Raw genomic sequence first — 72,089 nt, 5'->3', positions numbered from 1 at the left:
TTCATTATACGATGCTTTGCAGTATTAGTTTTGCCTAACAACCTGTTTTTGACTCCTAAATTGTCATTAATGCAACCGCTCTACATAACAGTGTAACTGATTATAAATCTTTTATTCATGAACCTACACGTTACGGTTTATTTACTAGTTGTATGTATTTTAACAGAGCAAGAGGTGGACCACACGTTTGAAGAGCTGCTGGTCTTTATAACTGGGGCTGACTTACTTCCACCACTGGGGTCCTGCAACATAGACTTTTATGATCAGGAGTCGGGGATACGCATCGATGTGCAGCTTATCCCTGTATCTTCCGAGACGTGTTGCATACGAGGATCAATTTAAAGATCTTATGAACACTGCATTAAAAGGATTCCTGGGATTTGGAAAGCTGTAGCTGCATTTACATGAACTGATGCTGGAAAGCTGTGGTTAAAACCTGTGGCCTTTTGGGAGGAAGTTGTGTTATTCTAAGTGTTTTGAAATGGGATTGCTCCTGGGCTTCTTCAAAATTGTACATTTTAAAAGTGTTTAGTATAAAAGTTTTTTGTTTTTACAAATGTGACTGTATATAGTTGTATTTATAGTCCCGTTAAGACAGGTGGGGTATGCATGCAACAAGCCATGCACCAAAAAGTGATGTTCAGAAAATGTTTCAAGTATTGGAAGGAAAATAACAATTCATCTACAAATGTTCTTTTGAAAGGTTGTTGTGCAGTCATGTTTAAGTATTCGGTTATAATGTACTGCATAGTTTCTTGTTGCTGCGTTGTGTTTGTGTTGTTGTTTTAAATGTGCAATAGCTGCCTAACAAACTTTGAACTGAAAGACGCTGACTTTTGTAAAATAAAAGTATTGTAATGTCAGTTCTCATGGTGTCTTGTCTCTTTACAAATTAAAGTTGAGGCTCACCTGTTACTGTCAAATACTGGTGTTGGGATCCACTGACGAGGGCTGTTCAGTACACAGGTATGTGCTTAAGTCGAGGTAAACGGTTCAATAAATTCACCTTCATCTGTTCTCAAACTGAGAGCTCAAGATTCCATCTCAACTCAATTTGTTCAACTGCTTTCAGGAACAAAGCAGTTTTAACTCCTAAGTTTAAAGTCAGAGTTGGTTAACTCTGAGATGGGCAGCTGACCTTTGACTATAACCTGTTTAAATATTAATAACTCAATTTGAGGAATGTGAACATGTGTCAGTGCTATTATTAGAACACATACTAATATACACAGAGGGTAACGAGGGAATACACCACAGAAGGCAGACACAGCTGAACCTCATCAGACATGACGAATACACTCACACAGAACGCAGAATCCAAATACAACAGGGAACCAGAGAATAGCTCTGAGACACGGGTTGACAGAACATAAGGAACAGAGGGACGAAGAGATGCGACTGGAAAACAGAAAATAAATGAAACGAATCATATTAATAATCAAAAACATGAATAGGAAGTCAACAGGTCTTTGGACCATGGCAGTGTGGAAGAGCAAAAAAGAGAAAATCTAAAAACCTGAGAAAGAAAAGATGGAAATTTGATCATTTGACTGATTTGGACTTAAAGTTTCTATTTAAAGTATTTGCTAAATTGTGCAGATAATTATGACTCACTGACTTTTGGTGAGTTCATTTAGTGTCAGATTTTTTTTCTTAAAGAAATATGATTTTTGATAATGATCGATATTTAGAAATTGAGATTTATTTGAGCTGGTATGAAGCAGAAGTCAAAGGTCACAAATGATTTGTTAAAAAAAATGATATATTTCCAACTTTTTTTTCCTTTAGCAACAATCACACTTTCAGTGTGTGTGTGTGTGTGTGTGTGTGTGTGTGTGTGTGTGTGTGTGTGTGTGTGTGTGTGTCCTCAGTGAACTGTATCAGTCTCTGCAGTATCTTCCAGCTGCAGCAGTCACTTCAGTTTCTGTTCAGTCTGACTGAGGGAGGTTTTTGTACGACTGTTTTTCACTGTGTGAACACATCCTGACTGTTAGGATAGTGAAAACTCTGACAGTAATAAACTGCTGCATCTTCAGCCTGGACTCCACTGATGGTCAGAGTGAAGTCAGAGTTTGATCCACTGCCTGTAAAACGAGCTGGAATCCCTGATTGTCGAGTGCTAGCAAACTTAATGAGCAGTTTGGGAACTCCTCCATCTTTCTGTTGGTACCAGGCTAAACAGTGATTGTTGTTCCAAACATGAACATTCTGACTGGTCGTACACTTGATGCTCACAGTTGCTCCCACAGCAGAGCTCACTGCTCCAGGCTGAGTCACTGTGATCTGTCCTCTGGACTCTGAGGATACAGAGACAAAAACATAAAGCAGCTTCATGGTTTTGTGGGCTTCATTTCAGAGGGACAGATGTTGATAGAGGAGAGGAGTTTGATTCTCTGGACTTTACCTGTGAAGCAGCAGCAGAGGAGAGTCCAGATGAGGACGCAGATCAAAGTCATGTTTTTGATGAGGAGGATTTCTGTGGCTTCTGTTGTGATGAAGGACAGCTGTCAGTCATCCAGTGTTCAACTCTCAGGACTATAAACTCTCCCAGAGCACTGGAGCATGGTGCTGCTGATGCAAAGTGCCTCTCTATGGAAATCACCTGACTGAATACAACAGCTATTTGGCTCAGATAGTTGATGCTGTTTATCAGTTAATCAGTTTTTCACAATGTCCAGTGTAATTTGTTTCAAAAGAACGATTTTTTTGGAAAGGAGATTTTCTCACCCCAATCCAAGTGTTGGCCAATCAGGACTGTGCAGGGTGCCAGTTTAGCTCAGTGGGTCATGGGACGGGGCAGCAGAGCAGCCTGGATTTGAGTCTAACCTGTAGCCCTTTACTGTCTGTCTTCACTGTTTTACTATCCAATGATGGGAAAAATGCCAAAAATTCCAAAAAAAAAAACCATGCTAACTATAGACAGTGTTGTCTGAAGATAAAAGCACACACATTTGTCCTTGTAAGACACAATCTGATTTTGTTCACATAAAAAAAAGAAAAGAAATACTGTACTTATCTACTCACAAACACATGAACAGAGTTTCTGAGAATCTTCACCCTGAAAGAAGTTAGAAAATGACCTGTCAACAAATTAAAGTGCTGTTCACATGTAAAAAAATAGGCCAGAATAAATAGAAAAGTCAATGTTTTTCAAACTACACCTGTGCATGTAAACATGGCCTCAAAAGTGAAATTAAAAAAAAAAAAGGAACAATTTGTAAAAGTTATTTTAGAGTTTTTAAAAACTCACTCAGTACAAAAAACCTTGCAGTGATTCACATTGATGCACGATGCTGACCACAGGTTGGAAAAGTTAAACATGACCACAGCGCAGATATCACTTGTTAAAATGTTTTGTAGAATAACAGGATAACCTGTGAGACTGGAAAGACTCGACTTTCATGTCCTGAACATGTTATTTTCTGTTTTGTGATGTAGTGTGTAATGCTCAGCAGTATTATCATTTTAACTGGTTCTGTGCATGATCTAAAGCAGTCTTTCTCAAACTGTGGTACACATACCACAAGTGGTACTTGGGCTCTCTCTGGTGGTACGCGAGAAATCTCCATTTTTTTTCTTAAGATTAAATAATATACCATTGTGGAGGTATGCAAAGACGACACGAGCGTTCCCGAGGCTCTTCTGGGAGCCGGAGTCAACCAGAAAACGTCTCCCCGAGCATGAGTCCTCTATGAAGTGCAGCCTTTCCTTATTGCCAGCGGTCACGGCCGCTACAGAGCACAGGCGGGCTCATTTCCCTGGGCCTTAAAATTGCAAAGGCGGCACAGCGCTGGCAAGCTTATGGTAAAAACACAACCCTTTTCGATGACACCGCAATCCCAGCCACTATTGATGAGTTGGAGGCCCCTGGGAGAATCGGTGGGGGCGCGGGAGAGTCGGAATTATCGTCTCGATGTCAAAGCTCCTGGTAGCCAGGAGAATGCGATCCACTTCTTCTGCAAGTGACTGGGAATCCTTCACACCCAGCAGGGGGGAGTTGTCAAGGCCAGCTCAAGGAAGACGTGAGTGAAGAGGAATCCGCCGTCATCCGTTCCTAGCAAGGACAGCGTGCTCTCCATGAGTTCGAGAGCGGTACCATCACCCAGGCCAGAGAGAGAGAGGAGTTTCTCAGCCCGCTCTGCATCGGAGGGGGAGTAGCGCCGCAGCAGCAGTACCTTCAGAGCGGTGCATTTCCCTTTGATAGGGGGGGATCTCGGAGGAGGGTCATCACATGGTGGGTGGACAGTAGATCCAGCAAGTATTTTGTGTTGTCGGCCGAAATGCCATGAAGAGCAAACTGAGTTTAGACGTGCACAAACCATGAAGGAGGGTCATGAAGCCAAAACTCTGGCAGCTTAACTCACACAGAAAAATTAAAACATACAGCTCTGCTATCACTTCTGACATAAATGAAGACAGAAAACTAAACAACAGTGGCGTTTGTAGGGTTACTGAAGTTGGGCTAGCTACACAGCTATGGTTAGCATAATATAAACACAGTGAAGCTGGAGGATGAACTTTTTTCACTCGATGAGGGTTCCCGATGGTTAGGAACAAATGTAACTGCATGGCAGGATGCTGTTAACGGACCAGACTTCATTGAGGAGAACAACTGCAATATAAGGTTAGAATAGAATAGAATAGAATTCAACTTTATTGTCATTGCACATGCACAGGTACAGGGCAACAAAATGCAGTTTGCATCCATCCAGAAGCACTTTAGTGATATAGATATATTACAATATATATATTAGCAATAATATGGATATGTGAGTATATTACAGAAATGGGTCTATTATGGTATGTTATACTGTACACGGTATGAAGTATGTTGTGAATATTCTATAACTATAAGTATGTACAGGCTGTAGTGAGTACAAGCTATGTACAGGCTATGAACAGGATATAAATATGAAAAACTATACAGAATATGAAATAAATAACTGTACAGAAATAATGGGAACTATGCATTTTTATAATATATTACTTATTATAATATAGTGCTGCATGGGCTGGGCTGTAGTTACATTATAAGGTTTAAAAAACTGAGCTTTAAAATGAATTGTGATGATAAAAACCGAAAGAGGCCGACAGTGATCACTGACTTTTTTTTAGGGGCTTGTTTAGATTAAATGGAACAAAATAAAAAGCGTTAATGTTACGGCCGAGAGGGCCAGGCGGTGTGTGTGGACTCAAACGCAGACACAGAGGTAGGCAAAACAGTGCTTTATTTACAGTGCCTAGTTTAATTACAATGCAGGAACTATAAAGGCTACGAACTGTGAACTATGAAACATGAAACTCAGACAGTGTGCTATGACTAGATGCAAGAGTTTAAGTACAGATCCTGGGGAGGGGAAAAGGGGCGGCGGCCTGGGTGGAGTTACACAGAGTCACTATAATGAGAAGAGACAGCCAGTCAGTGGCAGTCTAGTGAATCACAGACATTTGATTAAACTATGATGGTTATGGCTTATGCATTGCAGGGGCAGGCGTCGCGCAAGGAGGGTGTCTAGGGGGTCTGGGTGAGGAGTGGTGGGGAGAGAGTCCGGAATATACTTGGAGCAACGGCCCTGGCAGGGAGGCAGATGAAGAGCCACGATGAAGGGAGTGCAACCTGATAGCAGAAACCCAGTGTCCAGACAGAGATGCATCTCTCCTGTTTGTAAAGCGTGACAGGCAGGTACTAAGACAGAGAGAAAACACTGAGTAGAAATGCAGATGTTAGGGAAACTCTCAAGAGCTTGGCGGCCTAGAACTAACGTGGGTTAGCTGAGGATCTGGCAGAGGTCTGTTGTAAGTGCTGGTCTTAAATGCTGGTGACTTGATTGCAGTCAGGTTTGAAGGCTGATGGGAGTCTCCGCCTGAAGGTGGAGCCCAGCAGAGTGGAAAAACCCCGCACTCACCCGGACCATGACAGTTAAAACGTAAGATAAGATAAGATACCTTTATTAGTCCCACAAGGAGAAATTTCATGTTAAGGCTGCCGACCTATTGCACGCAATGGCAGCGCCATCTTACCCTCCGACCATACATACATTACCCAAAAACATCACATGGGGAAGACAGGTCAGAGAGGTATAACATGGAAAATGCACCACATGAGGAAAGATAAGGAGAAAAAAATAACTCCCCCCAGACTGAGCTCCAACAGGGAGATCAGTTTGAGAACAGAAAAAAACAACTCTGCACATGAAAAAACTCTTAATACACCAAAGAAACACATGACAAGCAACAGGGGAGGGTAAAGGGTGAGAGACAGCCAGTGTAGACAGTGCATCCGGGCCTGCAGCATAAGCGCTGGTCTCCTTGATCCACCGTCAGCATCGGAAGGGAATAAGCGTCAAAGGCGTTTGGAGGGGGGATGAGTGTACATCTGCATGTGTATATATGTCTGTGTCTGTATGTGTGTGCGTGTCCAGAGTTCAGCTGAGACAGTGTCCTTCGCCCTGCCAGGCTAAGTAAACAGTCTTCCAGCCAACACAGGTGGCCTTGCATGGAATGGGAAGAACAGTCTAAACACAGTCGTTATCAGGGTGTTGTTGTTCAGCTCCAGCCTTGAGACCGCAGCTGGCGCCGAAGTGGTAGCCGCATGAACTGATGGTGGTTTTTACTTTAGTGCAAACAACTCATATGAATTTCAAAGCAGTTCTAACAGTCCAACACTGGTCTCTCAATGTCCCGTTGGAGAGCTGCGAGCTTCTCCATGATGTTATCAACCTTACGCTCCGTGATGTTGTCATTCTTGTGCTCAAAGAGCCAATTCTGAGAACTCACGACCGCAGTGAGCTTCTCCAAGATGTGATCCAGTCTGCACTCAGAGGTCTTATTCTGAGTATTCACGGCAGCCGTAAGCTTCTCCGAGATCTTATCCGTGCTGCACTCAATGAGCCCATTTTGAGAACTCACGCCTCATCCCATCGTTTCAATCCCAGCGGGCAGCCTTGAGGGGGTTTGAACAGCCGGTTTCGCTTTCTTAATTCTTCGATAAGTCAGGGCCAAGCCAGCTCCGATCAGCAAGGACCCTGTTATCGTGGTTCTGAATAGGTAGATATCTTCAGCACTCAGGCTCACCCGAGCTCAGACTTCTCGTTGAGAAAAGGGTGTCAATTGCATTCAGAGACCAGATTGATCAAATCCATAATTCCTCTTTTAGGTTTTAGAGAACAGACATGTTAAAAACACAACAGCCTCAAAAAATGCAGAATAGTTTGGATCCAGAAGCAGGGTTCATACGTCATCACTTAAAGATTGGATATCCCACCTGCTGTGAATGTTTTAATGCAGTACAGTTGTTGTTATTATCATTTGTCACATCCTGTTTGTGACAGCTAAAATAAATAACATTCATATAAGAAATAAAATTGTCTCGTGTAAACTGTGTGGTGTTACAGTGGCTTTTCCACATTTTGTCACATTACAGCCACAAACATGAATCAATTTTATTGGAATTCCACGTGAAAGACCAACACAAAGTGGTGTACACGTGAGAAGTGGAACGAAAATCATACATGATTCCAAACATCTTTTACAAATAAATAACTGCAAAGTGGGGTGTGCGTAATAATTGTTCAGAGTTTAATGTTCTCTGTTCCTCGATTGTGTTTTGCTTAGTATTTTTGGTTCTATGGTAATGTTTTCAGGTTACATCCTCCCAGTCTCGTCTAATTAGAATCAACTCTTCCTCCTGTCTGCCATTTCCTTGTTTCCTTGTGTGTGTATATTAGTGTGTGTTTGCCTCTTTGCTCTTTGTTGGAGCATCTGCGTCTCACTGGTGTTTCATCCGCATCTCGTTTCCTGCTGACCATCCCCTGTGTTGTCTCAGTCTCCTCACGTTTCAGGTTTGTCTTACTTTTGTGGTGATGTCAATATTAAACTCTAAATAATGATTTCCAGGATTCTTATTGGAAACCAGTGTGCTATCTGTAGTCAATATGAGTCAGTAGAATTAAGTCACTTTGAATACATGAAGTAAAGCAAAGTTTATGTTAAAGAATAAGTGCGAAGGGGAATTGATAAGAACTTAGAGATTATGATTTTATTACTGAGAATATTGAGCGACACCGCCGTTATTCATGCAAAGTCATTGCATGCTGTTTAATGAATGTTTCAGCATGTTGTAGCTTGTTATATAAAGCAATCTGAGTTCTCAGGTGGAGTAGAAAAGCACAATATAAGAATGAGTCAAATGATCAGTGTTGAGGTAGGTATCTTAAAGTATTCTTGTTAGGTTTTGTATTGTTCATTGTCATTTATGCTTAGAAATATTTACTCATATATGCTTAGAAGTATATAATCATTTGTAGATTGAAAGAATGTCTCATCCTAGGAGGTCTGTAACAACTCTGTGTAGCATGAAGGGGGGGGTGCGTTCACTCCTCTACAGAGTGTTCTGGCATAGATCACACACCTCCTAGGAGAGGTCGTATCTTCTCTTGCTGATATATGGTTTAGCAAACACACGTATATTTCTTTAAATATAAGAGCCTTTTGTTCAGATGGAGCCCTAGACTCCTGGCACCAGCTTTGGGGAGTCTTCACAGGGTCACATCTTGACCACACATACACACACACAAAGCCAAGGTACTCTTTGTGTGTATGTAGACGTCATATGTTAATGAACCTATGCATATTCATGTAACCTCAATAAAAGAGCAGTGTTACGGGAGAACGGACGAGAGAAACTGGGGTCAAGCGAAGGAACGGCGTTTGTCCGGTTCTCTCCCGTGCACGAGAAACATGAAGAACTTTGCCTACTCGTGTCTTGCTTGCTGTGTAATTATATTGTCTTCAACGTTCCAGCGAATAGGTTCAAGCTACAAACCTATCAATTCTATTATGCAGAGTACTTTTTTAAAGTAATGCAGTACATTATTTTGGTGTTTTTCTGTAAAATCACCTGAAACACACCATCTCATAACTATCATTTAACAATAAGAACTTATAGGCTACAGTCCCTCACGCCAATATAAATCCCTATCCTAATGAGGACACACATACACTGGCTTGCAAAAGTATTCGGCCCCCTTGAACTTTCCCACATTTTGTCACATTACAGCCACAAACATGGATCAATTTTATTGGAATTGCAAGACAAAGTTATCAGACTAGTATTGAACAGCAAAAAAGAAAAAACATCTACAAACCTGAGAAAACTGGACTTAAAGTTTCTATTTGAAGTATTTTTATAAGTTATGCAGACAATTGTGACTCACTGATTTTGGTGATTTACTTGTGTTTTTTTCTCTTTCTTTAAGGAATGTTTTCATAATGAGCAATATTCAGGAACTGGTTCACATGTATTTGAGCTGCTCTGAAGCAGAGGTCAAAGGTCAAAATTTGATTGACTGAGATACAGATAGATTTCCAACTTCTTCTTTTTTTTAGCAACAACAACATTTTCACTCTATCACTCTGTGTGTGTGTGTGTGTGTGTGTGTGTGTGTGTGTGTGTGTGTGTGTGTGTGTGTGTGTGTGTCCTCAGTGAACTGTATCAGTCTCTGCAGTATCTTCCAGCTGCAGCAGTCACTTCAGTTTCTGTTCAGTCTGACTGAGGGAGGTTTTTGTACGACTGTTTTTCACTGTGTGAACACAGCTTGACTGTTCAGCCAGTGATAACTCTGACAGTAATAAACTGCTGCATCTTCAGCCTGGAGTCCACTGATGGTCAGAGTGAAGTCAGAGTTTGATCCACTGCCTGTAAAACGAGCTGGAATCCCTGAATATCGAGTGCTAGCAAGGTAAATGAGCATTTTCGGAACTCCTCCATCTTTCTGTTGGTACCAGGCTAAATGGTTGTTGCCATGAACATTCTGACTGGTCGTACACTTGATGCTCACAGATCCTCCCACAGCAGAGCTCACTGCTCCAGGCTGAGTCACTGTGATCTGTCCTCTGGACTCTGAGGACACAGAGACAAAAACATAAAGCAGCTTCATGGTTTTGTGGGCTTCATTTCAGAGGGACAGATGTTGATAGAGGAGAGGAGTTTGATTCTCTGGACTTTACCTGTGAAGCAGCAGCAGAGGAGAGTCCAGATGAGGACGCAGATCAAAGTCATGTTTTTGATGAGGAGGATTTCTGTGGCTTCTGTTGTGATGAAGGACAGCTGTCAGTCATCCAGTGTTCAACTCTCAGGACTATAAACTCTCCCAGAGCACTGGAGCATGGTGCTGCTGATGCAAAGTGCCTCTCTATGGAAATCATGGAAATGCCCTTGTCCATTATAAAAGGTTTACTCTGTGTTCAAGAATCAGTGATTTGCTATTTCTGTCTGCTGTAATTACATCTTTTTTCCTCTTTCTCTTTTTAATTAATCCATTGAGTTATTCATAAAATCAGCAATTTGTGTTTTGTTGATTATTTTTAAAAGCATTTTTTTAAAGTTTTACATTGTGCATCTTATGCTGAGCAAGCTTTGGTTGTGAGGATTGGGCAGGCTATTCTGTGACGTACTTAAAATCTGGTAATACAGATGGTAAATATTTGCACGAAGAAAAGTCATCATTTCTTCATCTTGCTCTGTACTACACTATAAAGATTACAGCATAAAAACATAAGCAGCACATCGTCAGAACTTATATTGAATCTTTGCACCAGACCATGTGTGTTACTCATGGCCATTGATCAGTGGCTGTTGATTAATGGTCATGACAATTTGCATATTAATGATCAAGGAATTGACCTCCCAGCTCATTGTTCCCCAGCTAGTTTCTAGGAGGGAGGCGGCTGTGCCTCCAGTGGTCCTGCTTGGGCTCTTGTGCTCTGGGGGGAATCTAGATGTCTGGGTCCTGGATGTCCTCCATGCTTGCTCCATGACCTGGGGGACAGTGCTATGGCTCCCCACAATTACTATTAGATAGTTACATGGAGAAACCTTTTGAAAACAAGCGCACTCACGCACACAGGTGTGCACAGACACTCACTATCTTCCTTGGATGCTGCCTCTAAGCATATCGTCTGCTGTCGGTCTTTTGTGCTGCTCAGTAGCATTCAGTCTTTATTATTTACTCTTACTTATGCTTATCTAGGTTGTTGCTGTGGTCTCCCTACTGTGTTGTTCTCTTTTTGCTTGTTTTCTTCTTTTTCTTCCAGCAGGTGATCTCATGGGTTTTCATTGTCTTTTCTCACTGTCCCTCTTCCCCTCTGTTTTTCTTTCCCTCTCCTTTTCTTAAACTTCTCTTATCTGTCTTTGTCTTTACGATCCCCCGGTTATATCTGTTCCAATTGTAATCATTTAAAAAAATAAAAATAAAAAAATAATGAAGATCAATCAAGTGTACCAGTGTGGCAAAGCCATAATGATACACTTGAGAAAATAAATCTGTTGAGAATTTTTCTTGGCCTTCAGACAATAATTCTGATTGCTTCAGTGCCGAACGGGACAGGACAAAAGAATGTGATCGTCCAAAAGCTCATGGATTGAACTGTATTTAAACTAACATTGTATGATGTTATTTGAAGAAGTCGTATCAGCTGAGTCATGGCTGCTGTGCAAACAGTGAATGATTTAGTTGAGTTTGTTTCAGAGTCAGAGAGCCGTGTCTCTCTACAGTCAGAGGTTTTTGTACGGCGCCTCAATGAGTTTGTATCACTGTGGTACACGTTCGGTGGAGGAACCAGACTGGATGTTGGAAGTAAGTTTATTCTGGTTTACTATCAAATACTGTCTTTTTATTAACCCTTTAAGACCTACCATAGAACCAAGTCCGCCAGAGCTTATATTATATTTTTACATGTTGTGGAGCCATTTTTGGGAGCATTTCAAGTTGATATACATCACTACAACTGTTACAGCCCAAATCTTTTTTTTTTTTTTTTCTTTTTTTTTTTTTTGTGTCCCGTTTGGATCTATAGCCATCAGAATTGTTGTCTTAAGGCCAAGAAAGATGCCAAGCGGATTTATTTTACCAAGTGGATCGTCATGGCCTTGCCATATTGGTCCATTTGATTGACCTTCATTATAATTATGAATTTATTTTATTTTCAGTTGCTACAAACGGGACAGACATGACTGGAGGATAGGACAGGGAGAAAGAATGAAAGAAAGAGAGGGAGAGAAAGAAAACCAAATGGGAGAAGAGACGGTGAGAAGGGGGGGAAGAAAGAAAAAAAAACAAAACAAAACACCTGGATCACCTGTATGGAGAAAACAAACAGAAGAGAAAGCAAACAACAAAGAGCAACATAATAAATAAAAAAAAACGGCACCATCACAATAAACTAGATAGCAGTAGATATCAGTAGATACTAAATAATAAACGATATTGTGCAGCACGCAAGATAGACAGCGCATAATGTGCTTTGAGGCAGCAGCCAAGAAAGCTGTAGTCCGCGTCTGTGAATACCCGTGTGTACACCTGTGTGCATACCTGTGTGGATCAGCATGCTTGCATTCCAAAGGTTTCTCCATGTAACGATCTGCTAGGGAGTGTGGGGAGCCACAGCCCCGTCCTCCAGGGCATGAAGCAGGTATGGAGGAGATCAAAACTCCAGACATCCAGAGGCCCCCAGAACACAAGAGACCAAGGAAGACCAACAGAGGGGCAGCCGCGCCACTGTCCCAGTAAGAGCTGAGGAGAGTCCCAGATGAGGGCTCACTCAGCAGCCGCGGAGCAGAAGCCAGGGGGAGTTGCAGTGACGCGCCCGTGAGCTCCGCCGGCAGCCAGCTGTGCCTGAGTGACCGAGCCCCAGGCCGAGAGGCCGGGGGCACCCCACCTCCGAAGTGGCCCGAGCGAGCCCCAGGCTCCAGGCCCCGATAAGCGGCCGCCAAGGAGTGAGCCGGTGTGTACCTGGACGCCCACCCCCAGACACAAAGAACCACCAACGCACCGACACCTGAGGGAGTCCGCCACTGGCAGGGGAAGTGGTGGTAGGGGGAGATAGACCTCCAAACCTTGGAGGGCCTGAGATGTCCCCAGAGAGGTGGCGTCTGATACCCAACCTGACATATAGACACAGACATACAGGCACACACAGACACAAACATCCATTCCCACCCTCATGCTCTCATATGCACTTACTCCACACTCAACCAACGTGGAGACAGACATAAAGAGACGCTGTACACACGGTCACACTCCCCAAGCGTACTCTACGAACCGGGTCTAGGTACCCTTGCCCCTGGAGGGGGGAACTGCACCCAGACCCAGGTGGTGTTACCCTTTTCCCTGCGGTGGGGAGAGGCAGACCGCCCCGACTCTGCAGCAGCAGGGAGGCCCCACACTCCAGACCGCAGTCGGACGGCCAACTCCTCCTCCTAGCCCCCCCGCTCCAGCAGGCCGCAGAGAACGGGGGTGAGAGAAGACTCCAAACCTCCCTCCACCCGCTCATTGTAGTGTTGATGCATGTGTGTTCTAAGGTGTAATTAAAACCCAGGAGGGCATGGAGCTACCTGCCAGAGAGCAGCAGGTAAGCGCATAGTCCCTCCTGCTAGCCCTCAATGTCTACGTGTATTCAAAATTGAGAGGTGGGCAACGACGCCAGGGGTGGGGTGTACACCTGATGGTAATTCTGACTCCGTGTATCGTGCCCACCCCCAAGATCCTATATGTATGCGTAATGAGAGTGTGAGTAATGTTAATGTCTAAGTTGTGGGATAAAATTGAGGCAGAGGCAGCCAGAAGGGGACAGGGGAGGGGGGGGGGGGGGGGGGGGGTAGCCTCCTCTGCACCCTGGTGACATACCCCTACTCCAAGGCCCTACATGTGTGGGTGGTTGTGGTGGAGCGGGAAGAGGGAGGCAGCTGGAGATGGGGAGGGAAGGAAGGGAGGGGCAGGTGAGGGGCAGCCCAAATCTTAATAATATGTATGCATTAAGTCCATAGTAACTACATAAATTGCAAAAAAGTGCAATAAAGTACATAAAAATTGAAAATCGTTTTTGTTTTTTTTAACATATATTTCTAGTTAGAGAAATTTAAGAGGCTTATCCCTCAAAACTGTAAGTACAAAAAAGTTGCACAAAATAGTTTCCCACCACAGGAAATTTATTTTGAGTTTCTTCATAGTTTTATTTTTGAAATACACCAATTTTTATATACTGCAGGAAAAACGAAAATACATATTACAATGCAAATTTGCAAAAAAAACAGCATATGCATCAAAATAAACTAATTCCAGCAGTGCAATATGAGTCCTAAGCATCCCAGAAACGACACAGAAAGTCATAAAGTCAAACATAACTTTTAAAAACACCAGTATAGGCTCATGAGGCCCTGATAGTAAAAAACTACATTTCCGCAAAATGACGTCACGTCCGGTTCCGGGCAGGACATGGCGGACATGCGATAGTTCGTGCTGATGGACGTAGGAAGTGTTACAAACAGCTGATCGGATCGGCAAAGCGTGTTTCTGGAATATTATGTTTTTATTGCTGCAAGTGCTTTTTATGCAGTTTTTGCAAAGATATATGTGGAAGGAAACTGTAACCTAGGACAAGCTGATGGCATAAGATGTAAGTACAACTCCTCCGGTTTCATATGCAAAAAAAATTATTGCGCTAGCTTACGTGGTTGCAGTGCCACCGGGATTTAAAAATAGTTACGCAAAACCGAGCGTTCCCGCTCCGACCGGCTTTAAAGGGTTAAAGTGCATTTAACAATTTCTCTTCTGATTTTAAGAGAAAAGCACGTAGCTTTACAATAAGTTTGATGCTGGAATTATTTATCTTCCTCTTGTGTCGTGGAGGATAATTCAGATCTGCTCTGTCAAAATATTATGTCTACATTTCAGTAAAATTAAACTGAAAAAAAAATCTAACAATAATATAAAGAAGAAGAACTTTCAAGTATTGTTTGAAATTACTTTGAGTTTATGTGAATTTTAAAAATTGTTTTAGATATACATGAAGTGGATTTTGTGTCGCTGAATTAATTAATTTATTCTATTTATTTGTTTCCAGTTAATATTAATGTAAGTCATGTACAATATTGATGATTTTAAACTTGTTTTGTAAATGAAAGAAAAGAGAAAGGAGAGAAATGAAAATGGATAAGGGATACCATGTATAAGAAGCCTCAGTAACATGGCCTGTAAACTGGAGATGCAGATCGAAGTAAAGAAGAATCTCAGTTCAAAGCATTCTCTTCTTCTCATTCTGTTCACTGTCTGTCAAACTGGATAAGCTAAATCACGCCCACATCTAGTGAGGACAGAACAGTAAAAAGGCATACAATTCAGCAGATTTCACCATTCAAGGCGGCTACTGTATTCACAATGTCTGAGCCATCAGCTAACCAAGCCCAGCAGGTAGAGACACTTGGATCTCTGGAGACAAGATCATACTGTTCCAGCTCAAAACTTTCCAACAGGTCAACAGCAAGCGTTGCAGCGCTCAGGGCACAGTGCCAAAGCAGAGGCTGCACAAGCGCAGTTGGCTTATGCGGAACAAGAAGCGGAAGCTATGAAACAGCAAGCTCAAATCCAAGCACAGCTGCATATTCTACAGCTGAAGAAAATGGCTGCTGCTGCATCAGCTGAAGCACAGGTCTTAGAGGCAGCTGTTCAGCTTGAGGAACAAAATTCCCAGAAAAGCGGGCAACTCCCAGTCACCCCTGCAGACTGTAAGCAAAGAGTTCAAGATTACACTGACAGTCAGTCATATGTGCAAAATATTCAAGAAAATACTCCTGCTGAAGATAACACACAGTCATCACCATACCTTAAAAAAGGATATCCAAGCTCATCTGTGGCTCTACCCAAAGCACCCTTGTGGAAAGAGGAGGACCTCACACATCAGGAGCTGAGACAGCAACATCCACCCAGTGATCACCACGATCATGGGACATACACAAGTCCAGCACATCAGTTTGAACCACTCACGCCAATACCACCTACCCACAATAACTCATCTGCTATAACAGATGTGGCAAAATATTTAATGAGACGAGAGCTTGTGTCAACTACTATACAGAAATTTGATGACGAACCCCAAGACTACCGTACATGGAAATCCTCCTTCTTAAATGTAATCAAGGACTTGTCTTTGTCACCTAGAGAGAAACTTGACCTCTTTATAAAATGGTTAGGACCACAGTCGTCTGAGCAAGCAAGGAGAGTCAGCACTGCGCAAATTTATAATGTTGCTGCAAGCCTTGAAATGGTTTGGCAGCGCTTGGAGGAGTCATATGGAGCTCCAGAGGTGATTGAACATGCCCTCTTTAAGAAAATAGAAGACTTTGCAAAAATATCTGCCAAAGACAATAGCAGGCTGAGGGAACTTGGTGACCTCTCACTTGAACTGGAACTTGCCAAAGCAGAAGGGCACTCACCTGGGCTCGCTTTCCTCGACACAGCACGTGGTGTCAATCCTATTGTAGAGAAACTACCACACACATTGCAAGAGAAGTGGATTTCATGTGCATCCAAGTTCAAAACAAACCACAACGTTGCCTTCCCACCTTTCTCTGTCTTTTCCCAGTTTGTACGAGAACAAGCGAGAATCAGGAATGATCCCAGCTTCTTTTTTCTCTCAACAGGTGTAGGGAAAGCTGAACGACCTATAAGGTACAACAGAACACAGATATCAGTAAGAAAGACAGATGTGTCATGTGAACTGGGGGTAAGTGAATTGGATAAGTGGGATGACCCAGACAAGCAGTGTCCTCTCCATAGGAAACCACACCCTCTTAGGAAATGTCGCAGTTTTCGTAGTAAGTCTCTTGAAGAAAGAAAAGCTTACCTAAAGGAGAAGAACATATGCTTTAGATGTTGTGGATCCACCAAGCATCTAGCAAAGAACTGCACAGCCAAAATTACTTGTAAGGAATGTGAAAGCGACAAGCACATCTCGGCTTTGCATCCAGGCCCACCCCCTCACAACTTCAGAATGCCACTAGAGACAGGAAAGCATGGCGGGGAGCCTCAAGCCATGCCAGTGTCAACCTCAGCTAAAGCCATGTGCACTGAAGTCTGTGGAAATTGGCATAGCCCTAGGTCTTGTGCCAAAATCTGTCTAGCTCTGGTTTATCCTTCTGGCAAGAGAGAGAAAGCAATCAAACTATATGCAGTCTTAGATGATCAGAGCAACCGCTCTCTCGCACGATCCATGTTTTTTGACATCTTCGAGGTGGACGGGAACACAGAGACATACACACTCAAGACGTGCTCAGGCATAATGGAAATGAGTGGAAAGTGAGCCAAACACTTCATCATAGAGTCGATTGATGGCAACACCAAGGTACCTCTACCTCCATTGCTGGAATGTGATATGATTCCAGAAGACTGGTCTGAGATACCCTCTCCTGAAGTTGCACAACATTTTCCTCACTTGAAGGACATTGCACACAAAATCCCTCCCATCAATTCAGACGCACAAATCCTTCTGCTCCTAGGAAGGGATGTGTTGAATTTGCATAAAGTGAGAGAACAACACAATGGACCAGCAGATGCTCCATTTGCTCAACGGCTCGACCTTGGCTGGGTAGTCATAGGAGATGTCTGTTTGGGGCGCACACATAAGCCGAGCTCTGCTGTGAGAACCTATAAAACTAACGTGCTGCTCAATGGGAGACCATCATATCTCAGCCCGTGCTTCAACAGTATGAATGCAAAGGAAAAGCTGTTAGCAGTCCAGCAGAGATGCACTACTCAAAGCCACATGGATACTTATCACGGGGTCAAAACAGACAACCTCGGTGATACAGTGTTCATCAAGAGCGAAGACGATGAGAGACCCGGACCTTCACTGGAAGATGAACGTTTCCTCAAGATCATGCAAAGCGAGATGTACCAAGACAACTCTAATAGTTGGGTCGAGCCTCTGCCCTTTGTAACACATAGGCAGCGACTGCCAAACAACCGCCAGCAGGCTCTCAAACGACTACATACTCTCAAGCGGAGTCTCGACAGGAAGGCAGACATGAGAAATCACTTTGTTAAGTTCATGCAGAAGATGTTTGACAGTCAGCAAGCAGAGTTAGCACCTGCTTTGAAGCCTGAGGAAGAGTGCTGGTATCTTCCATTGTTTGGAGTATACCATCCGCAAAAGCCTGGACAAATACGGGTAGTTTTTGACTCGAGCGCCAAACACGAGGGGGTGTCATTGAATGATGTCCTTTTAAGTGGTCCAGACTTGAACAACACTTTGGTTGGAGTGCTACTGCGGTTTCGAAAAGAGCTTATAGCAATAACTGCAGATGTGGAACAGATGTTCTACTGCTTTACTGTAAGGGAAGATCACCGGAACTACCTACGTTTTCTCTGGTACCGAGACAATGACCTCACAAAAGATGTGACAGAGTTCTGCATGACAGTGCATGTATTTGGCAATAGCCCCTCACCAGCTGTGGTGATCTATGGGCTGAGAAAAGCAGCTCAAGCAGGAGAGGCAAAGCACGGCAAAGATGCAAGGAGTTTGTTACCACAAACTTTTATGTCGACGATGGTCTGACTTCACTCCCTACAGAAACAGAAGCCATCAGTCTTCTTCAAGGAACACAGAAGATGTTAGCTGAGTCCAATTTACGGCTACACAAAATTGCCTCAAACAGTAGCAAGGTAATGGATGCATTTCCAGCTGATGATCTGGCCAAGGACCTGAAAAACCTAGACCTAGGGACAGATCCTCTTCCTGTTCAGCGTAGCCTTGGACTGAGCTGGAGTCTTGAATCAGATTCTTTCACCTTCCAAGTTTCCAAGGAAGAAAGACCCTTCACTAAGCGAGGCATACACTCTACAGTCAACAGCTCGTATGACCTGTTAGGTTTTATTGCTCCCATCACTGTCCAAGGCAAAGCCCTCATCAGAGAACTTACCACAGAACCATGTGAATGGGATGATCCTCTTCCACCTGCCAAAGAAAGACAATGGAATGCATGGAAAGACTCCCTGTCAGAGGTAGAGCTTCTGCACATACCCAGGCCTTATATTCCGTCTTCTCTGTCCTCCATGCAGCACCAAGAGCTTTGTGTCTTCTCAGATGCCTCGTCAATGGCTATTGCAGCAGTTGCCTACATACGAGCTATTGATAAACAAGGACAGTGCTTCATTGGGTTTGTCATGGGTAAATCCAAGCTAGCACCCAAGCCTGCACATACCATCCCCCGATTGGAGCTGTGTGCTGCAGTTCTTGCTGTAGAGGTGGCAGAGCTTATTTGTCAGGAGATGGACCTTGAGTTGCATGCCGTAAGGTATTACACAGACAGCAAGATTGTGCTAGGCTACATCTATAATGCTTCGCGAAGGTTTTACATCTATGTGTCCAACAGAGTCTCCAGAATTAGGAAGTCCACTACATGCACGCAGTGGAATTATGTTGCAACAGAGAACAACCTAGCTGACATCGCAACAAGGCCGATTGCAGCAAGTCTCCTGCACAAAACAAGCTGGTTCACTGGTCCTCAGTTCCTAAAGCAGGCCCAACAACAGGTATCCCCATCAGTGACATTAAGTAAGTTTGACCTTGTTGAACCACAGCACGATGCAGAGATTTGCCCAGAAGTCAGCACCCTGACAACTAAGGCTACTGATAGACCTCTCAGTCCACAGAGATTTGAACGGTTCTCCTCATGGAAAACTCTGATAAATGGAATGGCGAAGCTCATCAGCGTGGCAAGCTACAGGTCCAGGCTTTCAAAACAAGTCCCTCAAAATCCACAAACACAGGCAAAATTTAGAGTGATCTGGAGTGTTCAACAGTTAGTATTCACGGAAGAAGTGAGACAATTGGAGAGAGGGAAACAAATTTCCGAAGCAAGTCCTCTGTGGAGGTTGAACCCCTTTATCGATCAGGATGGAGTGCTTAGAGTAGGTGGACGGCTCTCTTCAGCTGACCTTCCATATGATGAAAAACACCCAGTCATACTCCCAAAGAGACACCATGTGACAACTTTGTTAGTGAGACATCATCACCAGGAAGTTGCCCACCAAGGTCGCCACTTAACTGAGGGGGCACTTCGCTCAGCCGGTTTGTGGATAATTGGCGCAAGAAAGTTGGTTTCTAGCTTGATCTATGGATGTATCATATGCCGCAAACTCAGAGGAAAGCCTCAAGAGCAAAAGATGTCTGACTTGCCTGAGGATAGGCTTTCCATAGAACCCCCGTTCACCAGAGTTGGTCTAGATGTCTTTGGACCATGGAGTGTAGTGTCACGACGAACAAGAGGAGGCACAGCAGAAAACAAGCGATGGGCAGTGTTGTTTACGTGGCTAGGAACACGAGCAGTGCATATAGAGGTGATTGAATCCATGTCCACCTCAAGTTTTATTAACGCCTTAAGAAGGTTTTTTGCCATACGAGGACCTTCCAAGGTTCTCAGGTCTGACCGTGGAACCAACTTCATCGGTGCCTGTAGAGAGTTAAGGATCTTTACAGATGACTCAGAGGTCCGAAATTACCTTAGTAATGAAGGCTGCTCGTGGACCTTTAATGCACCACACTCATCCCATATGGGAGGCTCATGGGAAAGAATGATTGGTGTTGCTCGTCGGATCTTAGATGCCATGCTGCTGCAGTCTGGGCCTACCCGTCTTTCTCGTGAAGTCCTTGTCACCTTGATGGCAGAAGTGATGGCAATTATGAATGCTCGTCCATTGGTTCCGGTGAGTACAGATCCAGAGTCACCGACAGTCTTGACACCAGCAATGCTTCTTACTCAGAAGGCAAACATTGTGTCTGCTCCCGAAGGGGTGTTTGACTTGAAAGACCTATACAGGAAACAGTGGCGACATGTCCAATGTCTAGCCGACATCTTTTGGAAACGATGGCGACAAGAATCTTTGACAACACTGCAGTCCAGAAAGAAGTGGATCAATGACAAAAGGGACATGCAAGTCGGAGACATTGTCTTACTGAAGGATGACCAAACCAAGCGAAATGAATGGCCTATTGGTCTCATTGCTAAGAACATCCCTAGTCAAGATAATAAAATCAGAAAGGTGGAGGTTAGGGTTGTGAAACAAGGTGCTCCAAGGATTTACCTTCGTCCAGTTTCTCAGCTCATCCTTCTGTTCCCCAAGGAAACTATAAAGAAAGACTGAAGTATACAGGAAACTAAACAGTAAAGTAAAAGAAGTAGTGGTATAAAATAATTTATACCAGGCGGGGAGTGTGTTGGTATAACTTTAATGTGGTAATATGCTTTTGTTTGTATGATTTGGCACCCTCTTGTGGCCACAGTTGGTACTTGGGAAGTTGTTATGCCCAGCTAGTTTGCTACAAGTGTTCAGTGGAGGTGAAACCTTTGCCCACGCATGCCTGTAAGTTTTCATTACATACTATAACCTTAACTATCTGATTTGTGATGCATGTGTAATGTGCATATACTGAGTTACTATTTCATCTCTGTGGTCATTACTCATTTGTAAAGCTGTGTGCTAGCGACTGTATATTAGCATGTGTTTGCTAACTTGCTATGATCAATAATGCTAGTTAACTGAAGGTGATGTTTATGTTTAATTTAGGCAACCTTAAGATTTATGTTTTTTGCTGGTTGCCATGAAAACTAAGTTTCAATTAGTACATTATGTATGTTCAGTGAATGAGAAGGTAATTATCTGTTTTGTGTTTATTTAGTTTTACAAAAGAAAAGAGAAAGGAGAGAAATGAAAATGGATAAGGGATACCATGTATAAGAAGCCTCAGTAACATGGCCTGTAAACTGGAGATGCAGATCGAAGTAAAGAAGAATCTCAGTTCAAAGCATTCTCTTCTTCTCATTCTGTTCACTGTCTGTCAAACTGGATAAGCTAAATCACGCCCACATCTAGTGAGGACAGAACAATATGTTTACACTTAAATTCACAGGTGTGTTGTTTTTATTTTGAGCCTCACTGATCAGGAACACTTTCAGATTTTTGGATTCAGATTATTTTATCTTGATATAGATTCAGTGGATTTGTTCCACTTCTAAGGTCAAAGGTCATGAACAAGACTTATCCTGGTATCTGTTAATGGCCCACGTTTGTTCTTTAGTTAAATATATATTTGAAAGTTGAAAACAACATGCATGCGATAGCAGTGGGACACAAATTTGTGATGAATCACTTTATTTTGTGTGTGTGTGTGTGTGTGTGTCCTCAGTGAACTGTATCAGTCTCTGCAGTATCTTCCAGCTGCAGCAGTCACTTCAGTTTCTATTCAGTCTGACTGAGGGAAGTTTTTGTACGACTGTTTTTCACTGTGTGAACACCCGCTGACTGAAAGGATAGTGAAAACTCTTACAGTAATAAACTGCTGCATCTTCAGCCTGGACTCCACTGATGGTCAGAGTGAAGTCAGAGTTTGATCCACTGCCTGTAAAACGAGCTGGAATCCCTGAATATCGAGTGCTAGCAAAGTAAACGAGCAGCTTAGGAACTCCTCCATCTTTCTGTTGGTACCAGGCTAAAAGATGGTTGTTGTTCCAAAAACCAACATTCTGACTGGTCCTACAGTTGATCCTCACAGTTCCTCCCACAGGAGAGGTCACTGCTCCAGGCTGAGTCACTGTGATCTGTCCTCTGGACTCTGAGGATACAGAGACAAAAACATAAAGCAGCTTCATGGTTTTGTGGGCTTCATTTCAGAGGGACAGATGTTGATAGAGGAGAGGAGTTTGATTCTCTGGACTTTACCTGTGAAGCAGCAGCAGAGGAGAGTCCAGATGAGGACGCAGATCAAAGTCATGTTTTTGATGAGGAGGATTTCTGTGGCTTCTGTTGTGATGAAGGACAGCTGTCAGTCATCCAGTGTTCAACTCTCAGGACTATAAACTCTCCCAGAGCACTGGAGCATGGTGCTGCTGATGCAAAGTGCCTCTCTATGGAAATGATCTTACTGACTTCAACAGGATTACATCACAAGCAGTCATCACAATGTGAATTCACAGGTGTCATTTCGATCAGTCAACATGGTTTGAGAGTCATTTGTAAAATCATCTAAATGATATGATTCATATTTATTCAGAAAAGTATATTTTAACATCCCCTGGTCTAGTTTTGTTTTGGTTGCTGTGGCTCTAAGTCAGCACAGACTTGGATCAGTCAAATAATGCTGTTTAGTAATGGATCAATCAAATTAACATTTTACTGAAATTCAAAGTAAGTTCTCTAAATTTGGTCCTGTATTGGAGCAGATAACATGTGGATGTCTTTGCCACAAGGATACTCCTTTTTTTACTTATTTTTTTCAGAGGCTCAAAAATAACTGAGCAATTGAGGACGAATGAGGACAGAATTCATAGTTCAAGGAAAAAAATTCTACCACAGCTTAATTTTGAGTACTTTACATGTCATATTCATTAGTCTAAAATACTCTCTAAGGGGGAAATGGACTGGTTTTTCTATAGTGCTTTTCTGCTCATTCACCCATAAAGAAATACAAGAACAATTTGTATGCTTTTCCTACTGGAATGCTTTCTATACAACATTCAAACACATTTAGACTGAGATGGATGCATTGGATGGATGCTTCTGAGCTACAATAGCCCCAGGTGGCTGTATCATAGTCTAAGTCTACTACCAAGAGATCAAGAGTCATCTTCATGAAAGGAAACTCTTACCAGTTACAAACTGCTGGTTACACTCAAGAACTGGAAGACTGGATTAGACTTTGCCAGAAAAACACAGAAAAATCAGGAACAGTTCCAAGATGAAGTTTTATCAGCATAATTGGAAAAGAAAATGATGAAGAAGGAAAACTGATCTGAAGCATATCACATCATCTGTCAAAGATGTTGGAGCCAATGTTACTCATTGGAGTAGTTGGAAAGTCATTGGACAGCACTTCACAGTGCAAATAGATAATGACCCAAAGAACACTGACAACCCAAGACTTTCTCAGGTGAAGAAATGGTCAAGTCACCTTTTTTTTGGTCTCCTATTATTAAATAGCCACAAGGCTCAAAATGTGGGTTTAGTGTCAGGGATACAGTTAATTTAAGATTTAAGCTAGGTGTTAGAGTTCAGGATTCATTTTTAAGGTTAGGGTAAGAGGCTGGGGAAAGCATTAAGTCAATTAGATGTCCTCACTAAGGTATAAAAAGCATTTATTTGTGTGTGTGTGTGTGTGTGTGTGTGTGTGTCCTCAGTGAACTGTATCAGTCTCTGCAGTATCTTCCAGCTGCAGCAGTCACTTCAGTTTCTGTTCAGTCTGACTGAGGGAGGTTTTTGTACGACTGTTTTTCACTGTGTGAACACCCACTGACTGTTAGGATAGTGAAGACTCTGACAGTAATAAACTGCTGCATCTTCAGCCTGGACTCCACTGATGGTCAGAGTGAAGTCAGAGTTTGATCCACTGCCTGTAAAACGAGCTGGAATCCCTGATTCTCGAGTACTAGCATAGTAAATGAGACGTTTGGGAGATTCCCCATCTTTCTGTTGGTACCAGGCTAAATAGTTGTTGTTATAAACATCCTGACTGGTCGTACACTTGATGCTCACAGTTGCTCCCACAGCAGAGCTCACTGCTCCAGGCTGAGTCACTGTGATCTGTCCTCTGGACTCTGAGGACACAGAGACAAAAACATAAAGCAGCTTCATGGTTTTGTGGGCTTCATTTCAGAGGGACAGATGTTGATAGAGGAGAGGAGTTTGATTCTCTGGACTTTACCTGTGAAGCAGCAGCAGAGGAGAGTCCAGATGAGGACGCAGATCAAAGTCATGTTTTTGATGAGGAGGATTTCTGTGGCTTCTGTTGTGATGAAGGACAGCTGTCAGTCATCCAGTGTTCAACTCTCAGGACTATAAACTCTCCCAGAGCACTGGAGCATGGTGCTGCTGATGCAAAGTGCCTCTCTATGGAAATCATCTGACTGACTTGGATCAGTCTGACGATGCTGTTTATCAGGAATGATTCAATCCATCGTAGTATTGAGCAGATATATCAGTTTGTTCTTCAGAATATTCTTATTCCAAAATATTTTCTATTATTTAAATGTTTTGTTTTATGGTTCATTGATGGATTCACATGTTTATCATAATATTTAGTAAGAATATATCTGGATTAATTAAAAATATGAATTAACGAGGTCACAGGTTCATGCTGTAGAGTAGCTGAGCTTAGTCTCAGAGAGTGAGGAGCTCAGACATGTGGAGGTACAGTCACTGCTCTTTGCTTCAAAGGACTTCTTATAAAACACAAACAGACACAATCAGTATCTTTTAAACGAGGCTGTTATCTCTGACAGCACTACCTATAACACCTCTTTCTGTAGCTATATGATCACAACCATGTGACATGTAACAGCGGGGCAGATCAAGCATCGTTGTTCACTGCTGTTGATGTTTTTTTAATCACAAATTACAAACAATTACACAACTGAATTCCAGCTTTATTCAAATGAATAAAACTAAGTAATAAAACCCATCACGATAGAATCTCTGTTATCATCACGGACACTTTAAGTTCAAGAACATGTACCTGGATAAAAGCTGCTGTTGGAGGTAAAATCCACAGACTGAACTTGGGACCTTCACATTTCTAATTCTTCCAGAATTTAATGAGCAGAAACAAACAACTGATTGTTTAGAATTTATGATTGTTCAGCACTTTTCTGCACCTTACTGAGTGCTTACATTTGAGTCTTTCATGCTACTCTGTATACAAATCTGTACATCTGTGTCCATAACAGAGAGAGCCAAAATGGGTGTATTTGATTTGCCTTCTGTGGCGGAGGTGTGGTCCTTGGCTCATCTGCAGGGGAGTGGTACAGTGAGCTCAAGGGGGCGGTACCGGGAGGCAGGTGAGCCACAGGTGGTGGCGACTGACTGATGACGCTGTCTCTTTCTGTTCATCTATATAGTGAAGACAGAGTCGAGCGGGGACGGGGAGAGCTGGACTGGAACAGACTGTGTTCCTTGAGTTCATAACTGTCAGTAAAACGCAATAATAGTGAGCACAATCATCGTGTGTGTTGTGTACTTTTACACCTTTCTAACAATCCTATTTATGTGAAGTTGGGATAAGGTTCCAAGAAACCTAAAACCTCTGTGAAGCGTGAGTGAGGTCAAAGGTCATGAAGCTCAAGTGTCAGCATTGTAAGTTAGCTTTTTAGGAGTTTCACCATTTTTCTGTTGGTAACAGAACACGTCATTACCTTCATCTACCCCATGATTGGTTGTAAATCTGAGGGTGATGGAGACCAATTAACTTCTTTTGATGAAATAATACACACTATGTTTGTTGACTCCAGAAACACCAACAGTGACATCTGGAGGAGGTTCCCCACATGTTTTGTTTTTTGGGGGTTTTTTTGTAATGTGCGTTACACGTGAGGTATGCCACTATACTGTGGAGAACAACAGTCACTTATGGGGAAAAAAACGCTCGTCCCAAACGAGTTTAAAGGTATTTGAGTCTCAAAAAGTGGTTTTAGTGTCAGGGTTACAGTTAGGTTATAGTTAGGCATTCACTTTTGATGGTTAAGGTTATAGTAAGCAGTTAGGAAAAGCATCATGTCAATTAGATATCCTCACTAAGATATGAAACCCAGTGTATTTCTTTGAGTGTGTGTACTCAGTCAACTGTATCAGTCTCTGCACTTGAGAGAGGTTTTTGTATGATGGCTTTTCACTGTGTGAACACATGCTGGCTGTTAATGTAGTGTTCACTCAGACAGTAATAAACTGCTGCATCTTCAGCCTGGACTCCACTGATGGTCAGAGTGAAGTCAGAGTTTGATCCACTGCCTGTAAAACGAGCTGGAATCCCTGAATATCGAGTGCTAGCATAGTAAATGAGCAGTTTAGGAACTCCTCCATCTTTCTGTTGGTACCAGGATAAAAGATGGTTGTTGTTCCAAACATGAACATTCTGACTGGTCCTACACTTGATGTTCACAGTTCCTCCCACAGCAGAGCTCACTGCTCCAGGCTGAGTCACTGTGATCTGTCCTCTGGACTCTGAGGATACAGAGACAAAAACATAAAGCAGCTTCATGGTTTTGTGGGCTTCATTTCAGAGGGACAGATGTTGATAGAGGAGAGGAGTTTGATTCTCTGGACTTTACCTGTGAAGCAGCAGCAGAGGAGAGTCCAGATGAGGACGCAGATCAAAGTCATGTTTTTGATGAGGAGGATTTCTGTGGCTTCTGTTGTGATGAAGGACAGCTGTCAGTCATCCAGTGTTCAACTCTCAGGACTATAAACTCTCCCAGAGCACTGGAGCATGGTGCTGCTGATGCAAAGTGCCTCTCTATGGAAATCATCTGACTGAATACAACAGCTACTTGGCTCAAATAGTTGATGCTGTTTATCAGTTAATCAGTTTTTCACAATGTCCACTGTAATTTATTTCAAAAGAACGATTTTTTTTTGGAAAGGAGATTTCCTCACCCCAATCCAAGTGTTGGCCTATCAGGACTGTGCAGGGTGCCAGTTTAGCTCAGTGGGTCATGGGAGGGGGCAGCAGCCTGGATTTGAGTCTAACCTGTGGCCCTTTACTGTGTGTCTTTCCCACTTTACTGTCTGTCTTCACTTTTTTATTATCCAATGATAGAAAAATGCCAAAAATGCCCCAAAAAAAACATGCTAACTATAAGACAGTGTTGCCTGAAGATAAAACTCACACACATTTGTCCTTGTAAGACACAATCTGATTTTGTTCACATAAAAAAAAGAAAAGAAATACTGTACTTATCTACTCACAAACACATGAACAGAGTTTCTGAGAATCTTCACCCTGAAAGAAGTTAGAAAATGACCTGTCAACAAATTAAAGTGCTGTTCACATGTAAAAAAATAGGCCAGAATGAATAGAAAAGTCAATGTTTTTCAAACTACACCTGTGCATGTAAACATGGCCTCAAAAGTGAAAAAAGGGAACAATTTGTAAAAGTTATTTTAGAGTTTTTAAAAACTCACTCAGTACAAAAAACCTTGCAGTGATTCACATTGATGCACGATGCTGACCACAGGTTGGAAAAGTTAAACATGACCACAGCGCAGATATCACTTGTTAAAATGTTTTGTAGAATAACAGGACAACCTGTGAGACTGGAAAGACTCGACTTTCATGTCCTGAACATGTTATTTTCTGTTTTGTGATGTAGTGTGTAATGCTCAGCAGTATTATCATTTTAACTGGTTCTGTGCATGATCTAAAGCAGTCTTTCTCAAACTGTGGTTCACATACCACAAGTGGTACTTGGGCTCTCTCTGGTGGTACGTGAGAAATCTCCATTTTTTTTTTTTTTAAAGATTAAATAATATACCATTGTGGAGGTATGCAAAGACGACACGAGCGTTCCCGAGGCTCTTCTGGGAGCCGGAGTCAACCAGAAAATGTCTCCCCGAGCATGAGTCCTCCATGAAGTGCAGCCTTTCCTTATCACCAGCAGTCACGGCCGCTACAGAGCACAGGCGGGCTCATTTCCCTGGGCCTTAAAACTGCAAAGGCGGCACAGCGCTGTCACGCTGATGGTAAAAACACAACCCTTTTCCATGACCCCGCAATCCCAGCCACTATCGATGAGTTGGAGGCCCCTGGGAGAATCAGTGGGGGCGCGGGAGAGTCGGAATTATCGTCTGGATGCCAAAGCTCCTGGTAGCCAGGCGAATGCGATCCACTTCTGTCTGCAAGTGACTGGGAATCCTTCGCACCCAGCAGCGGGGAGTTGTCAAGGCCAGCTCAAGGAAGACGTGAGTGAAGAGGAATCCGCCGTCATCCATTCCTAGCAAGGACAGCGTGCTCTCCATGAGCTCGAGAGCGGTACCATCACCCAGGCCAGAGAGAGAGAGGAGTTTCTCAGCCCGCTCTGCATCGGAGGGGGAGTAGCGCCGCAGCAGCAGCGCCTTCAGAGCGGTGCATTTCCCTTTGATAGGTGGGGATCTCGGAGGAGGGTCATCACAACACAGTAGGCAAAACTGACGTGAATACAGTGCTTTATTTACAGTGCCTAGTTTAATTACAATGCAGGAACTATAAAGGCTACGAACTGTGAACTATGAAACATGAAACTCAGACAGTGTGCTATGACTAGATGCAAGAGTTTAAGTACAGATCCTGGGGAGGGGAAAAGGGGCAGTGGCCTGGGTGGAGTTACACAGAGTCACTATAATGAGAAGAGACAGCCAGTCAGTGGCAGTCTAGTGAATCACAGACATTTGATTAAACTATGATGGTTATGGCTTATGCATTGCAGGGGCAGGCGTCATGCAAGGAGGGTGTCTAGGGTCTAGGGAGTCCGGGTGAGGAGTGGTGGGGAGAGAGTCCGGAATATACTTGGAGCAACGGCCCTGGCAGGGAGGCAGATGAAGGACCACGATGAAGGGAGTGCAACCTGATAGCAGAAACCCAGTGTCCAGACAGAGATGCATCTCTCCTGTTTGTAAAGCGTGACAGCCAGGCAGGTACTAAGACAGGGAGAAAAACACTGAGTAGAAATGCAGATGTTAGGGAAACTCTCAAGAGCTTGGCAGCCTAGAACTAACGTGGGTTAGCTGAAGATCTGGCAGAGGTCTGTTGTGAGTGCTGGTCTTAAATGCTGGTGACTTGATTGCAGTCAGGTTTGAAGGCTGATGGGAGTCTCCGCCTGAAGGTGGAGCCCAGCAGAGTGGAAAAACCCCGCACTCACCCGGACCATGACAGTTAAAACGTAAGATAAGATAAGATAAGATAAGATAAGATAAGATACCTTTATTAGTCCCACAAGGAGAAATTTCATGTTAAGGCTGCCGACCTATTGCACACAATGGCAGCGCCATCTTACCCTCCGACCATACATACATTACCCAAAAACATCACATGGGGAAGACAGGTCAGAGAGGTATAACATGGAAAATGCACCACATGAGGAAAGATAAGGAGAAAAAAAATAACTCCCCCAGACTGAGCTCCAACAGGGAGATCAGTTTGAGAACAGAAAAAAAACACCTCTGCACATGAAAAAACTCTTAATACACCAAAGAAACACATGACAAGCAACAGGGGAGGGTAAAGGGTGAGAGACAGCCAGTGTAGACAGTGCATCCGGGCCTGCAGCATAAGCGCTGGTCTCCTTGATCCACCGTCAGCATCGGAAGGGAATAAACGTCAAAGGCGTTTGGGGGGGGAGGGGGGATGAGTGCACATCTGCATGTGTATATATGTCTGTGTCTGTATGTGTGTGCGTGTCCAGAGTTCAGCTGAGACAGTGTCCTTCGCCCTGCCAGGCTAAGTAAACAGTCTTCCAGCCAACCCAGGTGGCCTTGCATGGAATGGGAAGAACAGTCTAAACACAGTCGTTATCAGGGTGTTGTTGTTCAGCTCCAGGCTTGAGACCGCAGCTGGTGCCAAAGGGGTAGCCGCATGAAGTGATGGTGGTTTTTACTTTAGTGCGAACAACTCATATGAATTTCAAAGCTGTTCTAACAGTCCAACACTGGTCTCTCAATCTCCCGTTGGAGAGCTGCGAGCTTCTCCATGATGTTATCAAACTTACTCTCTGTGATGTTGTCATTCTTGTGCTCAAAGAGCAGATTCTGAGAACTCACGACCGCAGTGAGCTTCTCCAAGATGTGATCCAGTTTGTGCACAGAGGTCTTATTCTGAGTATTCACGGCAGTCGTAAGCTTCTCCTAGATCTTATCCATGCTGCACTCAATGAGCCCATTTTGAGAACTCACGCCTCGTCCCATCGTTTCAATCCCAGCGGGCAGCCTTGAGGGGGTTTGAACAGCCGGTTCCAAACATTTTTTACAAATCATTAACTGCAAAGTGGGGTGTGCATAATTATTCAGCCCCCTTTGGTCTGAATGCAGTCAGTTGCCCATAGACGTTGCCTGATGAGTGCTAAGGACTAAATAGAGTGCACCTGTGTGTAATCTAATGTCAGTACAAATACAGCTGCTCTGTGACGGCCTCAGAGGTTGTCTAAGAGAATATTGGGAGCAACAACACCATGAAGTCCAAAGAACACACCAGACAGGTCAGGGATAAAGTTACTGAGAAATTTAAAGCAGGCTTAGGCTACAAAAAGATTTCCCAAGCCTTGAACATCCCACGGAGCACTGTTCAAGCCATCATTCAGAAATGGAAGGAGTATGGCACAACTGTAAACCTACCAAGACAAGGCCATCCACCTAAACTCACAGGCCGAACAAGGAGAGCGCTGATCAGAAATGCAGCCACGAGGCCCATGGTGACTCTGGACGAGCTGCAGAGATCTACAGCTCAGGTGGGGGAATCTGTCCACAGGACAACTATTAGTCGTGCACTGCACAAAGTTGGCCTTTATGGAAGAGTGGCAAGAAGAAAGCCATTGTTAACAGAAAACCATAAGAAGTCCTGTTTGCAGTTCGCTACAAGCCATGTGGGGGACACAGCAAACATGTGGAAGAAGGTGCTCTGGTCAGATGAGACCAAAATGCAACTTTTTGTCCTCAATGCAAAATGCTATGTGTGGCGGAAAACTAACACTGCACATCACTCTGAACACACCATCCCCACTGTCAAATATGGTGGTGGCAGCATCATGCTCTGGGGGGGCTTCTCTTCAGCAGGGACAGGGAAGCTGGTCAGAGTTGATGGGAAGATGGATGGAGCCAAATACAGGACAATCTTGGAAGAAAACCTCTTGGAGTCTGCAAAAGACTTGAGACTGGGGCGGAGGTTCACCTTCCAGCAGGACAATAACCCTAAACATAAAGCCAGGGCAACAATGGGATGGTTTAAAACAAAACATATCCATGTGTTAGAATGGCCCAGTCAAAGTCCAGATCTAAATCCAATCCAGAATCTGTGGCAAGATCTGAAAACTGCTGTTCACAAACGCTGTCCATCTAATCTGACTGAGCTGGAGCTGTTTTGCAAAGAAGAATGGGCAAAGATTTCAGTCTGTAGATGTGCAAAGCTGGTAGAGACAGACCCTAAAAGACTGGCAGCTGGAACTGCAGCAAAAGGTGGTTCTACAAAGTATTGACTCAGGGGGCTGAATAATTACGCACACCCCACTTTGCAGTTATTTATTTGTAAAAAATGTTTGGAATCATGTATGATTTTCGTTCCACTTCTCACGTGTGCACCACTTTGTGTTGGTCTTTCACGTGGAATTCCAATAAAATTGATTCATGTTTGTGGCTGTAATGTGACAAAATGTGGAAAAGTTCAAGGGGGCCGAATACTTTTGCAAGCCACTGTAAATAGGCTTATAACTGTACTTTGATGTCGGTCATAAGGGTGATACTTCAAGAGACATATGTTATGAGGTGGTCCTCACTGTGAAAAGTTTGAGAACCACTGATCTAAAGACACTGAGTGTTTGTGAGAACACGTAAAACTGTTTTGATGTATTTGTGCAGTTTGAGGTTTTGTGAATGTAGATTGAAAATTCACTTTAATGTTTAGAGTTTTGAGAAAGAAGGTGGAAGTGTCGTGGTCCGGAGTCTGTGGACTCCATGTTTATGTTTTAGGTTAATTAATATTCTGTGGTTTTGTTTATTTTGGGTTATTTGTGATTGTTCAGAGTTTAATGTTCTCTGTTCCTCGATTGTGTTTTGCTTAGTATTTTTGGTTCTATGGTAATGTTTTCAGGTTACATCCTCCCAGTCTCGTCTAATTAGAATCAACTCTTCCTCCTGTCTGCCATTTCCTTGTTTCCTTGTGTGTGTATATTAGTGTGTGTTTGCCTCTTTGCTCTTTGTTGGAGCATCTGCGTCTCACTGGTGTTTCATCCGCATCTCGTTTCCTGCTGACCATCCCCTGTGTTGTCTCAGTCTCCTCACGTTTCAGGTTTGGTTTGTAGTTTTCCCCAAGTTTTGTTCACGCCATACCCGTTCCTGTTATTTGCTTCACTTACGTTAAATAAAACTCACTCCCTGAATCTGAGTCTGCGTTTGGGTCCTTCCAATAAAACCCGCAGCTGTGACAGGGAGCTTTTGTAGTGATGTATCTTAACAACTATAAAATGTAAATTCTCAAATTATATTTTTGAACTTTATTTTATTGTGTTTATTTTATTTTATTTTAAAATTATACTATTAAGATGTTATAAAGCTATGATAAAAACAATTCATATGGTTGAGTTTGTTTGTTTCAGAGTCAGAGAGCCGTGTCTCTCTACAGTCAGAGGTTTTTGTGCAGCGGCTCAGTGAGTTTGTATCACTGTGGTGGACGTTTGGTGGAGGAACCAGACTGGATGTTGGAAGTAAGATTATAATGTTTTTAAAGAAACTACATCAAGGTTTAAATGTTAGCTTTATAACAATGAAGTATTCATGTAGAGGTAATATTATAACCATTATACACTGGAGGCTGACTCCATCAGCTTTAATTAGATTTTATGTCGACATTTCTGACATAAAGACAATGCATTGTGTAAATAATATAAACTGTCATCAGCCTGTGATTATTTTCTAGTTTGAAATCACAGTCACTGTTTCTAAGATGAATTAAATGTAACTGTCCTGAAGTTAAACAGAGTGAAGATAAAGATTTCTGGTCTTTTACTTAGTCAGTAAAAATGTAGAATTTGCTTAGAAATCATAAAAGCACTACAATAAATGACTGAAACTCACATGAGGTAAGTAGAAAACTTGTGTATTATACAGAACGGAGGTTTTTGAAGCTTAACATCTTGTATAATTGTTGCCATATCTGCTTATTTTATTTCCAGAAGTTAAAGATGGGCATTTGACAGTGTGCAGCACGTCTGGTGTTTCTGTTGTAGCAGATATCATTTCAAATGTCATTAAAATCATGTAAGCAGTAAAAGAAATTAATCCACATCATTCAAGTAGTGCTATTAAGTTTCTTATCTCCAACAAGTGATGTGTTATAGATAACTGATGACTTTGAAGCTAAAATAGTTTTTGTAAATGTTTCCACATCTGCTTCTTTTATTTCCAGTGTAGTTTGAACATATTTCAGCTCAAACTGTGTGATGATTCTCTCTGTGCTGATATGCATGAGAGGTTTCTTAAAGGGAAGTGAAACAATGTGTGAGTGAATGACTGGTGGAGCAGAAAAAACACCTGACAGAAACTTCTTAACAGAGAAAATCAAATTGTGGTTCCTGTCCTCTAAGCTGATTGGTGTTTCCTAGGTGATGCCCGCCCCGCCCTGAAGGTGCTGGGTCCCTCCAGTGAGGAGCTGAAACAGGGGAAGGCCACGCTCATGTGTCTGGCCAACAAGGGCTTCCCCTCAGACTGGAGTCTGTCCTGGAAGGTGGATGGCAGTGGCAGCATCAGCTGGGAGGAGAGCAGGAGCCCCGTGGTGCAGGAGAACGACGGCCTCTACAGCTGGAGCAGCACCCTGAGGCTCCCTGCAGACCACTGGATGAAGGTGGGCTCTGTGACCTGTGAGGCCACCCAGGGCTCCCAGACTCTGGTCTCAGAGCCACTGATGAGAGACCAGTGTCCCCAGTCCTGAACTATATGTGACTTTCATGCTGGTCTTACTTTCACACTCCTTTTTTTTTCCAATTTCTTCTCTCATTGTTCATTGCTTTGTTTAAAGTTTAAAGTTTGTTTAAAGTTTTAAAGAATAAAAAAATATCTACATTAAATAAGAATCGAGTGTTTGTCTTACTTTTGTGGTGATGTGAATATTAAACTCTAAATAATGATTTCCAGGATTCTTATTGGAAACCAGTGTGCTATCTGTAGTCAATATGAGTCAGTAGAATTAAGTCACTTTCAATACATGAAGTTAAGCGAAGTTTATGTTAAAGAGTAAGTGCGAAGGGGAATTGAGAGACACTGCCATTACTAAGCAGGATATTAAAGACATTACATATATGCAAATTCATTTGCATGCTGTGTAATGAATGTTTCAGCATGTTGCAGTTTGTTGTATGAAACACTGACTGTGCAGGTGGAGCAGAAAAGCGCTGTATAAGAATGAGTCTATTCTCGTGATCAGTGTTGGGGTAGGTATTTTAAGAAGTCATTTAATATACAGAGTTTTTTTTGTTAAAAGTATTCAGTACGTTATTTTGCTGTTTTTTTTTCTGTAAAATCACCTGAAACACAACATGTCATAACTGTCATTGAACAATATGAACTTGTAGGCTACAGTCTCTCACACCAACATAAATCCCTATCCTAACGATGACACACATATTTTCTTTCTCTTGGCATTTAGGTATATGAATACCTGTCAAGGGTCCTTGACATACAGGTCTCCGACTCGGAGGACAAAAATTAATGTCCTGTGTCTTAGGAGGGCAGGATTGCTTTGCTTTTTCATTATACGATGCTCTGCAGTATTCGTTTTGCCTAACAACCTGTTTTTGACTCCTAAATTGTCATTAATGCAACCGCTCTACATAACAGTGTAACTGATTATAAATCTTTTATTCATGAACCTACACATTACGGTTTATTTACTAGTTGTATGTATTTTAACAGAGCAAGAGGTGGACCACACGTTTGAAGAGCTGCTGGTCTTTATAACTGGGGCTGACTTACTTCCACCACTGGGGTCCTGCAACATAGACTTTTATGATCAGGAGTCGGGGATACGCATCGATGTGCAGCTTATCCCTGTATCTTCCGAGACGTGTTGCATACGAGGATCAATTTAAAGATCTTATGAACACTGCATTAAAGGATTCCTGGGATTTGGAAAGCTGTAGCTGCATTTACATGAACTGATGCTGGAAAGCTGTGGTTAAAACCTGTGGCCTTTTGGGAGGAAGTTGTCTTATTCTAAGTGTTCTGAAATGGGATTGCTCCTGGGCTTCTTCAAAATGTACATTTTAAAGGTGTTTAGTATAAAAGTTTTTTGTTTTTACAAATGTGACTGTATATAGTTGTATTTATAGTCCCGTTAAGACAGGTGGGGTATGCATGCAACAAGCCATGCACCAAAAAGTGATGTTCAGAAAATGCTTCAAGTATTGGAAGGAAAATAACAATTCATCTAGAAATGTTCTTTTGAAAGGTTGTTGTGCAGTCATGTTTAAGTATTCGGTTATAATGTACTGCATAGTTTCTTGTTGCTGCGTTGTGTTTGTGTTGTTGTTTTAAATGTACAATAGCTGCCTAACAAACTTTGAACTGAAAGACGCTGACTTTTGTAAAATAAAAGTATTGTAATGTCAGTTCTCATGGTGTCTTGTCTCTTTACCAATTAAGGTTGAGGCTCACCTGTTACTGTCAAATACTGGTGTTGGGATCCACTGACGAGGGCTGTTCAGTACACAGGTATGTGCTTAAGTCGAGGTAAACGGTTCAATAAATTCACATTCATCTGTTCTCAAACTGAGAGCTCAAGATTCCATCTCAACTCAATTTGTTCAACTGCTTTCAGGAACAAAGCAGTTTTAACTCCTAAGTTTAAAGTCAGAGTTGGTTAACTCTGAGATTGGCAGCTGACCTTTGACTATAACCTGTTTAAATATTAATAACTCAATTTGAGGAATGTGAACATGTGTCAGTGCTATTATTAGAACACATACTAATATACACAGAGGGTAACGAGGGAATACACCACAGAAGGCAGACACAGCTGAACCTAATCAGACATGACGAATACACTCACACAGAACGCAGAATCCAAATAAAACAGGGAACCAGAGAATAGCTCTGAGACACGGGTTGACAGAACATAAGGAACAGAGGGACGAAGAGATGCGACTGGAAAACAGAAAATAAATGAAATGAATCATATTAATAATCAAAAACATGAATAGGAAGTCAACAGGTCTTTGGACCATGGCAGTGTTGAAGAGCAAAAAAGAGAAAATCTAAAAACCTGAGAAAGAAAAGATGGAAATTTGATCATTTGACTGATTTGGACTTAAAGTTTCTATTTGAAGTATTTGCTAAATTGTGCAGATAATTATGACTCACTGACTTTTGCTGAGTTCATTTAGTGTCAGATTTTTTTTCTTACAGAAAAATGATTTTTGATAATGATCGATATTTAGAAATTGAGATTTATTTGAGCTGGTATGAAGCAGAAGTCAAAGGTCACAAATGATTTGTTAAAAAAATGATATATTTCCAACTTTTTTTTCCTTTAGCAACAATGACATTTTCAGTGTGTGTGTGTGTGTGTGTGTGTGTGTGTGTGTGTCCGTGTCCTCAGTGAACTGTATCAGTCTCTGCAGTATCTTCCAGCTGCAGCAGTCACTTCAGTTTCTGTTCAGTCTGACTGAGGGAGGTTTTTGTACGACTGTTTTTCACTGTGTGAACACATACTGACTGTTAGGATAGTGAAAACTCTGACAGTAATAAACTGCTGCATCTTCAGCCTGGACTCCACTGATGGTCAGAGTGAAGTCAGAGTTTGATCCACTGCCTGTAAAACGAGCTGGAATCCCTGATACTCGAGTACTAGCATAGTAAATGAGACGTTTGGGAGATTCCCCATCTTTTTGTTGGTACCAGGCTAAACAGTTGTTGTCATAAACATTCTGACTGGTCCTACACTTGATGCTCACAGTTCCTCCCACAGCAGAGCTCACTGCTCCAGGCTGAGTCACTGTGATCTGTCCTCTGGACTCTGAGGACACAGAGACAAAAACATAAAGCAGCTTCATGGTTTTGTGGGCTTCATTTCAGAGGGACAGATGTTGATAGAGGAGAGGAGTTTGATTCTCTGGACTTTACCTGTGAAGCAGCAGCAGAGGAGAGTCCAGATGAGGACGCAGATCAAAGTCATCTTTTTGATGAGGAGGATTTCTGTGGCTTCTGTTGTGATGAAGGACAGCTGTCAGTCATCCAGTGTTCAACTCTCAGGACTATAAACTCTCCCAGAGCACTGGAGCATGGTGCTGCTGATGCAAAGTGCCTCTCTATGGAAATCATCTGACTGACTCCAGCATGACTTCATAAGCAGTCATCACATTGTGAATTCACAGGTGTCATTTCAATCGGCCAACATGTTTCAAGAAAAATGTAAAATAGTATAATTATAATTTTTTGATCTGGGATGCACTTTCAAGGTCCAAGTATTTTTGTTTTTAGTCTGTTATTTATTCATTCGGGATCTCTAAGTGTTCTCCTTAACTACAAACTGCTGCAGCAGATTAAAAACAGAATTAAACATTCATTCAGCTACTGCTATAAAAGTCATGATGAATGATATCTTCAGGGCATTGAAACTTTTGGTGTGACTTTCTCCTGGACTGACTCCAACATGCTGTTGTCAGGGTTCCTGGGTCGTTGACCCAGCATTTTCAGTTTGTTTCATGTCTGGTTTATTCTCTGTTTTCACTCCCTGTTCTTTGTGCCAGCCTTTCCCTGTGTGTTACTTCAATTATGTTCAGCTGTTCACTCACCAGTCTCCAATCAGTCATTATTCAGCCAGTGTGTTTAAGTCCTCAGTTTCCACTCACTTACTGTCTTGTCATTGATGTTGTCACTGCTGTCTACTCTGCATGTTTGCCTTTCAGTTCAGTCCAGTCAGCCAGTCTTCTTCCCTGTTCTGCTCGTGCGTTCATCCTGCCATTGCAATAAACTCCCTTAATCCTCACCACGAGTCCTGTGTTTGGATCCCCTCTTCTTCACATCCCCACAGCAAACCCTGAAAGCTGTTTAGTAATAGATCAATCACATTAATATAATCAAGATCACAAAGTCGGTTGTCTAACTTTCTGATTGCATTTGAATTGAAAGGTGTGTAGGTTTTACCCAAGGATTTTTTCGCCAGACACTCAAAAGTAATTGAACAACTGTCTACTACAACCCATTTCATGGAGATGTAAGACTTGTGTCCTCATTATTCAAAGATAAGTTAAAAAGATGAAGTATTTTCAGTTCAAAGTTAGCATAAGGTTCAGGAAATCGTCAATCAGCTAATATACTAAACTTTAAAAACCACCCAAGACTTTCACAGGCAAAGAAATAGATATTCTTCCATTTTTAAGTCACCTTCTTTCACCTCAACAGAGCATGCATTCCTGTTATTAAATACTAAACTGAATGAAGAGAGACCCACAAACAAGAAGAAACTGAATTTGGATTCAGTAAAGGCCTAGTGGAGAATTATGTAGTTGAGTTCGTTTGTTTCAGAGTCAGAGAGCCGTGTCTCTCTACAGTTTTGTTTCAAAATAGCTGATAACTATTCACTGATAGCTGCTAACATCTGCAAACAAATATAATTCTATAAAATTGTTCTATATAGTGTGTAACTGTTAATATAGAGGGTTATTAAATTTATTGCTAATGAAATTGTAACCCAGTGTTAAAAACGGGATTAAAAGCATAAATATTGATACTCTTTTGATTAAAATACTCATTTCACAATGGGAATAAATATTGATAAAAAGCAATTAAATATAATAAATGCTGATAAAAAGCATGTAAACATAAGTTTAATCAATATGTGGATAAATGGTGTGGAGGCAGGACTGACCCTCCCCCAATCTGTGTGTGCTGCTCGGACACCTGTGTGTGCCTTCATGTACCAATCAGCTACGCTAGAGATACAGATGGAAGGAGAAAGAAGCTATCTGGATAGTAAAAGCCTTTTTGGTGAAAGTACTTGGAGAGTATTAGTGAATTCTGAAGGCGATGCAAGCACTGTGAAGTCCTGTATAGCATTTGCTGCTTCACATGGGGCCTGTCTCAATATGCGTACTTGTAAGGGTCTGAACAGAGTTTCATCATGTTATTGTTGCACTATTATGTTCCGCCACATGTTGTTATTACATGGGTTGATTAAGGTAAACATTAGGCTGACATCTGGGGCCAGAGCTGAAACTCTTCTGGGCCAGCACAGGACCACCATTGTATCTGCAGCTGGCCTTGTGCTGGCCCATGTGTGGGCCACTTCTGGCAAACCTGATCTGGGCCACCAAAGGGCCGTCATTCTTTGCAGTATGTGGGCCATGTGTAAGCACATTGTGTGGGCCAGATCAGGGCCATAACAATTTTACTGTGTGGGTAATAGTTTATGTTACACTTCTTTTGCCCCGGATCACATTTTATTCACTACTGTTGTGTTTCTACATCATTGTAAATAAAGTTATTGTCCACACCACAGCTCGGAGTCTGTTTTGGGTTCACTCCACGCTCTGGTGACAGCCCTGACACTTGATTAGATGTCATTGCTTTGTTCCACTGCGGATATCAAAGGTCATGACTAAGATTCATCTTGGTATCTGTTACTGGCCCACGTTTGTTCTTTAGTTAATTATATATTTGCAAGTTGAAAACAACATGCATGAGATAGCAGTGGGACACATATTTGTGTTGAAGGGCTTTATTTTGTGTGTGTGTCCTCAGTGAACTGTATCAGTCTCTGCAGTATCTTCCAGCTGCAGCACTCAGTTCAGTTTCTGTTCAGTCTGACTGAGGGAGGTTTTTGTACGACTGTTTTTCACTGTGTGAACACCCACTGACTGTTAGGATAGTGAAGACTCTGACAGTAATAAACTGCTGCATCTTCAGCCTGGACTCCACTGATGGTCAGAGTGAAGTCAGAGTTTGATCCACTGCCTGTAAAACGAGCTGGAATCCCTGATACTCGAGTGCTAGCAGAGTGAATGAGCAGTTTAGGAACTCCTCCATCTTTCTTTTGGTACCAGGCTAAACGGTGATTGTTGTTCCAAACATGAACATTCTGACTGGTCGTACACTTGATGCTCACAGTTCCTCCCACAGCAGAGCTCACTGCTCCAGGCTGAGTCACTGTGATCTGTCCTCTGGACTCTGAGGACACAGAGACAAAAACATAAAGCAGCTTCATGGTTTTGTGGGCTTCATTTCAGAGGGACAGATGTTGATAGAGGAGAGGAGTTTGATTCTCTGGACTTTACCTGTGAAGCAGCAGCAGAGGAGAGTCCAGATGAGGACGCAGATCAAAGTCATGTTTTTGATGAGGAGGATTTCTGTGGCTTCTGTTGTGATGAAGGACAGCTGTCAGTCATCCAGTGTTCAACTCTCAGGACTATAAACTCTCCCAGAGCACTGGAGCATGGTGCTGCTGATGCAAAGTGCCTCTCTATGGAAATCATCTGACTGACTCCAGCATGACTTCATAAGCAGTCATCACATTGTGAATTCACAGGTGTCATTTCAATCGGCCAACATGTTTCAAGAAAAATGTAAAATAGTATAATTATAATTTTTTGATCTGGGATGCACTTTCAAGGTCCAAGTATTTTTGTTTTTAGTCTGTTATTTATTCATTCGGGATCTCTAAGTGTTCTCCTTAACTACAAACTGCTGCAGTAGATTAAAAACAGAATTAAACATTCATTCAGCTACTGCTATAAAAGTCATGATGAATGATATCTTCAGGGCATTGAAACTTTTGGTGTGACTTTCTCCTGGACTGACTCCAACATGCTGTTGTCAGAGTTCCTGGGTCGTTGACCCAGCATTTTCAGTTTGTTTCATGTCTGGTTTATTCTCTGTTTTCACTCCCTGTTCTTTGTGCCAGCCTTTCCCTGTGTGTTACTTCAATTATGTTCAGCTGTTCACTCACCAGTCTCCAATCAGTCATTATTCAGCCAGTGTGTTTAAGTCCTCAGTTTCCACTCACTTACTGTCTTGTCATTGATGTTGTCACTGCTGTCTACTCTGCATTTTTGCCTTTCAGTTCAGTCCAGTCAGCCAGTCTTCTTCCCTGTTCTGCTCGTGCGTTCATCCTGCCATTGCAATAAACTCCCTTAATCCTCACCACGAGTCCTGTGTTTGGATCCCCTCTTCTTCACATCCACACAGCAACCCCTGACAGCTGTTTAGTAATAGATCAATCACATTAATATAATCAAGATCACAAAGTCGGTTGTCTAACTTTCTGATTGTATTTGAATTGAAAAGGTGTGTAGGTTTTACCCACAAGGATTTTTTCGCCAGACACTCAAAAGTAATTGAACAACTGTCTACTACAAACCATTTCATGGAGATATAAGACTTGTTTCCTCATTATTCAAAGATAAGTTAAAAAGATGAAGTATTTTCAGTTCAAAGTTAGCATAAGGTTCAGGAAATCGTCAATCAGCTAATATACTAAACTTTAAAAACCACCCAAGACTTTCACAGGCAAAGAAATAGATATTCTTCCATTTTTAAGTCACCTTCTTTCACCTCAACAGAGCATGCATTCCTGTTATTAAATACTAAACTGAATGAAGAGAGACCCACAAACAAGCAGAAACTGAATTTGGATTCAGTAAAGGCCTAGTGGAGAATTATGTAGTTGAGTTCGTTTGTTTCAGAGTCAGAGAGCCGTGTCTCTCTACAGTTTTGTTTCAAAATAGCTGATAACTATTCACTGATAGCTGCTAACATCTGCAAACAAATATAATTCTATAAAGTTGTTCTATATAGTGTGTAACTGTTAATATAGAGGGTTATTAAATTTATTGCTAATGAAATTGTAACCCAGTGTTAAAAACGGGATTAAAAGCATAAATATTGATACTCTTTTGATTAAAATACTCATTACACAATGGGAATAAATATTGATAAAAAGCAATTAAATATAATAAATGCTGATAAAAAGCATGTAAACATAAGTTTAATCAATATCTGGATAAATGGTGTGGAGGCAGGACTGACCCTCCCCCAATCTGTGTGCGCTGCTCGGACACCTGTGTGTGCCTTCATGTACCAATCAGCTACGCTAGAGATACAGATGGAAGGAGAAAGAAGCTATCTGGATAGTAAAAGCCTTTTTGGTGAAAGTACTTGGAGAGTATTAGTGAATTCTGAAGGCGATGCAAGCACTGTGAAGCCCTGTATAGCATTTGCTGCTTTACAGGGGGCCTGTCTCAATATGCGTACTTGTAAGGGTCTGAACAGAGTTTCATCATGTTATTGTTGCACTATTATGTTCCGCCACATGTTGTTATTACATGGGTTGATTAAGGTAAACATTAGGCTGACATCTGGGGCCAGAGCTGAAACTCTTCTGGGCCAGCACAGGACCACCATTGTATCTCAAATCAAATCAAATCAAAATCAAATCACTTTTATTGTCACATCACATGTGCAGGCACACTGGCACAGCACATGCGAGTGAAATTCTTGTGTGCGAGCCCCACAAGCAACAGAGATGTGCAAACACAACAACACAAACGAGCAAAATACAAGAATGGCCGACCTGTATCTGCAGCTGGCCTTGTGCTGGCCCATGTGTGGGCCACCTCTGGCAAACCTGATCTGGGCTACCAAAGGGCCGTCATTCTTTGCGGTATGTGGGCCATGTGTAAGCACATTGTGTGGGCCAGATCAGGGCCATAACAATTTTACTGTGTGGGTAATAGTTTATGTTACACTTCTTTTGCCCCGGATCACATTTTATTCACTACTGTTGTGTTTCTACCTCATTGTAAATAAAGTCATTGTCCACACCACAGCTCGGAGTCTGTTTTGGGTTCACTCCACGCTCTGGCGACAGCCCTGACACTTGATTAGATGTCATTGCTTTGTTCCACTGCGGTTATCAAAGGTCAGGACTAAGATTCATCTTGGTATCTGTTACTGGCCCACGTTTGTTCTTTAGTTAATTATATATTTGCAAGTTGAAAACAACATGCATGAGATAGCAGTGGGACACATATTTGTGTTGAAGGGCTTTATTTTGTGTGTGTGTCCTCAGTGAACTGTATCAGTCTCTGCAGTATCTTCCAGCTGCAGCAGTCACTTCAGTTTCTGTTCAGTCTGACTGAGGGAGGTTTTTGTACGACTGTTTTTCACTGTGTGAGCACCATCTGACTGTTAATGAAGTGTTCACTCTGACAGTAATAAACTGCTGCATCTTCAGCCTGGACTCCACTGATGGTCAGAGTGAAGTCAGAGTTTGATCCACTGCCTGTAAAACGAGCTGGAATCCCTGATTGTCGAGTGCTAGCAGAGTGAATGAGCAGTTTAGGAACTCCTCCATCTTTCTGTTGGTACCAAGCTAAACGGTGATTGTTGTTCCAAACATAAACATCCTGACTGGTCCTACACTTGATGCTCACAGTTCCTCCCACAGCAGAGCTCACTGCTCCAGGCTGAGTCACTGTGATCTGTCCTCTGGACTCTGAGGACACAGAGACAAAAACATAAAGCAGCTTCATGGTTTTGTGGGCTTCATTTCAGAGGGACAGATGTTGATAGAGGAGAGGAGTTTGATTCTCTGGACTTTACCTGTGAAGCAGCAGCAGAGGAGAGTCCAGATGAGGACGCAGATCAAAGTCATGTTTTTGATGAGGAGGATTTCTGTGGCTTCTGTTGTGATGAAGGACAGCTGTCAGTCATCCAGTGTTCAACTCTCAGGACTATAAACTCTCCCAGAGCACTGGAGCATGGTGCTGCTGATGCAAAGTGCCTCTATGGAAATGATCTGACTGACTCACACAGGGACTTGGATCTATCAGCTCACATGTTATTGAATATAAGTATTTTTTGAAGAATGGTTTGGGGTTGAACTTAATTTAACCTGGACAGATTTGTGCCCAGTGAAATGAAAGTCCTTTGCACCATTTAATCACATTTAAATCGTCTGTCTGGACTAGTGATGTGCGAATCATGAACGAATCGTTCAATACTCGAGAATCACTTTACTGCCTCGTGAATCATGATTCACAACCCCAACTGACTCACTGACTCATCCCTGTTGCTGTTTGCAAACTAATTTCATTAGTAGAAATATATCTAGCTTATACTTAAAATTGTTGGAAAAAAACAACAGCCAGTTATGGTTTAGGGCCCGGATGGCTTAGGGATAGAAGCTCCTCTTGAGTCTCTCTGGCCTTGCCCGGATGATACAGAAACTTCTTCCAGATTGCAGAAGTTGGAACAGTTTGTTGCCAGGATGAGACGGGTCCTTCAGTATCTGTGCTGCTCTAGTCCGGCATCTCCTGGTGTAGGTGTCCTGAAGTGGGGGGAGAGCAATCCTGCAGCAGCGTTCTGCTGTACGGATCACTCTCTAAAGAGCTTTTTGGTCCTTCACACAGCTGTTCCCAAACCAGGATGTGATGTTCTGTGTGAGGATGCTCTCCATAGCTATTTGACACATTTGAGGAAAATAAAAATAAATAAAATAAATGTTCCCTTTAGAAATCTTCATTTTTTTTGCTCTTTTTTGCTCTATAAAAATAGTTGTTTTTCTTTTTCAGTCACTCATCTTAGCAGTAGGATTTACATGAAAAGAGAAACAAATTAAGTTTGAGTGAAAATGTACATTTTTTGCACTCTCTGGGAAACTGACTCAGTGACTCAAAAAACCCGATTCATTTTTGTGAGTGACTCATTCAAGCTCGATTCAGTAAAAAGAATCAAACTTACCATCACTAGTCTGGACTCTTGGGGTAACTCTTGACTCTGCATTGATTTAGTTTAAAATCTCAAATCTCTCGTTCTGTCTTGTTTCTTCCCTTAAATTGCTAAGTTAAGGACCGTTATGTCATCCTCTGAACTGGAAATTGTTATTCATTTATTTCATCACTGTAATTAATTGTTCACTTCTGTAAGAAAAAAGTCGCTCCAATGTCCACAGTGTTGTTCATCCAGCTGCACTGGCTCCCTGTTGAACTCAGAATCAGACTCTTGAAGTGGACTCTGTCTTCATGAGTTCTTCCTGGGCAAGCAGCAGCTTACATCATTAAACTGTTTCAGCCATACAGCCACAGCAAGTCCCTGAGCTCTTGTGATCAGGGTCTGCTTACTGTACATCGTACGAGGCTGAAAACTAAAGGAGACAGAGCTTTTACCACAGTGACCCCAGACTCTGGAGCTCTCTCCCTCTGAGTCTGAGATCTGTGGACGCAGACGCAACCAAATGTCATGTTATTAGACTTGAATTTAGTAAACTTTGTTCTTTAATGCTCTGTTATTTTGTTGTGAAGCACTTTGTGATCCTTGTCTTGAAAGGTGCCACATAAATAAAATCTGACTTACTTACTTTTGTCATATGGTTGATCGATGGATCAGATTTTCTTTTTTTTACAATATTGCACGTGTTAACATTTTTTATACGTAGGATTAAAATGAGTAAACAATATGGAAAAATTAAAATAAAGGCTGTGTAATTTTACTAAAGAATGATTCATCAGCTGTCAGAATTACACAGGGAGTGAATGATTTGTTGAGTTTGTTTGTTTCAGAGTCAGAGAGCCGTGTCTCTCTACAGTCAGAGGTTTTTCTACAGCGACTCTGTCATGGTTGGCTGTGTGGCAGGCAAGCAGAAGTGGTGGACCCAAAATTGCAGGACTCTTGGAGATGGGAATAAACTGAAAACGCATTGCTTGCTGGAGGAATGACTCATGAAATAAAACTTACAAAAACAAAACTCTAAACCGAGGTGCTGGAGGACAGGACATTACAAACACACAGCAAGTTGAGGGTACGACGCGACACTGACACAGAGAAACACAGGGCTTAAATACACAGATGGCAGTAATCAAGGGATGAGAGACAGGAGGGGAACACACCTGGGAGAAATCACAGCTGATGAGACAGGGGAAACGTAAACTGAGCACACTCACATACGACACAGACCTTCACAATAAAACAGGAAACTCAGACACATGGAACCAGACAAGACGTTGAACTAAACAGACAGATTCACAAACAGACGGGGTGACACCATAGACAGACAGATACAGACGCAGACTCAGAGGCAGGCCGAATATAACACGTAGAACTCAAACAATAATAATAATCATGATAATAAATTGGAAAATGATAATAATAAACTTAAAGCGCTGGGTCACCGACCCAGGACCATGACAGACTCAGTGAGTTTGTATCACTGTGGTGGACTTTTGGTGGAGGAACCAGACTGGAATTTGGATGTAAGTTTATACCCTTTGTTTGCTTCAATTGTTGACTGTTGGGTGGTCATTTAGGGCAGCACGGTGGCACGGTGGTTAGCACTGTTGCCGCACAGCAACAAGGTCCTGAGTTCACTTCCACCATCAGGCCGGGGTCTTTCTGTGTGGAGTTTGCATGTTCTCCCCGTGTTTGCGTGGGTTCCCTCCGGGTACTCCGGCATCCTCCCACCGTCTAAAGACATGCAGCTTGTGGGGATAGGTTAATTGGATAATCCAAATTGCCATTAGGTGTGAATGTGTGAGTGAATGTGAGTGCGAATGGTTGTCTGTCCCTGTGTGTTGGCCCTGCGACAGAGTGGCAACCTGTCCAGGGTGTACCCCGCCTCTCGCCCTATGACAGCTGGGATTGGCTCCAGCGCCCCCCGCGACCCTGAAAAGGATAAGCGGAAGCGAATGGATGGGTGACAGAAATTTACGTCTAAATTTATGTTTGAAATTTTTACCTACTTCCTGTCAATAAAACAGTTCCTTCAATGATTTTTTTCTCTATGTTCTTCACAGTAAGTTGTGGATAAACACAATTTTACTTGAATAAAAATTCTTCAAATAAAATTAAACAGACTAAACTTAAAGACATATTCAGATTAAAGTTAAATGCTAGCTTGAAATAATAATAGAAGTCTTGTAATGTTATCACCTGAAGACCTATTCTTAATAAAACCAACCTGATCAGCGTTGATGATATCTGGTAATATTTGATCTAAGTGGAAGGCCAAAACCTTTGTCAAAATTTTGCAATCAACTCCTAAAAGGCTTACTGGCTGGTAATTTGCTGGGTCTGATACAAGGGCGTAGATTTGGCATGGACGGAAGGGACATGTCCCCACCAATATCCAGCAATTATTGAATTGTCCCCACCAATAATTTGATCTCTTCGAGTAAAGAAAAACAAACCCGATAGAAAGAATGTAATGTTGTTACGTATGTTGCTAAATAGACTTTGATGAACAGGTATTACAAAGGGGTTATATATAAAATGAAAAAATTACCTGTTTCTCAAGTATATTTGTAACCATGTTATTGTACTTACATTATAATCAATCAGCTTCCTTTTGTCCACTTAAATTATGTTTACAGAACTATTTTTGCATTTACTGCAATTTCAGCATCTTGGCCAGATTACTCTTAAAAGAGACATTTTTAAAGTCAACAAGAATTTTTTGAACTGCATAAATAAAGGATACATAAAAGTCACTGCCAAAAACTGAATGCAGCTTCTACCTTGTTACAGGAATGTTGTTTGTTGCTAAAGATGACTTGATATCATTCATGAGGGATACATTTGACTTATGTTTCACATATTATAGACCAACAAGTTATTTATAGCAGTTTAAATACAAGCAATCAGTTTTTGGCAAATACCAGAAGTCAGTTTTTGGCAGACAGTTACTTCTAGACACAACACCGGGTCCTCAGGTGGACGCAGTCTTTGAATTTGGACACCCCCGGCCTGTTTCCGGACAGACAATAATAGTGGTGACATTTAACTTTAATGAGAGGAGAAGGCATGTGTTTGGCTCCTTCACATAGTGGACATTGAGTTGTTGTGTGGGGCACCAGTAGTCCATGTCTGTTGCTGTAACAGTAGTTCATGTTTAGAAAATCCCAGCTCACTGATTTGATCGGGGCAATAGTGCCTAAAACGTTGCATTATTTTGCTGAGAGATCTTTTACTTTGTGGTAATCTTAGATGAGTAGTTTTATGGACAAAAACCAGCAGGTCATTCAGTGTTCCCTTAGTGCTGTTGTGGAAGTTTCCCATTAAATGAAGCCTGCAGACGAGCGGTAGCTAACATTCTTTAATCCAAACACACAAAGAACAGACAACCAAGCTTGATGAAGTCCCTGCATGACCGCGGGGCAGACGGTCAGCAGAGTCTCCCTGAGCCCAGCATGGCTCTCAGTTAAATACCTTCTCCAGGAACAAAAGGCAGTACACAGCTGTTTCACACCTTAAGGTTCACACTCCCTTGCTACCTCCCAAAGAGACAAAAGATTCTTCCTGTGGAGTGTCTGCTTCCCCCAACTTCCTTACTAGACCCCCACCATTTGTCTTACTGTATGAGTGTGAGACATGTTAAAATCCAGTGGCGCCAAGGCATCATACAATACAATAATGTGATTAATACATAAGTAAAAGAAATTCCTATACAGTGCTAATGTATAAGAGACGTTATATGGCTGAAGTAAACTAAACTCTAAAATACTTAGTCATTTGTTTAATAGTAATTTAACATTATATAATTCACATATAAAACTATGAATTGTAATTTTAAATGGTTTAAAAGCATGCAGAATAGGATATGTAGGCAAGTATATTTCTCCTTTTTTTATGAAGAAGCAAAGACAAAAAGGAGAAAAAAAGAAACGTAGCAGAGTTCGGTGGTTGAATCATTCGTCCCCACCAATGCCGAAACCAAAACTCCGCCCTTGGTCTGATATATCCCTATCCTTTTTAGGAATAAGGGAGATTACTGCATCATTAAATGTACTCGGTAAGGAGCTTATTTTTAGTGCCTCAAGGTAAACTTTATGCAAGACTGGAGCTAAAATATCAATATATATCTTATAGTACTCAATCGGGAAGCCATCCAAGCCTGGCGATTTCCCATTTTTCATTGATGAGATGGCAGCTCTGACCTCTTCTTCAGTTATAGGCACATCCAGTCTTGTTCTTTGTTCATTTTGTTATCTTTTTGTTCAAATACTAAGAAATGACAAAAGAAGATTATTTCATGGAAGAAGATACATCTATCCTGTGTCCCTTGGAATATTCCACACTGTTCTGTAGACACTGCTGCTTATGTGCTGTTCTTCTTCCACCTCTGCCTTTATCTTCAGTGAACTGTATCAGTCTCTGCAGTATCTTCCAGCTGCAGCAGTCACTTCAGTTTCTGTTCAGTGTGACTGAGGGAGGTTTTTGTACGACTGTTTTTCACTGTGTGAACACCCACTGACTGTTGATGTTATGGAGACTCTGACAGTAATAAACTGCTGCATCTTCAGCCTGGACTCCACTGATGGTCAGAGTGAAGTCAGAGTTTGATCCACTGCCTGTAAAACGAGCTGGAATCCCTGATGCTCGAGTGCTAGCATAGTAAATGAGCAGTTTAGGAACTCCTCCATCTTTCTGTTGGTACCAGGATAAAAGATGAGAACTTCCAGAAACATAAACATTCTGACTGGTCCTACACTTGATGCTCACAGTTCCTCCCACAGCAGAGCTCACTGCTCCAGGCTGAGTCACTGTGATCTGTCCTCTGGACTCTGAGGACACAGAGACAAAAACATAAAGCAGCTTCATGGTTTTGTGGGCTTCATTTCAGAGGGACAGATGTTGATAGAGGAGAGGAGTTTGATTCTCTGGACTTTACCTGTGAAGCAGCAGCAGAGGAGAGTCCAGATGAGGACGCAGATCAAAGTCATGTTTTTGATGAGGAGGATTTCTGTGGCTTCTGTTGTGATGAAGGACAGCTGTCAGTCATCCAGTGTTCAACTCTCAGGACTATAAACTCTCCCAGAGCACTGGAGCATGGTGCTGCTGATGCAAAGTGCCTCTATGGAAATCATCTGACTGTCACAATGAAATCCTTCATGCTTTTTCTGTCTGAATTAATGATGTCTTTTCTGTTTTTGCTTAGTTTCCTATTAATTGATATTAAAAATTACTCAAAATTTAATTCGCAGTTTATGGATTACAGTTACAGTTAATGTGTAACCTGCCCCTTACCCTGGGACAGCTGGGTAAAGCTCCAGCCTCTCCAGAATCCTGTCAGATAAGATCACAGATTGAAATAGAAAGTGTGACATAATCAATATTTTTTATAACTTTGATTTGATGCTTTTTTTATATATAAATTTGTTGGCCCAACAGCTAATTTAGGAAATTATATAGGTGACTCATAACTGAATGATCAGTTATTCAGTGTTTAACAGAATGGCTTATTCATTTATTAATGTCAATAGTAAATGATCAACTGTAATGAATATTATCCGTAGTGTCCATCTTAACACAAGGTCACTCTTCTGAAAAGAAAAACAAATTATCATCAAGAGAACTAAAACCATGAATAACAATAATCAAGAAATATAAATTAAACACAGAACACTTGGTCACAGACCCAGGGCCGTGAAAGCTATTTTGATTGAAAACATATATTATGTTGTTTAATTTATAATGACGCAGAGTTGGTAAAAGAGGAAGAATTTATAGATTATCTGGGATGAAGAATAGTTGAGTTCTTTAAAATAAATAACACAAAAACATCTGCCTTCATTGAATGAAAGCATTGAATAGATAAAAATATTTATATTTTTATTGAGATTCATAAAAAGCTTTATTACTTAAAGAAGTACAACAAATCAGACTGCTTATGTAATGGAGTTATTTCTAGGAAAACGTCTGTCAGAAGATTGATCCACAGAGGGAGAAATAGCCATATGCTATGAGATGATGAATTAATAACGTTTGAAGCAAATGCTTAAATTTACAACACGTGTTCTTTGGTCAGAGTGGCAACCCAGGTAACTGTTGGTATGACAATATATATTATAATGAGGTTGTTATTACACATTATGTTGAAAACAGCAAAGCTTTTGGAGAATTTCACCAGCCATTTGTACAGTACTGCACTTAAAACAACACAGAAGAGCTACTGATTGAAGGTGTTAACTACAATTTCAAATGGAAACAGAGGATAGCTGGATTCTGAAATAAACACTGGATGCTGGGAAATGGTGCAAAGTAATTGAACGACTGTCTACTACAAACCATTTCATGGGGAAACAAGATTATCTTTGTAACTCATCTTGGAATAATGAGGAAACAAAGTATTTTGAGTTCAAGAGGTGAGCTTGCATGTATCAGCATGAGGTCCAGGAAATCATCAATCAGCTGAAAAACTAAATCAAACATAGAGAAAAAAAACTTTATTGCTGTCAAGTTACACTCAAGAACTGGAAGACTGGATTAGACTTTGCCAGTAAAACATTTAAAAGGTCAAAAACAGTTAAAAGATGAAGTTTTTTCAGCATGACTGGAAGAGAAAATTACAAAGGAGAAAAACTGATCTGACGCAAATCACAACATCTGTCAAAGATGGTGGAGACAAAGTTATGGCACTGATGGTTTTGGCTGTAAGTGTAGCTGGGCCACTGGTATTTACTGATAATGTTACTGCTGATAGAGGTAGCATGTCACAATCTGGGAGGCAGATCGTCTGGAGGAGGATTTGGACCCAAACGCAAGCACGGACGACAGCGTAGCTGTGAGCAAGTTTATTAACAATGAAAGGCATTTTCCATTGACATTTGTTCACGCCATACCCGTTCCTGTTATGTGCTTCGCTTACGTTAAATAAAACTGAATCTGAGTCTGCGTTTGGGTCCTTCCAATAAAACCCGCAGCTGTGACAGGGAGCTTTTGTAGTGATGTATCTTAACAACTATAAAATGTAAATTCTCAAATTATAATTTTGGAACTTTATTTTATTGTGTTTATTTTATTTTAAAATTTTACTATTAATATGTTATAAAGCTATAATAAAAACAATTCATATTGTTGAGTTTGTTTGTTTCAGAGTCAGAGAGCCGTGTCGCTCTACAGTCAGAGGTTTTTGTACGGCGCCTCAATGAGTTTGTATCACTGTGGTGGACTTTTGGTGGAGGAACCAGACTGGAATTTGGAAGTAAGTCGAACTTAAACCTCTTTTATTTTATCAGATTTCTTTCTTGTGGTTATCTTGACTTTTCTGTTCAGTGTGCCAGAAAACAAAAATCATTAAAATAGTTTTTAGATCAATTTTCATGAAGACACAAAGTTAGCTTCAGAATAAATGTTAAAATCAATATTAACAAATAATATAAAACATCAGAGTTGACTTGAGGATTATTGAGATATATATATGTCTGGTTAACTCTTGAGAGCTTTTGGTTTTAATTTAGTCTGTTAGAGTCAGAGAGCCGTGTCTCTACAGTCAGAGGTTTTTGTGCAGCGGCTCAGTGAGTTTGTATCACTGTGGTGGACGTTTGGTGGAGGAACCAGACTGGATGTTGGAAGTAAGATTATAATGTTTTTAAAGAAACTACATCGAGGTGTAAATGTTAGCTTTATAACAATGAAGTATTCATGTAGAGCTAATATTGTCACCATTATACACTGGAGGCTGACTCCATCAGCTTTAATTAGATTTTATGTCCACATTTCTGAACTAAAGACGATGCATTGTGTAAATAATATAAACAATCATCAGCCTGTGATTATTTTCTAGTTTGAAATCACAGTCACTGTTTCTAAGATGAATTAAATGTAACTGTCCTCAAGTTAAACAGAGTGAAGATAAAGATTTCTGGTCTTTTACTTAGTCAGTAAAAATGTAGAATTTACTTAGAAATCATAAAAGCACTACAATAAATGACTGAAACTCACATGAGGTAAGTAGAAAACTTGTGTATTATACAGAACGGAGGTTTTTGAAGCTTAACATCTTGTATAATTGTTGCCATATCTGCTTATTTTATTTCCAGAAGTTAAAGATGGGCATTTGACAGTGTGCAGCACGTCTGGTGTTTCTGTTGTAGCAGATATCATTTCAAATGTCATTAAAATCATGTAAGCAGTAAAAGAAATTAATCCACATCATTCAAGTAGTGCTATTAAGTTTCTTATCTCCAACAAGTGATGTGTTATAGATAACTGATGACTTTGAAGCTAAAATTGTTTTTGTAAATGTTTCCACATCTGCTTCTTTTATTTCCAGTGTAGTTTGAACATATTTCAGCTCAAACTGTGTGATGATTCTCTCTGTGCTGATATGCATGAGAGGTTTCTTAAAGGGAAGTGAAACAATGTGTGAGTGAATGACTGGTGGAGCAGAAAAAACACCTGACAGAAACTTCTTAACGGAGAAAATCAAATTGTGGTTCCTGTCCTCTAAGCTGATTGGTGTTTCCTAGGTGATGCCCGCCCCGCCCTGAAGGTGCTGGGTCCCTCCAGTGAGGAGCTGAAACAGGGGAAGGCTACAGTCATGTGTCTGGCCAACAAGGGCTTCCCCTCAGACTGGAGTCTGTCCTGGAAGGTGGATGGCAGTGGCAGCATCAGCTGGGAGGAGAGCAGGAGCCCCGTGGTGCAGGAGAACGACGGCCTCTACAGCTGGAGCAGCACCCTGAGGCTCCCTGCAGACCACTGGATGAAGGTGGGCTCTGTGACCTGTGAGGCCACCCAGGGCTCCCAGACTCTGGTCTCAGAGCCACTGATGAGAGACCAGTGTCCCCAGTCCTGAACTATATGTGACTTTTATGCTGGTCTTACTTTCACACTGCATTCTGTAGCTTTTTTTTCCAATTCCTTCTCTCATTTTTCATTGCTTTGTTTAAAGTTTAAAGTTTGTTTAAAGTTTTAAAGAATAAAAAAAATCTACATTAAATAAGAATCGAGTGTTTGTCTTACTTTTGTGGTGATGTCAATATTAAACTCTAAATAATGATTTCCAGCATTCTTATTGGAAACCAGTGTGCTATCTGTAGAAAGTCAATATGAGTCAGTAGAATTAAGTCACTTTGAATACATGAAGTTAAGCGAAGTTTATGTTAAAGAATAAGTGCGAAGGGGAATTGATAAGAACTTAGAGATTATGATTTTATTACTGAGAATATTGAGCGACACCGCCGTTATTCATGCAAAGTCATTGCATGCTGTTTAATGAATGTTTCAGCATGTTGTAGCTTGTTATATAAAGCAATTTGAGTTCTCAGGTGGAGTAGAAAAGCACAATATAAGAATGAGTCAAATGATCAGTGTTGAGGTAGGTATCTTAAAGTATTCTATTATGCAGAGTACTTTTTTAAAGTAATGCAGTACATTATTTTGGTGTTTTTCTGTAAAATCACCTGAAACACACCATCTCATAACTATCATTTAACAATAAGAACTTATAGGCTACAGTCCCTCATGCCAATATAAATCCCTATACTATCCACTCACTTAGCTTAACATCACCCTGGATTCTTGATTAGTTTAGCATTAGCATGCTGTCTGTGCAGAAGCTTGCAAGCAATCAAACTTGTGTTACCGGCATAATGTTTAGTTACTTTGTGCTTTAATAAGTATCTCTTAATATATGCTGCAGTGTTACAGTTAAATAATGGAACTATTTGTTCAAAACAATAGTGAGTAAACAGTGATCATGACTTATATATATGTATAGATTATATATATTGTGCTATTTCTTACTTTTTGTGTTGTCTGCTTTTGTTACTGTTTGTACTGGAGCACTGTAACCAACATAACTGGTGCAGGAAACAGACTGGAATTTGAAATTACGTTTACACTGATTGTAAAAATTAAATATCCATAAGGGTGAATGTTAACATCACAAAGATGTTGTATTCATATAGTAATATGAATATTCCCAGTGGAAACTTACTAAACCAGGTTTGCATAAATTTTAAATTTTATATTAATATTTCTGTCAAACTGAAAACAAGGTGATGTGTAAATATTATAAACTGTAATCATCTGTAATCATCAACTGTAAAATCAACTGTAATCCTAATATAAATCAAATCAACTGTAATCATAACATAAACTGTCTGTCACGTTTAACTTGTTTCTCCCTTCTTGCTGAAAGCATCACAATAAATATTTGCATTATTACATGAAGAGTGCAGCAAATGGACTGATAGTGAACTTTGGTATGTACTGTGGTAGTTTTCACATTGTATATTAATTGTGCTATTTTGCCAGGTGTAATATAGATAGGTATTTGTAACATAATGTCAAAGACAAAGTTATCAGACTAGTATTGAGCAGCAAAAAAGAAAAAAATCTACAAACCTGAGAAAACTGGACTTAAAGTTTCTATTGGAAGTATTTTTATAAGTTATGCAGACAATTGTGACTCACTGATTTTGGTGATTTATTGTGTTTTTTTCTCTTTCTTTAAGAAATGTTTTCATAATGAGCAAAATTCAGGAACTGGTTCACATGTATTTGAGCTGCTATGAAGCAGAGGTCAAAGGTCAAAATTTGATTGACTGAGATACAGATAGATTTCCAATAACAACAATAACATTTTCACTCTATCACTGTGTGTGTGTGTGTGTGTGTGTGTGTGTGTGTGTGTGTGTGTGTGTGTGTGTGTGTGTGTGTGTCCTCAGTGAACTGTATCAGTCTCTGCAGTATCTTCCAGCTGCAGCAGTCAGTTCAGTTTCTGTTCAGTCTGACTGAGGGAGGTTTTTGTACGACTGTTTTTCACTGTGTGAACACCCACTGACTGTTAGGATAGTGCTGACTCTGACAGTAATAAACTGCTGCATCTTCAGCCTGGACTCCACTGATGGTCAGAGTGAAGTCAGAGTTTGATCCACTGCCTGTAAAACGAGCTGGAATCCCTGATGCTCGAGTGCTAGCAAGGTAAATGAGCAGTTTATGAACTCCTCCATCTTTCTGTTGGTACCAGGCTAAACAGTGAGAGCTGCCAGAAACATGAACATCCTGACTGGTCGTACACTTGATGCTCACAGTTCCTCCCACAGCAGAGCTCACTGCTCCAGGCTGAGTCACTGTGATCTGTCCTCTGGACTCTGAGGACACAGAGACAAAAACATAAAGCAGCTTCATGGTTTTCTGGGCTTCACTTCAGAGGGACAGATGTTGATAGAGGAGAGGAGTTTGATTCTCTGGACTTTACCTGTGAAGCAGCAGCAGAGGAGAGTCCAGATGAGGACGCAGATCAAAGTCATGTTTTTGATGAGGAGGATTTCTGTGGCTTCTGTTGTGATGAAGGACAGCTGTCAGTCATCCAGTGTTCAACTCTCAGGACTATAAACTCTCCCAGAGCACTGGAGCATGGTGCTGCTGATGCAAAGTGCCTCTCTATGGAAATGATCTGACTGAAAACAACAAGTAGTTGGATCAAATAGTCGATGCTGTTTATCAATTAATCAGTCAGTTTTTCACAATGTTTACTGTAAATTATTTCAAAAAGACTGATTATTTGGAAATGATATTTCCTTTTTCTTCTTTGAATAGTTAAGTTGTCTTTATCTTGTTCAGGTCATAAATCAATTAAAAAAAATTGGTTTGAAATGTTGTTTATATTTTGTATAGAAATACTTTTGAGTGTATGAAAATGTTTTCTTTCTTGTGTTTTAGGACACATCCACACATTGATGGATGTGTGGGATTTTTAAATCTGGGTATTTTCTGCAATCTTTTACAAAAACATGTTCATTGACTGAGAAAGGCAAGAAAATGTTTCATGATCAAACCAGAGCAGTACTTTGTGATATAACCCCAAGTGTTGCCAAATGCCAACAAAACATGCAAACAATGTCTGAAGATAAAGGCTCAGACATTCGTCCTTGTAAGACAAAATCTGATTTCCTCTTGTTCACTTAAAAAAAGAAGAAGAAAAGAAATGTTGTACTTGTCTACTCAAACACATGAACAGAGTTTCAGAGAATCTTCACCCTGAAAGAAGTTTTAGAAAAAAATTTTTTTTTTTTTTTTTGCTTGTCCCGTTTGGCTCTTTTGCATCAGAATTATTGTCTAAAGGCAAAGAAAGATGCCCAACGGATTTACTTTACCAAATTGACCATCCCAGCCTTGCTGTAATGGTCCATTTGATTCACCTTTTATTGTTTATTTTATTTTCACTTACTGAATACGGGACAGACTTGACTGGGGGAAAGAAGGGGAGAAAGAAAGAGGGAAAGAGAAACAGCTGAGAAGAGGGACGGGGGAGAAGGGCAAAAAACAAAAACCAACAGAATGGGCAGAAAAAGAAAAAAAAAAAAGAAAAAGAAAATGCATCTATCGATCACCTGGGTCACCTGCTGAGAAAGAAAAAAGAAAACAAGCAGAAGAGAACAAGAGTAATAGAATAAACAACATCACAATGATATATGGGAATATGACAGTAAATACTAAATATTAAACATTATTGTGCAGCACATAAGATCAACAGAACACAGTGTGCTTTGAGGTAGGAGCCAAAAAGGGTGTCGTTTGTGGGTGTGATCACCCGTGTGTACACCTGTGAGCATGGACGCGCTTGTTTTTTTAAAAGGTTCCTTCATGTAATGATCTGCTAGAGGGTGTGGGGGGGCCACAGCCCCGTCCTCCAGGGCATGAAGCAGGTATGGAGGAGATCAAAACTCCAGACATCCAGAGGCTCCCAGAACACAAGAGACCAAGGAAGACCAACAGAGGGGCAGCCGCGCCACTGTCCCAGTAAGAGCTGAGGAGAGTCCCAGATGAGGGGTCACTCAGCAGCCGCGGAGCAGAAGCCAGGGGGAGTTGCAGTGACGCGCCCGTGAGCTCCCCCGGCAGCCAGCCATGCCTGAGTGACCGAGCCCCAGGCCGAGAGGCCGGGGGCACCTCACCTCCGAAGTGGCCCGAGCGAGCCCCAGGCTCCAGGCCCCGATAAGCGGCCGCCAAGGAGTGAGCCGGTGTGTACCCGGACGCCCATCCCCAGACACAAAGAACCACCAACACACCGATGTCTGAGGGAGTCCGCCACTGGCAGGGGAAGTGGTGGTAGGGGGAGATAGGCCTCCAAACCTTGGAGGGCCTGAGATGTCCCCAGAGAGGTGGCGTCTGATACCCGACCTGACATATAGACACAGACATACAGGCACACACAGACACAAACATCCATTCCCACCCTCATGCTCTCATATGCACTTACTCCACACTCAACCAACGTGGAGACAGACATAAAGAGACGCTGTACACACGATCACACTCCCCAAGCGTACTCTACAAACCGGGTCTAGGTACCCTTGCCCCTGGAGGGGGGAACTGCACCCAGACCCAGGTGGTGTTACCCTTTTCCCTGCGGTGGGGAGAGGCAGACCGCCCCGACTCCGTAGCAGCAGGGAGGCCCCACACTCCAGACCGCAGTCGGACGGCCAACTCCTCCTCCTAGCCCCCCCGCTCCAGCAGGCCGCAGAGAATGGGGGTGAGAGAAGACTCCAAACCTCCCTTTGCCTTTCATTGTTAATAAACTTGCTCACAGCTACGCTGTCGTCCGTGCTTGCGTTTGGGTCCAAATCCTCCTCCAGACGATCTGCCTCCCAGATTGTGACATGCTACCTCTATCAGCAGTAACATTATCAGTAAATACCAGTGGCCCAGCTACACTTACAGCCAAAACCATCAGTGCCATAACTTTGTCTCCACCATCTTTGACAGATGTTGTGATTTGCATCAGATCAGTTTTTCTCCTTTGTAATTTTCTCTTCCAGTCATGCTGAAAAAACTTCATCTTTTAACTGTTTTTGACCTTTTAAATGTTTTACTGGCAAAGTCTAATCCAGTCTTAGAAACTTAGAAAGTTTTAGAAACTTACCTGTCACCAAATCAAAGAACCGCGTAAGCAACAGGACAGAATAGAAAAGACTTCCCCCAAAAAAGAACCTGCACATTTGAACATGGCGTCAAAAATGAAAGACATTAAAAAAAATCAGAGGAAAGGTACAATTTGCAAAACCTATTTTAGAGTTTTGTAAAACTCAGTACAAAAAAACTTGCAGTGATTCACATTGATGCATGATGCTGACCACAGGATGCAAAAGTTAAACATGACCACAGCGCAGAATCATTCATCTCTGTTTTAATTTGATATTTTTATAACAGGACAACCTGTGAGGCTGGAAAGACTTCGGTTTCATGCCCTGAACAGGTCACTTTCTGTTTGGTGATGTAGTGTCTGCAGTGTTGGGAAGGTTACTTTTAAAATGTATTCCACTACAGATTACATGCCCCAAAATGTATTTTGTAACGTATTCTGAATACTTTGGATTACTTAATATATGATCATGCTTTTTACAACTACGTGAATGTGATTTATTACTGTTACTGAAGGCTACTCGCCGTACCAATAACAACTCGATTTTTACATCTTAATATAAATGAGTAACAGTAGGTGGACATTAGGTAAGGCTGCACTTTTTGCAGTGATCTGCAAACGCATATATAAAACAGGTCCGCAGCTCCAAACCGTAGTAAAGGGACCTCTGGCTAATCCGTCGGGTTCGTGTCGGGCTCGTAGCTGAAAACTAGCTTTACTTTGTTGTCTGGGTCAACTTTGTAAGAGACAGAGAGAGGCGTTGAAAGGCTGCTCCAGCAGAACTTATTGTTTCGGAGGAAAACACGAACACAGTGTCCAGTCGAGTCTTAATAGCTTACTTACAACTGGGCTCGTCAGGCTCTCTGTTTGGCTGCTGTGGTTATTATTATATTTACATGCTTCCAGCTCCCTGCATCAAAATAAACTATTTCCAGCAGTGCAATATGAGTCCTCAGCATCCCAGAAACGACACAGAAAGTCATAAAGTCAAACATAACTTTTAAAAACACAAGTATAGGCTCATAAGGCCACGATGGTAAAAAAAAACTACATTTCCGCAAAATGACGTCACTTCCGGTTTCGGGCAGGACATGGAGGACATGTGATAGTTCACGCTGATGGACGTAGGAAGTGTTACAAACAGCTGATCGGATCGGCGAAGCGTGTTTCTGGAATATTATGTTTTTGTTGCTGCAAGTGCTTTTTATGCAGTTTTTGCAAAGCTTTATGTGGAAGGAAACTGTGACCTAGGACAAGCTGATGGCATAAGATGTAAGTACAACTCCTCCGGTTTCATATGCAAAAAAAATTATTGCGCTAGCTTACGTGGTTGCAGTGCTACCGGGATTTAAAAATAGTTACGCAAATTGGAGCGTGTCCGCTCCGACCGGCTTTAAAGGGTTAAACAGGGCTGCTATTCATCTTTAGAGACACGTATCAGTGCCCCACTGAATGTCGTCTCTCCCTCAACTGCTTGGGAATTAAAAAGGTGTTGGCTCATCGTGTCTGCAGACTTTGTTGATTATATTTCTATGACATTATTCTGCAGTGACAAAGTGAGATATGTCACAACAAAAGAGCGAAAACTGAAAAAGTGTTTGTTTACATTGTTGAGTTAACACCGAATATAAAAGCTTCAGTGCTCTTTGGTACGGATTCTCCAGTTTTTTTATTTAAAAGTATTATAATTACGATTTTGATTATGTCCCCACATTCAGTGTCAATGATGGTGATGATACTGGAGGATAAACGTGAGCTCTAACACATCTGCTCAAATTTACACAGCTTTCACATCACTTCATTGTAGGGGTCGAGTTTTTCTTTATTTGTTACCTGTCTATGAATCTACAGTGTTCAGTTGAGTCACATTCCAAATATGCTGTGAAAAACTCTTTTTAAACGAGTCGTGCTGGAGTCAGTCAGATGATTTCCATAGAGAGGCACTTTGCATCAGCAGCACCATGCTCCAGTGCTCTGGGAGAGTTTATAGTCCTGAGAGTTGAACACTGGATGACTGACAGCTGTCCTTCATCACAACAGAAGCCACAGAAATCCTCCTCATCAAAAACATGACTTTGATCTGCGTCCTCATCTGGACTCTCCTCTGCTGCTGCTTCACAGGTAAAGTCCAGAGAATCAAACTCCTCTCCTCTATCAACATCTGTCCCTCTGAAATGAAGCCCACAAAACCATGAAGCTGCTTTATGTTTTTGTCTCTGTATCCTCAGAGTCCAGAGGACAGATCACAGTGACTCAGCCTGGAGCAGTGAGCTCTGCTGTGGGAGGATCTGTGAGCATCAAGTGTACGACCAGTCAGAATGTTTATAACAACAACTACTTACACTGGTACCAACAGAAAGATGGAGGAGTTCCTAAACTGCTCATTTACTATGCTAGCACTCGAGTATCAGGGATTCCAGCTCGTTTTACAGGCAGTGGATCAAACTCTGACTTCACTCTGACCATCAGTGGAGTCCAGGCTGAAGATGCAGCAGTTTATTACTGTCAGAGTTATCACTATCCTAACAGTCAGTATGTGTTCACACAGTGAAAAACAGTCGTACAAAAACCTCCCTCAGTCAGACTGAACAGAAACTGAAGTGACTGCTGCAGCTGGAAGATACTGCAGAGACTGATACAGTTCACTGAGGACACACACACACACACACACACACACACACACACACACACACACACACACACACACACACACACACAGTAGTACAGGTCCTCCATCTTTCTTTCACCCAAAAAGGGTTTAATTTGTGAGAGTAAACTTGTGCAGTGTAAACAGTAAAATGTAAACCTTGCAGCAGTTAAGGAGTGAAAGGCCATTTTTGTTGAAACACTTGTTTCCTGGTTAAGAGCATTGCTTAGAAACTCGTCTTTGGTTTACTTTTCATTTTCTGTTTGGGAAGATTGGGGAACATAAGGACCTGTTTTCTTGTTTTGGCATTGCTCACATCCAAAACAAATAAACTCCTCTATACCAAAAACGAACCTTCTTATCAACTCACATGATCTTGTTGTGCAAATAAAGTCATCCTGTTTTTATCAAGCTGTATAATTTCAAACATGAACATTGTTAAAATGATTTGGTCGATGTTTCATCTTTCACTTTGTTATTCTCCTGGTGTTTCATTTGTTCAACTGTGATGCTAAAGTTCAAAAAACAAATCCCAGAATTGTTTTCAGTTAAGCTAAGCAGTGGCTTCATGTTCTAATTATCTTTAACATTACAGGGCTCTAGAATAACTTTTTGCCTTGGTTGCACTGGTGCGCCACTTTTTCAACCGCATCGCTTAACACCGCGGTTGTACATGTGCCCTTTTTTGGGGGGAAATTGCTGTCCATACAGACAATATTGATTTGTAAATGATTAACTAACAATCTTGTTCTTGTGCTTAAAGTGCTTTGGCACTCTTTGGCCATAAGAATGCAGAGATGGCACCGGGTGTTATGGCACGCCGTCTTTCTCTCGGTTCTGCAATGTTTGCATATTGTGTTCTTAGTGGTGTCCCTGCTAGCTTTGAAAACCCACTCCCTGTTGGTGTATGAGCGACAGACGCTTTTTAACATCCGTGACTCACTGCTGATGCTCCACAGTGTTAGCGAGCGATCTGGAGGAATCCCGCCGCCGTGCATCGGTGAGGAGAGCAGCTTCGCCGTGATCGCTGCTCTGCGCTTCCACAGGCCCCGCTGGTTTAGAAACTTATTCCCGTTAACGACAAGGAAGCAAGATGAACAGCAATTTTACTTGCTAGCAAGGGAGGCTGGTTGGAACCAGGCTCTTGGAGCTAAACGCTCCTCACCTGTCTGCTAGCCAGCATCAAATAAACAGCCTTCCTTGCAGCTTTTTATTCTGAGAACACAAACACCACTCGTTGTAAAACCCCCCTATGGTCACAAAAGGTTAAAACACTGCGTGTGTGTGTGGGTGTGTGTGTGCGAGTACGTGTGTTTGTGTGTATGTGAGTGTGTATGTTTGTTGGTGGTGCGTTTGTGTGACCTCCTGCTTATCAAAAGGGTCATAAAAGCAGGAAGCTTACTAACCAAGAAAACAGAACCCTGACATAGGATGTCCCTATAATGAAACACTACAGCCTCCCCCACCAACAAACAGGCTGGAGAGGTGGTCAGAGACAAAGGAATGTCTTTGACCATGCTGCTTGAACTAAGTCTTACACATTTAAGTAACACAATGACAACATTTAACAATTTGACTCCAACAGTCCCCCCTTTTTGTCAACTTTGTACTTAAATTTCCACTTATGCACCCTTGTGTTTGACAGTTCAGTATAGGCTTCATTCACACACAGCTCCTCACATCATTCACTTCCTACTGCTGCAAAAGTTCACAGTTCATACATGTACGAAACAGTGCTTAGCAATTATCCTACTTCTCATTCATCTCACACACAGTAAACTACATCCTGCAAGGAAACAAATGAATGTCAACAGTCAAAAACAAGAATCAACGTTCTCAAAAGAATATGCCACTACAATCCAAATGTATGCAGACATAGGCATTCAAACACATCCGTTGGTTTTTGGTTTGTCCATGTGGCTTCCAGCTATCTTCAAAGCTGTAGCCTGGTCAACACTCCTCTTTATGACCCCTTTCAAACCCCCACATCTTCTCACTGTAGACACCCTGTGGGGTGATAGAGTCACCTGGTGAATCATCTGCATTTACAACTCCTCTCCTTTCCTGTTGTCACTGCAGAAAAAGTTTTTTAAAGGAAATTGGATCAAGTTGTTTATGATCTTCTCCCCCCTTTTTGAGTCATGTCACCCATGGCTCAAAACTCCAACCAACTTATATAAGTGTACGTGATGTAAATGTAAAGAAAAGAAAGCCCCTTTGACTGTCTGGCTTTTTCTTCATAATGATAGCCATATTAGGACACATAAAGGCAATGGTTATATATCTATATATTTTAGCACAAATGACAATATAAAAAATATCAATCCTAACAATGCCCATGTGTCAAAGTAACTGAGAATAAAAAACAGAAAACATGAAGGAGATATTCCTGGCCTGGATTTTTATAGCAGATAATCTTAAACATATTCTGCAATTTTGCATAATTTTAAAAAAGTTTACATTTCTTCAGTATTGAACAGCAGAAAATAGGCTTTCTTGTCCGAGGTCATTGAAGTAAAAGAAAAAAAGAAAAAAAAAAGACAGAGGCTGACAGCGCTGTAAACAACGGTAGACTGGTGGGTAATAAGCGAAGAAATAACGCAGAAAACAGAGATTTGAGACGGGAAACTGTTCTTGAAGTACAGAGAGAGAGAGCTGTGCATGAAGTGTGATTTTTATCTTGTTGGAAACAAAACAGTAAAGTAAGAGGGAATTCATGACGATGTTTATCAGATGTGAAGCATAGTTTGTTGCTTCTTTTGCTGCTGGTTCAGTCAATTTTGCTTGGAGAGAGACAAAACCTGCAGCTCAGAATCAGCACAAAAAAAGACGTAAACAGCGCGGACCCGACGCATCAGAATCAGTGAGCTGTCGGCTTTCAGCCCGATGGCGTGTCCGTCTACGTGCCGTCGTGTGAGAAAGCAGAGAAAGCTGATTCTGATGCGTCGGGTCGCGCTGTGTGTTTACACTGTGTGTCTTTGTGTGGAATCCGTTTACCTGCTCTCATTTACTGTTTGGTGGTTGATAAAATACTTTTGTGATCTTTAACCTGAGAGTCCGGCGTTTCTGGGAAAATATATTTATGTTTAAAACTCGATTTAGGATTTAATGAATCAATGTCGCTTTATTCAAGCTACTCACCTCTCTCTATCTGCCTGTACGTTCAAACGTACAGACGGACTACATAAATATCTGAACTACGACCAATCAGAGAGGTCCCACCCCTGATTATCTCTGATTGGTTTAGACCACGATAGGAGCATAATGTGTGTCGGTTGTTGACCACAGGGAGAGTTTCAGAGTCGCAGAGAGTATTTTATTTATTTATTTTTACTCGAGTAGTTGGTCGTACCGCTGCGACCTGAGATTATTTTTAATCGCACTTGCGACCAAATTGGTTGCACTCTACAGCCCTGCATTACATTCAATTTTTCTAACTTAGCTTTGCTCCAGTGGTAATTAGAGTGAAAGGACTTGAAACTCAGAGTTTTACTCGTCTCTGTAAAACAAATTATTCATACCACCTTTACTTAACAGGAGCTTTACTGTGATAGTTTTAATACATTCTTCTATATTTAGTATGGTTTTAATATTTTCGTATTTTAAATTACGCAGGATATATGATAAAACAATAATTTACTTGCAAAGAGTTTTAATTTCTACACAAATACTTTCATTATGTGGAAAAAAAGTATTTGAGATGGAATTGTTTTATTTGATCTGAGAACAAAAAGAAATTGTTCATTGTTAATATATTTAGATCATATAAACAATATACAGGTACATTTAGCAAAGAAAGTAGAGAGAAAAAATACTACAGACGGGCATCTGAGGGTGAGGGGAGCGTGCCAAGCTCCAATCGACAGCACAGAGGGAGTTCAATGATGGCATCATGATTCTGTGAGCAGCACAGAAACCAGAAGCTAGGGTGGTGATGGGGAATGACCGACGGCAATTTCCTATGAACATCACCTAATGCTGTGTCACTGTGCTAAGCATACTTTGACAATCTGAAGAGGGTCTTCCTTTGTGTCATTGTTGTTGTCATTTGCATCATGACCACTTCTACAAGACTGCTAAAGTGATTCAACAGGTGGGATCATAACAGCAGTAAAACAACTGGATCCAATACCCTTTCCGAGAAAGGTTTTCTGCAGAGATAAAAAGGACAATAGAGGAGTCATAAGTGTTCCCCCCACAGGAAGAATGCCTGAAGTGAGGCGATGAGGGTTGATAGAGGCCATAAAAAGGGGCTCTATCATATAATCATATATGCTTAGAGGTATCAATTGTATAATGATAGAGGTCTGATCCTTGGTAGTCTGCAAAGACTCTTCCAGAGTGTTCTGGCATGCACACACATCCTAAGGTCATGAGTGAGGTCGTACCTTCTTTATATAGTATGGGAGGACACCTACTCTGTATCTGTTTAAGTATAAGAGCCTTTTGTTTAGGTGGACCGCTGGACTCCTGGCACCAGCTTACACACACACACACACACACACACACACACACCACACACACACACACCCACACACACACACACACACACAATTCCAATAAAAGGCAGCAAGCGGAGGCCGTCGTTGGGGTCATTTTGTGGTAGACACCGACGAGGCCTCCCATTGCAAATAAATCGATCGATCGCTGACTGTCTCGTTTTCTTCATGATGAATAAGTCTCTAAACCAGCGGGGCTTGTGGAAACACAGACCCAGACAACACCCAGATAAAGACTAGTATTAATAACTGACTGCAACACTTATTTCCACACTGTCATCCTCGAGTAGCTTTGAGGGAACGATGTCTTGCCCCAAAGACATTTTGTAGGTTTGGTGGCTCCTTAGAGTACGAGGACCTGGATGACTGAGAACCTTCACAGATCTATTTTCAAGCTGAGCTCAAAGGTCATAGCCAAGCTTTTTTCAATACACTGCTCAGCTTTCTTATCATAATCGTACACATCATGGTTTGTGCAGCTTCATTTCAGAGAAATAATTTTGCAAGATGAGAGATTGTTTTCTCGAGACTTTCTCCACTTTTCCTTGCTGTGCAAAAAATGATGGTATTGTTTAAGAGATCTACAGTGTGTGTGTGTGTGTGTGTGTTGTGTGTGTGTGTGTGTGTGTGTCCTCAGTGAACGTATCAGTCTCTGCAGTATCTTCCAGCTGCAGCAGTCACTTCAGTTTCTGTTCAGTCTGACTGAGGGAGGTTTTTGTACGACTGTTTTTCACTGTGTGCTCACCCACTGACTGTTAGGATAGTGAAAACTCTGACAGTAATAAACTGCTGCATCTTCAGCCTGGACTCCACTGATGGTCAGAGTGAAGTCAGAGTTTGATCCACTGCCTGTAAAACGATCTGGAATCCCTGATACTCGAGTGCTAGAATCAGTAAATGAGCAGTTTAGGAACTCCTCCATCTTTCTGTTGGTACCAGGCTAAAATGGTTTTTGTTATAACATTCTGACTGGTCGTACACTTGATGCTCACAGTTTCTCCCACAGCAGAGCTCACTGCTCCAGGCTGAGTCACTGTTATCTGTCCTCTGGACTCTGAGGACTACAGAGACAAAAACATAAAGCAGCTTCATGGTTTTGTGGGCTTCATTTCAGAGGGACAGATGTTGATAGAGGAGAGGAGTTTGATTCTCTGGACTTTACCTGTGAAGCAGCAGCAGAGGAGAGTCCAGATGAGGACGCAGATCAAAGTCATGTTTTTGATGAGGAGGATTTCTGTGGCTTCTGTTGTGATGAAGGACAGCTGTCAGTCATCCAGTGTTCAACTCTCAGGACTATAAACTCTCCCAGAGCACTGGAGCATGGTGCTGCTGATGCAAAGTGCCTCTCTATGGAAATCATCTGACTGACAGAAACATTGCAAGTTAGAATAGAATAGAAAGCCTTTTTTTGTCACTATAAAGTTGTACAAAGAGATACAGAGAAAATGAGACAAAGACACAAAGTTGCAGGGGGAGAAGTGCCAGAAACCACATTATATTAGATTAATATTTCAAACATGACAAATGCTGATCTTACAGCAGCAAAATGATTGTATCTCTACAGTTTTAAACATTTCTTATGCACAGAGTGGATAGTCAAAAAAAAATGAATCATCACAATACATTATTTATATTTATTACTTTAATTTTTTAGTCTAATATAATTCTTTTGTCACGGTTTCTGAGGCAAGCTGCATGGTGTTATGAATGAAGGACCCAAGCTTCAGGCACATGGCTGTGATGCGCGTGAGCTTTTATTCCAACAGGTGAAAGTTTAACATAACTGTCTGTCCTGAATCAGTCTTATTAGGTAATGTTCAAATAATGTATCCTCCCAGTGTTTTCAGTGTGGGAGAAAAGTACTCAGGGCCTTCAAGTTACACACTATGAAAGGCAGCAACAAGTTTAATGTTCAGAAACCTAAGTCTGTATCAGCAGCAGAATGGAGCTAAAATAAATGTTGGTTTCAGTTCTATGAAGCTTTGAGTATTTTGGATCAGTAGCTGCTGTGTTTGTTGCATCATGTTGCTGTAACTGTTTATATGCTTTATATATTCTGAGCTAAGTTGATCTATTGTTACAATCAAACTTCTTATAAGGATGTTATGTGTTGTAGACTTTACTGCCCAGTTTGACCCATTTAGCAGCAGTCCGCCTGTTTAGGCTCTGATATCTATTCTGTATGACTTAACGCAGTTATGACATTGGTCTGATTTTCTCACCCAATAACGGAATATTTCCTATATCAGTCTACTCTTCATTCTATCAGACACAGTATCACAGCTCGTACATTTTCTTTTTACACATATATGTAAGCATTGAGCCAAATGTAATAATGCCAACATATTAAATGAACAATATTTGTTTCTCATATATAATACATCTGTATATACACTGTCACAGATATACTTGTCTTTGAGTGAAGAAATGAATGACCAACAAGACATTTTTCTCCTTCATTTCTGTCACACAAAGCTGTATGTAACGTTTCTCGCGGTTAGTATCATGGTTGCTAGGCAACCTGAACAGCGCGACACAGGCTAGACCGTCCCATTTCACAAGCCTCTCACTTCCGCACTTCTCGTACTCATAGTACGCACCGTAGTGCGCGTAGTGCGCGTACTTCAAGCGTGCAGACCCTGAATTGGGACACAGCCACGGGCTTTACACAGAGACCTGACTGAACTGGAACAGAGGGAGCATGGGAACCAAACCTAGGAACTAGAAATCACAGCAAAAGACATAACCAGAATAACCTAAAGCATAAGATAATAATAATTAACACAAAACACTGGGTCACATGACCCAGGACCATGACACTTATAGCACTAGAATTAAATAATAAGGGAAGGATTCTGGATCAGCATCATGATGAAAACTTGTGGCCGTAGTATATACAGTATTCTGGAGAAGGTATAAAATGTCACCGTATGTGTGTGTGTGTGTGTGTTTTATGTGTATGGATTTTTAAATTATTACTCATCATATATTACTGTCTATTAAACCTGATTTTTTCATCCCCATGATAGAACAGAGAAAACCCAACTCAGGAGTGGTCCAAACATTTATAATTCTTTATTCAATCATCTTCCGGAAGAGAGAGACCCCACACAGCCCAAAAGCCAGTTGCAAAATCTCTAGAAATCTCTGTACCAGTTGTTGTATAGCAGAGGTGCTCAAGCATAAAAACAATAATAAACACAATGCTTTGGTTCTATAACATTTTTCTATCATTACTTTATTTTGGATTAGGTGCATGAGCTTTTAAGTATGGATAATTAAATAATAGATTAATGAAACACCAGAGTGTGCCCTGTTCTGAGATGTACAGCAAGTGGAGAGTGACAGATGAGATGGAAGAGAGTGACTCACAGGCAGAGCCGAGTTCATTTCCCACAGTTTTGTTGTTTAATGCTTCCGAGCGCTGTCACCAATCTTTGCATTTTATTATCATCTCATAACACTTCTTTAATCGCTACCATCTCTGCTGTGGACTTTTTACTGTCTACAGTCTCAAAGCAACCAAGACCTCCATCACTATCTGCAGCAGGGAGCAGCCAGCAACCCCTCACCAGCAACCGTGTTGTTTGTTATTCAGCCTGGTTCCATGTGGCCCTTTTGAACTTTGAGCACCCGTCCCTTCCCAGCATCTCTGCAGGCCCTGCTCAGAATCATTCATCTGTTTAGGTTGACATTTTATATGTTTTGTAGAATAACAGGACAAACTGTGCAGACTGGCAAAGACCTGAGTTTCATGCTTCTGTTTTTGTGACGTAGTGTGTAATGCTCAGCAGTATTATCATTTTAACTGGTTCTGTGCGCGATCTGAAGACACTAAGTGTTTGTGAGAGAACATAAAAACTGTTTTGATGCATTTGTGAGGATTTACCTGATTGGTTTTAAGTTTTGTGATTGTAGCTTGAAAATTAAATTTAATGTTTAGAGTTATGAGAAAGAAGTGGAAGCATTAAAGTGATGTATCTTAACAGTTGATAATGTAAATGACCAAATTGGATTATTGGAATATAGTTTTATTGTGTTTCGTTTTTTTTATGTAAAAATTATGATATTAATATGTCATGAAATTTGATTTAAAGAATTCATATTGTTGAGTTTGTTTGTTTCAGAGTCAGAGAGCCGTGTCTCTCTACAGTCAGAGGTTTTTGTACGGCGCCTCAATGAGTTTGTATCACTGTGGTACACGTTCGGTGAGGAACCAGACTGGATGTTGGAAGAAGTCAGCCTTAGAGCTTTTTTTTTTTAATGTAATTTTCTTTTCTTTAATTTCATTTAATATGAAAGGCTAGGAAACTTTTTATGTAACTGATTAATTATTTTATTCATAAATTTTGTCCTAAGACAAAGTCAGCTTTGGAAATGAATATTCAGACACTCAGGACAATTTCCAATGAAAATCTGGGATGTTTCATCTTATTAATTATTATTTCTAGTTCTGATGATGAAGTTGTATTTTGAGGGCTTGTAGGTTTAGTTCAGTCTAACAGAGTCAGAGAGCCGTGTCTCTCTACAGTCAGAGGTTTTTGTACGGCGCCTCATGAGTTTGTATCACTGTGGTGGACTTTTGGTGGAGGAACCAGACTGCAAGTTGGAAGTAAGTCGAACTTAAACCTCATTTACTTTAGCAAATTCTTTCTTGTGGTTATCTTAACTTTTCTGTTCAGTGTGCCAGAAAAACCTCAGGAAATAGTTTTTAGATAAATTTTCATGAAGAAACAAAGTTAGCTTCAGAATAAATGTTAAAATGAATATTAAACACAATATAAAACATCAGAGTGGACTTGAGGATATTTTACATATACATATCTTGGTTAAGTCTCGAGAGCTTTTAGTTTTAATCCAGTCTGACAGAGTCAGAGAGCCGTGTCTCTCTACAGTCAGAGGTTTTTGTACGGTGGCTCAATGAGTTTGTATCACTGTGGTGGACTTTTGGTGGAGGAACCAGACTGCAAGTTGGAAGTAAGTCAGCCGTAGAGCTTTTTTTTTTTAATGTAATTTTCTTTTCTTTAATTTCATTTAATATGAAAGGCTGGGAAACTTTTTGTGTAACTGATTAATTATTTTATTCATAATTTTGTCCTAAGAAACAAAGTCAGCTTTGGAAATGAATATTCAGACACTCAGGACAATTTCCAATGAAAAAAGTTAAACTGCACAGAGTGAAGATAAAGATCTCTGGTGTTCTTATTGTATCATATCATTTAAAACATGTAAGCAATAAAAAAACACACATGAGGTAAGTAGTGGTATTGAGTTTCTTATCCAGAACAAGCTGTTTTTTATTATGAAGAATTTCCAGTGTAGTTTGAACATTTCAGCTCAAACTGTGTGATGATTCTCTCTGTGTGCATATGCATGAGAGGTTTCTTAAAGGGAAGTGAACACAATGTGTGAGTGAATGACTGGTGGAGCAGAAAACAACACCTGACAGAAACTTCTTAACGGAGGAAAATCAAATTGGGGTTCCTGTCCTCTAAGCTGATTGGTGTTTCCTAGGTGATGCCCGCCCCGCCTGAAGGTGCTGGGTCCCTCCAGTGAGGGAGCTGAAACAAGGGGAGGCTACAGTCATGTGTCTGGCCAACAAGGGCTTCCCCTCAGACTTGGAGTCTGTCCTGGAAGGTGGATGGCAGTGGCAGCATCAGCTGGGAGGAGAGCAGGAGCCCCGTGGTGCAGGAGAACGACGGCCTCTACAGCTGGGAGCAGCACCCTGAGGCTCCTGCAGACCACTGGATGAAGGTGGGCTCTGTGACCTGTGAGGCCACCCAGGGCTCCAGACTCTGGTCTCAGAGCCACTGATGAGAGACCAGTGTCCCCAGTCCTGAACTATATGTGACTTTCATGCTGGTTCTTACTTTCACACTGTTTTTTTTTTTTTTTCCAATTCCTTCTCTCATTTTTCATTGCTTTGTTTAAAGTTTAAAGTTTGTTTAAAGTTTTAAAGAATAAAAAAAATC

At 41.4% G+C, this 72,089-nt stretch overlaps 1 pseudogene and 10 gene segments (V, D, J or C); 3 read left to right on the top strand and 8 right to left on the bottom strand.

Moving 5' to 3' along the window:
* Nucleotides 1–9,515: 9,515 nt before the first annotated feature.
* On the bottom strand, nucleotides 9,516–10,060 carry LOC120732064. The segment is given in 2 exon segments: nucleotides 9,516–9,901; nucleotides 10,009–10,060. Coding segments are annotated over 2 exon segments (375 nt in total).
* A 14,053-nt stretch (nucleotides 10,061–24,113) lies between these two features.
* Nucleotides 24,114–24,583, bottom strand: LOC120732063 (the record flags this gene model as incomplete). The annotated part of the segment is given in 2 exon segments: nucleotides 24,114–24,424; nucleotides 24,532–24,583. Coding segments are annotated over 2 exon segments (363 nt in total), but the record flags the coding sequence as incomplete, so codon positions are not given.
* A 1,704-nt stretch (nucleotides 24,584–26,287) lies between these two features.
* On the bottom strand, nucleotides 26,288–26,981 carry LOC120732059. The segment is given in 2 exon segments: nucleotides 26,288–26,822; nucleotides 26,930–26,981. Coding segments are annotated over 2 exon segments (384 nt in total).
* Nucleotides 26,982–33,002: 6,021 nt separating this feature from the next.
* On the top strand, nucleotides 33,003–34,385 carry LOC120732066. The segment is given in 2 exon segments: nucleotides 33,003–33,043; nucleotides 33,941–34,385. A coding segment is annotated over 1 exon segment (255 nt).
* Nucleotides 34,386–37,036: 2,651 nt separating this feature from the next.
* LOC120732065 lies at nucleotides 37,037–37,506 on the bottom strand (the record flags this gene model as incomplete). The annotated part of the segment is given in 2 exon segments: nucleotides 37,037–37,347; nucleotides 37,455–37,506. Coding segments are annotated over 2 exon segments (363 nt in total), but the record flags the coding sequence as incomplete, so codon positions are not given.
* A 2,673-nt stretch (nucleotides 37,507–40,179) lies between these two features.
* LOC120732062 lies at nucleotides 40,180–40,658 on the bottom strand (the record flags this gene model as incomplete). The annotated part of the segment is given in 2 exon segments: nucleotides 40,180–40,499; nucleotides 40,607–40,658. Coding segments are annotated over 2 exon segments (372 nt in total), but the record flags the coding sequence as incomplete, so codon positions are not given.
* Nucleotides 40,659–43,477: 2,819 nt separating this feature from the next.
* On the bottom strand, nucleotides 43,478–43,983 carry LOC120732058. The segment is given in 2 exon segments: nucleotides 43,478–43,824; nucleotides 43,932–43,983. Coding segments are annotated over 2 exon segments (384 nt in total).
* Nucleotides 43,984–48,935: 4,952 nt separating this feature from the next.
* Nucleotides 48,936–50,044, bottom strand: LOC120732061. The segment is given in 2 exon segments: nucleotides 48,936–49,885; nucleotides 49,993–50,044. Coding segments are annotated over 2 exon segments (384 nt in total).
* A 1,698-nt stretch (nucleotides 50,045–51,742) lies between these two features.
* Nucleotides 51,743–53,950, top strand: LOC120732069. The segment is given in 3 exon segments: nucleotides 51,743–51,754; nucleotides 52,594–52,675; nucleotides 53,573–53,950. Coding segments are annotated over 3 exon segments (420 nt in total).
* A 1,930-nt stretch (nucleotides 53,951–55,880) lies between these two features.
* Nucleotides 55,881–56,359, bottom strand: LOC120732056 (the record flags this gene model as incomplete). The annotated part of the segment is given in 2 exon segments: nucleotides 55,881–56,200; nucleotides 56,308–56,359. Coding segments are annotated over 2 exon segments (372 nt in total), but the record flags the coding sequence as incomplete, so codon positions are not given.
* A 4,681-nt stretch (nucleotides 56,360–61,040) lies between these two features.
* Nucleotides 61,041–71,975, top strand: LOC120732057 (annotated as a pseudogene).
* Nucleotides 71,976–72,089: the final 114 nt, after the last annotated feature.

The sequence above is a fragment of the Simochromis diagramma genome, unplaced genomic scaffold, assembly GCF_900408965.1.
Source record: "Simochromis diagramma unplaced genomic scaffold, fSimDia1.1 OVJJ01000241.1, whole genome shotgun sequence".
Taxonomy (NCBI): Eukaryota; Metazoa; Chordata; class Actinopteri; order Cichliformes; family Cichlidae; genus Simochromis; species Simochromis diagramma.
This window is presented reverse-complemented; position numbering and strand designations above follow the sequence as displayed.